The sequence below is a fragment of the Dendrobates tinctorius genome, unplaced genomic scaffold (assembly GCF_039654945.1).
Source record: "Dendrobates tinctorius isolate UK_male_01 unplaced genomic scaffold, ASM3965494v1 ptg000163l, whole genome shotgun sequence".
Taxonomy (NCBI): domain Eukaryota; kingdom Metazoa; phylum Chordata; class Amphibia; order Anura; family Dendrobatidae; genus Dendrobates; species Dendrobates tinctorius.
This window is the reverse complement of record NW_027361830.1, coordinates 1,082,624-1,154,712: the sequence shown is the minus strand read 5'-3', so window position 1 is coordinate 1,154,712 and position 72,089 is coordinate 1,082,624. Positions and strand designations below refer to the sequence as shown.

General features: G+C 42.3%; 1 protein-coding gene across 1 annotated transcript; it reads right to left on the bottom strand.

Moving 5' to 3' along the window:
* Positions 1 to 18,277: 18,277 nt before the first annotated feature.
* IRF4 (interferon regulatory factor 4) lies at positions 18,278 to 63,416 on the bottom strand. Its single transcript, XM_073550137.1, has 8 exons — positions 63,197 to 63,416; positions 51,728 to 51,914; positions 45,096 to 45,190; positions 32,470 to 32,605; positions 28,072 to 28,179; positions 27,245 to 27,598; positions 26,199 to 26,311; positions 18,278 to 21,876 (listed from the first exon to the last, which is right to left on the bottom strand). Exons 1-8 carry the CDS (start codon positions 63,395 to 63,397, stop codon positions 21,733 to 21,735), a joined length of 1,338 nt encoding a protein of 445 aa, XP_073406238.1. The 5' UTR covers positions 63,398 to 63,416; the 3' UTR covers positions 18,278 to 21,732.
* Between the last annotated feature and the right edge of the window lie 8,673 nt (positions 63,417 to 72,089).

Below are 72,089 nucleotides of genomic sequence, written 5' to 3'. Positions count from 1 at the left end.
TCACTCCACATACGACCCTTTCCCTCACTCCGTCTCTCATACTCACACCGTCATCGTCGCTGCTCCACGATCCCCGACATCTTCTTCCGCCGGCGCCATCCTGGATCCCGACATTGTCCACGCCGGCGACATGTTCTTGCGGCCATGCCATCTTGAGTATTCTGAAATCCTGCAAGTGGACATTAGTGGAGATAGTGAAAGGTGAGAGGAGTGTGTGTTGAGGAGTGGTGTGTTGAGGGTTAACATGGCAAGAGGTGTGCTGTGACGTCACCAGTAGTGTTGAGCATTCCGATACCGCAAGTATCGGGTATCGGCCGATACTTGCTGTATCGGAATTCCGATACCGACTTCCGATATTTTTTCAATATCGGAATTCGGCATCGGAATCGGAAGTTCAGTTGATTGACGGCCTGACGTCATCATGATGCGCGGTGTGTGCGCATCATGATGCGCCGTCATTTCGGGCCTTCCGGGGGTCTCTGCCGGCCTGCCGGGGGGCTGTGCCGGCCTGCCGGGGGGCTGTGCCGGCCTGCCGGGGGGCTGTGTGGACTGCCCGGGGTCTGTACCGGCCTGCCGGGGGGCTGTGCCGGCCTGCCGGTGGTCTGTGCACCCTGTGGGGGTCTGTACCGGCCTGCCGGGGGGCTGTGCCGGCCTGCCGGGGGGCTGTGCTGATGTCCGGGGGTCTGTGCAAGCATCGTCCGATGGGACTACAAGTCCCATCGGGCGATGCCTGCTACCATGACAGTGATTGACACATTAGCCAATGATGGGACAGTAGTAGTCCCATCATCCGGCTAATGTGTTAAATGTTAAAAAAAAAAAAAAAAAAAAAAATACTACATACATACTACATGCTACATACATACTACATATATACTACATGCATGCTACATACATACATACATACTACATGCTACATACATACTACATATATACTACATACATACTACATACATGCTACATACATACTACATGCATGCTACATACATACTACATATATACTACATACATACTACATACATACTACATACATACTACATACATACTACATGCATGCTACATATATACTACATGCTACATACATACCACATACATACTACATGCATGCTACATACATACTACATGCTACATACATACCACATACATGCTACATATATACTACATGCATGCTACATACATACTACATATATACTACATGCATGCTACATACATACTGCATGCTACATGCATGCTACATACATACTACATACATACTACATGCTACATACATACCACATATATACTACATACATACAATACATTCATACAATACATACATAGACATACAGTACATATAACATAGAGTAACATACTTACCAATACTTGTCACATTGTTCCCCGAAGCCATTGTCTTTCCGGAATAAATATTAACATAACAAACCACAAAAATACTCACCCACGATCCGAAGCAGTCCACGAGTGTGTCCCACGACGATCTTGGGTAGAGAACTGCAGCATCAGATGATGCTGCCGTTCTCTACGGGCTGCAGGAATCCAATGACGGAAGGTAGGTATCCTTCCGCACTGTATTCCTCCGCCACTTAAAAAAAAAAAAAGTCCCTAGTCTCACTTTATGCCATTGCTGCGTGTGTTGAGGGTTAACATGGCAAGAGGTGTGCTGTGACGTCACCAGTTACAACTGGACGGAAGTTGTTACAACCTGGAAGCTGCTTAGCGCATTTATTATAGTAGATTAAGGCCCGATGCTATCGCATCGGGAGGATAGTGACACATCTCTTGCCATGTGAACCCTCAACACACACTCCTCCTGAACACACCACACCGCCTCAACACACACTCCTCTCACCTTTCACCATCTCCACTCACTCTTTCACTCCACATACGACCCTTTCTCTCACTCCGTCTCTCATACTCACACCGTCATCATCGCTGCTCCACGATCCCGGACATCTTCTTCCACCGGCGCCATCCTAAATCCCGACGTTGTCCACGCCGGCGACATGTTCTTGCGGCCACGCCATCTTGAGTATTCTAAAATCCTGCGACTGGACGTTAGTGGAGATAGTGAAAGGTGACAGGAGTGTGTGTTGAGGAGGAGTGGTGTGTTGAGGGTTAACATGGCAAGAGGTGTGCTGTGACATCACCAGTTACAACTGGACGGAAGTTGTTACAACCCGGAAGCTGCTTAGCGCATTTATTATAGTAGATAGATGTATCGCACCTATGTTTTTATGTGGATAAGATATTTACATAGTGAGCCTCAAGAAGGACAGTATTACTGATGTATGTAAAGTGCTATTGAAATAATAGTACTCTATTAATAAATAAAAAATTAATTATTATTACCTAAGTTATGTAGGTATGTGTTAGCTATGTAGTTGAAATCTACGTATGTTTGCCTAAATTTTTTTTGTTTTTGCCTTTTTTTTTTTAATCTATATATACCTATACCTATGTATATTTTTATGGATTTAAATATGTCTATGACATATATGTGAAAGAGATAATTAGTGTAAGATATATCTATCTGCTTAAAATATTTATATATATATAACATATATCAAGCTATGTATAGAAGTCTTAGAAGTCTATTATCTATATCTATTTAGAATGTAACTATTATTTATATATCTATATATCTATCAATTCCAGGACCAACTTAAATAGTTTAAAGTAAGACATTTTTGTAAACGACATTTCTAGTGAAGATTTTTGGGCTATTAGGTAGCAATTGTCCTTGAAGTGGTGTATCCACCACTTTGACCCTAACGTTGCTGCGTTGCTTTACTCGGGAGAATGCAACATACAATTGTCCATGGGCAAATACAGGTTCGGGCAAAAAAATTCCAACTCGATTGAGGGTCTGTCCTTGGGATTTGTTAATGGTCATAGCAAAAGCAGGTTTTAGAGGAAACTGTCGACGTTTTAATTTAAAAGGTAACCCAGTTTCTGAAGGACACAAATCGATGCGTGGAATAAACACAATGTCTCCTTCAGCTGAGCCAGTAATCACTTTAGCCTGTATGATGTTGCGGAGTAAGGCAATGACAATGAGGCGAGTGCCATTGCAGAGACCTTTCTTGGTGTTTAGGTTTCTTAATAGCATCACAATGGTGCCAATTTTAAGTTTTAAGAGATGTGATGGCATTCCTGATGGTGTCAGAGAGTTTAAAAATTCAACTGGGTAGTTTTCACATTCCTCTGCCTCATCAGCATCGACAGAATCATCGCTTGTATATACAGTATAATCACCACTGATGCGATCCATTACTTTACAGTTCAGAAAATCGACGTCATCATTTTTCGGACATAGTATAGCATGTGATGCAGCAGTGTCGAGGCTTTGTTGGTCATTAACATCAATGCAAATATGGTCTCCAAAGATCTCGGTTACTATAGAGCCAGTGCAAAGCATGTCTGGAGGAATTTCAATGACATCCTCTCCAAGGTTATATTCATTAGACAGCTCACCATTTCCAAGTTTAAGCAACCAAGTGCTGTATTCAGGATCAGTGGAGCGCATGTTGTTAATTAGCGGTAGTCTGGTAAAATGTTGCCAATGTTCTGAATATTTAATGCAGGAATCTACAATGTCTATTCTTGTTCCATGAGCGATGACGGGAAGACATTGTCTGAAGTCTCCTCCAAGAACAATAACTTTACCTCCAAATGGTGTTTTATTTTTTTCAGCAACATTTGTTGTCATGATGTCACGTAGAAGTCTATCTATCACATTCAATGCATGTTTTTGGACCATAGTGCACTCATCAATAATAAAAAGTTTTGTACTCTGTAAATGTTTTCCTGCATTTGTATCGTTTTTAATCCTGGAAACAGATGTTTCGTTGATCGGAATAGGTATGCCATATAGAGAGTGGATTGTTCGGCCTCCTTGTATCAAGTTAGATGCTATTCCTGTAGTTGCTGCAGGTGACACAATTTCTCCTTGTCCTCTTAAATGATGTGTAAGTAGATGGTATAGGTAGGTCTTTCCACTGCCACCAGGTCCATCGAGAAAAAAGCACTTTGGTATTAAACTGCTATTTTGTAAAGCTTCAGTAATGACATCATAGGCAAAAAGTTGCTCCTGATTAAGAGTTTCTTTCATCTCTGCAGCTTTTTTTAACTCATAATCCTTATCATATTGTTTAAGGAGTTGTTTAATATTTTTTGCTGGGCGTGGTAAATTATAATCAGCAAAAGTTTTTCCATGGACTATGAGGACATCTTGGACATCTTTCATAGCATATCCTTCACAATCGATACACTCTTCAGTGTTGCTGTGGTATGTATGACAATAGTCTTGTAAAAAATGGTCCTTAAATTCATTCCACAATTCAAGTGGATTACTGGGGGGGCCAAAAATACAGATATAAGCAAACATGTCTCTAAGTTGGGAAGGCATGTTAAGAATGCAAGCATCTGTTAAAGTATGTCTCCATATGCTATCATCGAATAATAATCCAAGTGCTAACGCAGCATCCTTAAAGGTTTCATGCATAACTCCATTGACGGTTTTAATGCTGTCAAAACTGGTAGCAGCTTTTACATGCAGTAACAACAAACGTAAATAATAGCGTTCTTGGTCTTTCACACTAACAGTATACATTCTTCCAATAACTGTGAGACCCCCTCGTTTTCTTTGTTCCCATGTGCCTTGTTTCCAAACGTAGTGTTCTGGAATTTCGCGGTAGAAATAGTTATGTGCATTGTGGTCGATCTTATTAAGGTTGAAATACGCCATAAGTGTAGAATTGGAATTGAGCTTTTGATGGATGTTGTCTGCAGAGTCATTCTCATGAAAATAGAGTGGTTGAGAATTAGGCAGATGTACGGCTAGGCGAATGATGGCATGAGATTGTTTATGCATAGGAAAAGCAAATATCCGCCATGCAGCCTCAGGTGCACTAACATATCTGGTATCCGTAAATTGGTGTGTTTCATCATGTTGGATGTTATTTTGGGAAATTTCAAGGTTGGCTTTTTCATGTCCTTTGTAAACGTATTTAAATAAATATTTTACACTTTGAATGGAAGCACATATTTCTACATTAATATGGCACTTGTATTTGGTGAGTAAAAATGGGTTATATGGAACTACCCATGAATTGTCAATCGTCTTAGAATGGTGTTCATATGTTTTGCCAATGGGTCTGCGGTAAGTGTGATAGCCATCCTTTTCTTTGATGGTATATGGTTGGTTTTGTTTTGGGAAACCTTTGCTATACTTTCCAAGATCCATACAGGGAGAATTAGGATTGTGTTCTCCACAGGGACCATGAATCATGTGTTGAAGAACAATGTTATGGAGCTGAGGGTAGATTGTTTCATCAGGTATTTCAGCCCAGACTATATTGTCTATGTCCGCCTCAGTCCGTAATTTAGACAGGCTGTCAAGAATAATTAAAATATGAGCGTGTGGGAGACCACGCTTCTGAAATTCAATGACATGGACCATTGCAGTGACGTTTCCAAATAATCCACTGCTAATGTCTTTTAAGAGGGATTCCAGTTTAATTTTAAAGACACGTGCAACCAAGTCTGGTCTGTGTTCAACACACTGCCACGGTTCTAAATGTGTAGTAATCTCATTCCACTTAGGATTACATGTCATGGTGATAAATAGATCTGGTCGACCATACTTTGTAACAACAGCCATAGCATCCTGGTAGCGCTGCTGCATGTTTCTTGGACTGCCTTCAAAAGAAGATGGTAAAATGACGGTTTTCCCAATAGGGATGCCCTTTTGAACCGATTTTTTGAGTAGATGTTCTTGAAGGAGGCAGTAATCCTCCACTTTTAAATCTTTTTGGTGTTTGCGGATGTAATGTAGGCGATTAGCTTCGATTTTGACATAAGCATCTACTAAATATTGCTGTGTTAGCTTACCACCATTGAGGAGTGGATTAAAGTAATTTCTGACAGATAACATATAGCAATAGTATTGGAGTTGAGTGATCCTCCTCGAACTTTTGCCTTGTTGTTTGAGTCCATCATGCCATCCTTGGTCTCCATAAGGGAAAAATATTGGATAGAGGAGGGCATCCAAATTGCTATGGAGAATACTAATTTGTTGTGTTTTTGGAGCTAAAGGGTTATGGGGATCAGGTTTTAAATGAATTAATATGTCTCTATTGAAAGGTGGCTCACCATTGTCATTTTGAAACACGACTGCTACTTCACTGATAGTGGGATTATTGTAGCGTCGAGGGTCTTGAGTACGATCTTGTTTAATAGCCATAGTGATGTTTGGCATGACAGTTCCGTTTTGTAGAGATTTAATTTTTTCTTGTTCTTCCACATCACGTAACATTTGATAAGCTTCCACAAAAGGATTAATAGTTTGGATTTGAAGGGCAATAATGTTCATCAATGTAGGATGAGATTTTTGATTTTCTTTACATCGTAAGCGTTGTTCGTTTGCGGTAGTGGTATCGAGAATGTAAAGTTGGGCAAATGCGCGTTGCTGGTCATCTGAGGGATGTAGTGTTCCAGTTCTATGATAGATCTGGCCATGTATGCGGAAACAGTATGGGCCATATCCAGGAGGTGGTGAAATATTTGCACCCATGGAGGCAAAAGCAAAGGAACTGTTAATACTTCGAATATTATCCATGAAATTTTTGCTAAATTCACTTTGCCCTTTCAGCAAACGTGTAAAGACATCAGGATATTGTAGTATGGGTACATGGACTTTACTCTTCTGACAGCAGAGCGTAAAGTTGTTATCAGAAGGTATCTCTGCTACAAAATGCAAAGCTTCGCAATGCTCACATACATGGGTCATGTCACCACAGCTGTGTTCGGTAATACTATTTTCATCATTAGTGAAAATGTGAGGTTGTAGTAGAAGTGCATGTCCAACCGATGGGGTGCGCCTAGTTTTGAGACCAACGTATATTTGTCTTGGTTGCACTTTCTGCGGGCTAACTGCAGCTTGTATGTGAAGAAACTGTGCGTTGGTATTGAATGGTGGTATTGATAGGGCAGAAACAGATTGCTGATTAGTTATGTCAGTGAACGGCATATAGGATGAAGTGTGGTAGTAACTTGTTCCACATGCTGATGTGGAAGCATCCTGTTGTGAGTCTACTAATAATGATGAGGAAGAAGCCGTCTGTTGTTGGCGGTGATGGCGTGTAGAGGCTTCTTCAGCCAATGTAATAGATTTAGAGTTAGGGGATTCGTGTGTGAGACGACGGCGTTTATAAGCCTTAATCTTGTCAAGTCGATGCTGTTTTTCCTCAGGAGTCTCATTAGCACGGCGTTGTTTTTGTCGTAGTGCTAAAGCTGCTTTCCTTTCACTGGCATTGGCATACTGTGCATCGGTATTGAATGGTGGTATTGATAGGGCAGAAACAGATTGCTGATTAGTTATGTCAGTGAACGGCATATGGGATGAAGTGTAGCAGTAAATTGTTCCACATGCTGATGTGGAAGCATCCTGTTGTGAGTCTAATAATAATGATGAGGAAGAGGCCGTCTGTTGTCGGCGGTGACGGCGTGCAGAGGCTTCTTCAGCCAATCTTATGGATTTAGAGTTAGGGGATTCGTGTGTGAGGCGACGGCGTTTATAAGCCTTAATCTTCTCAAGGCGATGGTGTTTTTCCTCAGGAGTCTCATTAGCACGGCGTTGTTTTTGTCGTAGTGCTAAAGCTGCTTTTCTTTCACTGGCATTGGCATACTTTTTTTATGACTCATGTTGGCAAAGGTAAAGGAGTCTATTTGGCAGTTATCTGGCAGTGAAGAAGGCGTCCTGGAGTATTGTAGAGTAAAAAGATACTAATTGACCCTGTAATTGCCCAGCAGTAGTTATGAAGTGGTAGTGGCAAATTGGCCCTGTAGTTAGACACCGGCAGAGGAGCAAGGCAGCAGTACTTATGGCGGTAGAGGCAAATTGGCCCTGTAATTAGACACCGGCAGAGGAGCAAGGCAGCAGTAGTTATGGCGGTAGAGGCAAATTGGCCCTGTAATTAGACACCGGCAGAGGAGCAAGGCAGCAGTAGTTATGGCGGTATTGGCAAATTGGCCCTGTAATTAGACACCGGCAGAGGAGCAATGCAGCAGTAGTTATGGCGGTAGAGGCAAATTGGCCCTGCAATTAGACACCGGCAGAGGAGCAAGGTAGCAGTAGTTATGGCGGTAGAGGCAAATTAGCCCTGTAATTAGACACCGGCAGAGGAGCAAGGCAGCAGTAGTTATGGCGGTAGAGGCAAATTAGCCCTGTAATTAGACACCGGCAGAGGAGCAAGGCAGCAGTAGTTATGGCGGTAGAGGCAAATTGGCCCTGTAATTAGACACCGGCAGTAAACAGGCAGATGACCAAAGCAGCAGTAGTTATGGCGATAGAGGCAAATTGGCCCTGTAATTAGACACTGGCAGAAGACAAAGGCAGCAGTAGTTATGGCAGTATAGGCAAATTGGCCCTGTAATTAGACACCGGCAGAGGACAAAGGCAGTAGTTATGGCGGTATAGGCAAATTGGTCCTGTAATTAGACACCGGCAGAGGAGCAAGGCAGCAGTAGTTATGGCGGTACAGGCAAATTGGTCCAGTAATTAGACACCGGCAGTAAACAGGCATAGGACCAAGGCAGCAGTAGTTATGGTGGTACAGGCAATGCCAAGCGTCCGCACAGCAAGTCGGCGTGAGGTAAATGACGCAATTTCACGAATGCAAGATGGCGTCGGCGAAATCTCGCGAGATTTCGCCGACGTCGTTAACACCTCTTGCCATGTTAACCCTCAACACACCACACCGCCTCAACACACACTCCTCTCACCTTTCACCTCCACTCATGTCCACTCACTCTTTCACTCCACATACGTTCCTTTCTCTCACTCCGTTTCTCATACTCACACCGTCATCGTTGCTGCCCCGACATCTTCCTCCGCCGCCGCGATCCGGGATCCAGACGTTCTCCAGGCCGCCGACATGTTCTTGCGGGACGCCATCTTGGATTTCGTGAAATCCCGCGATATTCAAGCTAGCGTCGCCGCAACAACATGTCGCTGGCGTGGACGACATCGGGATCCAAAAAGATGGCGTCGGCGAAATCTCGCGAGATTACGCCGACGCCATTTTGGATCCCGATGTCGCCCACGCCAGCGACATATTCTTGCGGGACGCCATCTTGGATGTCGTGAAGTCCCGCGATATTCAAGATGGCGTCGCCGCAACAACATGTCGCTGGCATGGGCGACATCGGGATCCAAAATGGCGTCGGCGTAATCTCGCGAGATTTCGCCGATGCCATCTTTTTGGATCCCGATGTCGTCCACGCCAGCGACATATTGTTGCGGCGACGCCATCTTGAATCTCGCGGGACTTCACGACATCCAAGATGGCGTCCCGCAAGAACATGTCGGCGGCCTGGAGAACGTCTGGATCCTGGATCGCGGCGGCGGAGGAAGATGTCGGGGCAGCGACGATGACGGTGTGAGTATGAGAAACAGAGTGAGAGAAAGGAACGTATGTGGAGTGAAAGAGTGAGTGGACATGAGTGGAGGTGAAAGGTGAGAGGAGTGTGTGTTGAGGCGGTGTGGTGTGTTGAGGGTTAACATGTGCGTGTGTGTGTGGTGACGTCACCGGTTACAACTGGACGGAAGTTGTTACAACCGGAAGCTGGTTAGGGCATTTATTATTATAGATTAGTTACTATTTCAGCCTTCGCTTGCAAAGTTAGTAAGGAGCTTATCATTGGCCAGGTTAGAGCCTGTGCAGTAGCTCCCTGCCCTCTATATGAGAAGATCTTCCAGACAGGATGGCTATGCAGTCAGTGATCAAAGAATCCAGCCATTGATCATCATATACAGTGCAGAAGTGAGGTGGTCAGCAGGGAGCTACTGTGGAGGCTCTAGTACATATTGAAAAAGGATCTTTCGTCAGAGTGCGGGCTACTAGTAGCCAAGGCATAATTTCGCCCATCCCCTGTGATTCAACGTGCACATACACGCCTTCGAAGGACAGCCGGGTCAGACAGGAATAGTGAGCAATGTCTGTCAATGTGGCAAAGTCCAGGCGGTAGTAGTCGGTATCGCCAATTTTCCCAGGACCTAGTAGGTAACTGAAGATCTCTTATCCGGAGATCTCTCTTGTCCTTTGACTTGTCCGGATTAGCTTTTGGAATATTCTTCTACTAGTATGATGCCGCATCACACGCTTCCAATCACTTCTCTTTCTGGCTGTCACCCAGGAACTGTCTTACTTCCTTCAGGACATTCATCCTCAATGTCATGATTGTGTAAAAAAACGTGGTTGTCCAGCAATGATGAAAAAATGGTAAGTATAAAACTTCACATTTATGTAAGCACTAGATGGTGGCCCGATTCTAACGCATCGGGTATTCTAGAATATGTATGTAGTATATTGATGAAAATTTAATAATAAAGCAATAATGCACCCCCCAATCCTGATATGCATGGTCCTCTCACCCCCCAATCCTGATATGTATGGTCCCCCTCACCCTCCAATCCTGGAATGCATGGTCCTCTCACCCCCCAATCCTGGTATGCATGGTACTCTCACCCCTCTTTCCTGGTAAGCATGGTCCCCTCAACCCCCTTTCCTGGTATGCATGGTCCCCCTCACCCCCCTTTCCTGGTATGCATGGTCCCATCACCCCCCTTTCCTGGTATGCATGGTCCCGTCACCCCCCTTTCCTGGTATACAGTCTAATGTCAAGCACTTTTAATTTCTGCTCATATTTTGGTTTCTATTTTGCATGTGAAATTATTTTGGTTCAATAAAAACTGTTTTGTAAGGTGAAGCATTTTTTCCTGATATGTACAGATGCATCTCAAAAATTTGATGACTATGACTTACAGACCTGACCAACTATTGAATACATTTACTGAACATACATTTCAGTAGGCCAACATTTCAGATTTTAAAATCATTTATTCAAGCTGATGTTATAAAGTATTCTAATCTACTGAGATAATGACTTTTGGATTTTCATTGGTTGTAAGCCACAATCATCAACATTAACACTTAAAAACTTTAAATAGATCACTCTGTTTGTAATGACTCTATATAATATATGCGTTTCACTTTTTGTATTGAAGAACTAAAATAAATGAACTTTTTGATGATATTCTAATTTTGTGAGATGCACCTATAGATTACTGTTTTCTTAATGTCGCCAGTATATTTCCTATATCTTATAATAATAATGCTGCTCCATGGAAACTATACGTGCTACAGAAAAACAATATACATTTTTGAAATCAAGACAAAAAGATGATTCAGAAAAGTACAAAGTCACATGCGATGATTACAAAAAAATATCTTTTGTAGACCTGTGAATGTATCCCGGGAGATCCAAGGGGCTAAAAGCTACAGTGAATATGGGTATAGTCCGGGAGGGACCGATAGTGATGCTGAAGATGTACTGTACAAAGGAAACAAGAACTAAGGACTATTTTGTCCAATACTGTGTGTTACAATCTGATGAACTTGAACTGTCTACTAAACTTTTGCTTTTTGAAACAAACTGTGTGTCCCCTGAGTTATGTTTAGCAGTTCCTGAAGACGAAGGCTTGGAGAAAGTAGAGGCCTGCAGCCTACAAGTGAGTGTGATGCACCCCACACTTGATAGCACATTGGGGCTGAGAGAGAATTTTCTTGTAAAGTGCCAGGGTGTTCTGGAGCAGCAACTTGTCCATGGCTACTGCCCTCAGTCACTTTACAGTAGCATTTCATCCAAGATAGGTGTTTTTGGTGTAGTTCAATCATTTGTGGGGATTTGCCTTGCAGCAAATATTATTGGGAATCTAGGTGGTACTCCCTGTGTGCAGTATTTCAGCGGCAACCGCAGTAACCCTTTAGAAATAGGTGTTCTCCTCCTAAGTAACCATATAAAAGCAGCAATATCCAACTCATTTTGATAAGCTGTAGAATGCACACAGTGTTTTAATACATGGCTGATCAATAGCAATATTCTATTTGAAGTAATGTTCAGGCAGCTGGCTGGAAATTAAGAAAACTTTCATCCGCTTTTTGTTTCTTTATTTCACTGCCCATTAGATCCAAATAATTTACACTGTTTAAAAAAAAATTGCTATTCAAGTCTCCCATTCTCCCAAAGCGACAAAACCGGCCACTAGATGATTCCATCCTCTGTGTAGCAGATCTGAGCACAAGACTCCATTTACCATTAAGATTCTCTATCAAATCAGATTCCCCACACACAGTTGGTATCTTTCAGAGACCAGAATCGCGCCAAATTTTGCATTCACTCCGCCACTCTGTAAAATTGTACTTATAGCTGACTACAGGCGCTGTATTATGTATCTCTACTGGAGATTAGTGGATAAGGCAAAATTCGAGTGTGCCTGCTTGTCCAGATTTTTCAGGGAAATTCAATTTGCAGAGAAGTTATTGTCCATAATTTTAATGTCTCACATTATGTTATAGGGTCTCTCCAGATTTAAGAAGCGTAGAAAAAAATCTTACACTCGCCTCCCTGCTTGCACACTCTGCTCCTAAGTGTCACTCATAAAGTCCTTGACCGCATCTTCTGATCGCTGCCGCTGATCATGAGGAAGTCTCGTGTTTTCTCGCGCTAGGCCGGGAATTCCTGCTCATGAGGCCCGTGAGGGTTCCCTGCACAAGAGCGTGAAGGTTCTCAGCATCAAGACATCACGACATGAGCAGTTGCCTTGTGCATGCACAGACTATCCTGGGCCTCGTCAGCGAGACTGGTGGCGATCAAAACATGCGGCAAGGACTGGACAAATGGCAGTGAGGAGCAGAGGAGCAGGAGAGGTGAGCATAATGGTGAATATAAGGAATTTTTAACATTTTGATGGCTCTTTATGATTCAGAAAAATGGTGGCCAGTAGCTACCTTTTTGCTGAATCTGCACAGAAGTGATGTGCAAAAAAAATCTGCATTTTGGCGAATGAGGACTTTTTAAAAATTTTGATTTATTCAGTCATCTTTGTGTACACAACTAGTTATGAGACCTAAAATTATGTATGTTGTTTAAGGATGACGTTGCACCATATTTTTCATGTTGAACTGGACACACAATGTAATATTGGCTGAAAAGCAGAATAATTTTTTTTTCGTTTTGCCTCTTCTTTGTGAGATATTAGCACAGTATTTGGCACCCAATGAGTTAAAAGAAACTTTAAGTCCAAGTGAGTGTCATCAGATAGATTTCAATTGGGGCGTGCTCTGCCTCTCCCTATATGATGCTTACCAATCTTAAGTAGACATCAACACTGAAGGGAAAGAACATGTCCCCTACATAGCATAGAGCAAGTTTCTCAGTTTGTGAGATATAATGATACTGCTCTGATTTCTTGGTCTATCCTACTGCATTAAACAGTGTGAGTGAGGGGGCAGTGCAACTGAGTTTAGCTGTGTCACATAACATACTTTCTGTCACCTCTCCTGGTTACTAAGGCTGGGGTCACACTGCGTTATGGAAGTCTGTTAGATGGACTGCGTTACACCGTGGCATAACGTGATGTAACGCAATCCATTAATACTGCCATTCCCTCCCACTATCGGGTGCATCGCTAACGCATGCCATAATCGGCATGCACTAGCAATGTGCCGTCATTCTGTGACGGAGACTCGGATGCGGGCTGCAGCGTCCAAGGCTCTGTCACTGCTAGCGCAGATGAAGCATCTGCGCTAGCGGTATAGCATAACGCGATCGTGTTGTGCTATAGCGTTAACGCAATCCGTCAACGTTATGCATTGAACGGACTGCTTTAACGCAGTGTGACACTAGCCTAAGTGTGCCAGTAGTCATACTAATGTCTGCTGTGCTCAGGCAGTTGTAATTACTTTTCAGTGAGAGCAGGCAGTCATGATTTTCTGGGTTACTCCTGTGTGAGATGTAATATCACCCTGCTCTGATCTCACTGCAGAGCGATTATTAGTTGAGCACAACAAACATAAGTGTGATACTGACACTTTGAACTCTCATTTCTGAATAGACAGAGTGGGGGTTAGGGCAAAACAGTAGAACTGAAAGTGCGAGGAGAGACGGAGAGCTGATAAAATTGTTTGTAAGATGCTACAACTAAACTAAGGGTCCCGTTTCACATAGCGATGCACCAGTGATCCCGACAACAATAAGACCTTGTAGGGGGTCGCTGGTGCGTCGCTACATGGTCGCTAGTAAGCTGCCAATCAGGCAGATCTCTTCAATGATGCACCAGCGATCCCAACAACTATATGACCTGGCAAGGATCGCTGGTGCATTGTCACACAGCAGCTATTCTGAACGATTCCAGCCTGCATCCCTGATTTCTGCGTCGCCAACGAGGTCGCTTGACGGCGTCAAACACAGCGATGTATGCTGGCCAGTGGGACGCCGACGATGAAAAAATGGCCCAGGACATTCGAGCACGATCACCAATATCCAGCGGGGGGGCCGGTCGCTGCTATGTGTCACATGTAGCGAGATCGCAGGCGAGATCGCTGTTGCGTCACAAAATTGGTGATGCATCAGTGACCTTGCTAGCGATCTTGGTATGTGAGACGGGGCCTTAAGCTATGCTACTCCTCCCTCTCACAGGAACCTTATCTGAAAGGTGTTAGTTATCTCTCTTAGACCAAGAGATCTATCTTTAAATCTCACACATTAATCTACGGTGGGGTCTTGTTCTTTTTAGGGTTAATACCTGCTTATGATTGGTCAGAATTATATAGGGGGAAGAAGTACATGCTCCTGATCAAAACTCTGATAACACCCACTTGGACTTAAAAAAAAATTAAATCATCAGGTGTCAAATATTTTGATTGTTAGTATTTTCGCAAAGGGGAGGTGAAATGTTAAAAAAAGGAACAAAACAAAAAAAATTTTATTCCGCTCTGCAGTCACCATGACATTGTGTGTACAGTTAAATATGAAAAATTTGGTGAAAATAATCTCTTTAAAACACTTGACAAAACATTGAAAAAGTATTTCAGCCCTAAAACATACGCATCAACTCATTTCTCCTATTATTTTATATGAAAACACTTAAGGCATCATTTATTTAACATTTTATTCATTTTTTATACCTAAAAATGTAAAAAAATATTGAAAATACATTTAAAATTTTAGAAACAAATCTAGGTCATACATGAAAACAAATATGTATTCTCAGGATAATTGGTGTGGTTCTGAAAGTAAAAGATCAAATTTTCGATACATTCAGTATAAGTAAATTCATATTCCTGAGCTTATAACTTGCATAACATCTTAAGAAAATTGTGCTGGAACTGGCAGTTTGGGAGACACCGCTTGTTTTAATCAGTGATTTAAGAAAAGCTAGAAACTACTTTCTCATAGTTTAGAAGCAATTCACTGAAAAGAACTTGAAATCCAAAACACGTCTCTACAAAATGTTCTTTTCTTGTGGTGTACACACCCATATAGCAGCATTTTTAAAAGCAAAGAAGTGGTGGGGTAACAAATGCACACATTCATTTATACATTTTACACATTTCATTTGCATTGTCAACATATTTATAGGTAGTAAGTGATACATAACAACATAAAAGGTCAGAACTTATTGGTGTGCAAATGTCATATACAAATATCTGGAAATTAATTTTATCTAAGGCCGGTTTCACATTTGCGTTACAGGCCGCAGCGTCCCCTGCCACGCCTCCGGCGGTAGCTCCGCCTCCGGGCGCATGACGCTGCATGCATCATGCGTCCCCTATCTTTATCACTGAGGACGCAGGCCGTGCGCAGTATGCGTTTGGCGGCGCCTGCGTCCTTTTGACGGTGCGCCTACCAGCGCCAAACACAACCTGTTGCAATTTGGTTGCGCTCGGCGTGGCAGGGGGCGGGGCTTAGCGGCGGCCGTGAGCAGGCCGGCGCTGCGGCCTGTAACGCAAATGTGAAACCGGCCTAAGAAATGTTTTTTCTATCTACAGCTCAGGCAGTACATTGCCCAACACTATCACTAAGGCCTCATCCAGATGTCTGTCCACCACGCACGTGTTCTTTCCATGTTTTTCACCAAGTAAACATGAATCTGCTATAGGGGTAGAAAAAGGGACATCTGGATAAGAACTCAGACTGACAATATAACAAGTGCTCGAAAACAAATAGTCACTCTGCCTGGCCTTGTATGGCACTTCCATGAGATACTGTACTTTCCCAATGCTCTCTGGTTACAAGTACTTTACATATAATTCTGTAGGCGTCATATCCTGAAGGTCTAGCCATGCATTTCATAGATAGCAGCATAAATTAATTAAATCTTAAAAAAAAAAAAAAATCGGGCCAATTATGCTAATAACACTCGGCATAAACTCAGAGTGTGATCCGAGTGTCATCTTAGTTTGATCCAATTCTCTCACATGAGAGAATCGCAGCACAGGTGCGGAGAAGATGGAGAGCTTAATTTCTTCATCTTCGCCATTGTCTCTCAGCAGACTTCACTCTGATAAACATTTATCCTTTTATTAACTTTTTTGTGGTGACAGGTAAAACCATAGTTATTTTGTTGCTGGTTTTTGGATTTTGTATTACAGTGTTCACCATGCAGTCTAAATGATACAATGGGCCAATTTATCAAGACCGGCATTGTTCATGATCTGCCCATTTTAGCAGAGCTGAGAGAAAATGGGAAGAAAATGCCAAAAGTTGCTATATTTTGGTGTAACTCCATCTGATGTGAACGTTTGCACGAGTCAGGCCCAATACCTTTTACGATACCACATTTATAGTATACAGCTTTTGGCTGGTTTATTTTGTGCAATAAAAACTCTAGATTTTGTTTAAAAGCATTTGGCTTTGTTGTGCTGTACTTTTCTATCAGCACAACTGTTTGAGGTCTTGTTTTGTAAGGGCAATTTTTGACGCAACTTTGAGATACGTTGATGTCATGAAGCAGTGGGCATGGTTGACTTCAGTTATGATCCATAATCTATTTCTTTCTGCCTTGCCAATGATGAAACATCATCCAGGAACTTGTATCTTTATCAGATACACGGTAAGGCCTCATTCACGTCACTTTTTCCACTGACCAAGTTTCATCAGTAATTTTGGTCAGCGTTTTAACCAGGTTTTATTAGAGTTTTGTCTGAGTTCAGTCCTAATGTCATCAGTTTTTCTCTATTCTCTATTCTTTTCCTATCTACCTGTGAAAATTTGACCACACTTGATTGCCATCTGAGTGCTGTCCAATTTTTTCACAGACCCATACACTTGCATTGATGATTTTGATCCAACACTCAGATCAAAATTGCATACGTCTCCGTGATTTTGCATGAACTTCTCTGCCCACAAAATCACGGACTTTTATGGGTATGAATACTATCCGTGAAAACCACAGACAGCAAAACATGAACATCTGAATGAGCCCTTAGGCAGCTACAATCTTTATTGTTATTCATTGACGTCATAAAAACTAAAACAAAAGCACAACATATTTCCTACCAGAAAATCTGAGCAAAATTTGTTTGTTACAGCATATATTTTATTGGTATTAGAAATGTCCAGGGAATTTATTGGTATTGCGGGCGCTGGAAATGAATGATATGCGTGAGATATTATATCTCAAAATTTAACATCTGTGAGATGTGTATTCCTAAAGCTAGCAAGGCAATTTCTACAATTTCAAAAACAGGCATCAACTTTACCATCAATACACGCACCACTGCCCTCTGTGCTAGCATTATCTAAAGAGCACATAGTTAAAAACTATCACAAAAGTACTTTTGTCGATGATAAATGATAACAAGTGATATAGAAACATCATTTACATCAGAGTTTTTCCGGTGCTTCTTATTATTTACATGTATATTTGCGAGGGTCTGTTGATCTATTGAGGGATTTCATTCAATTCCAGTAGGCCACGTTCACATGTTCAGTATTTGGTCGGTATTTTTCCTCAGTATGTGTAAGGCTAGTTTCACACTAGCGTTTTTGAGAGCAGCGACGGCCTGCGCAGGGCCGCCGCTAAGCCCCGCCCCCTGCCGCGCCTCCGCCGGTAGCTCCGCCTACCGGCGCATGACGCTGCATGTGCCCTGCGTCCCCTATCTTTATCACTGGGGGCACAGGCCGTGCGCTGTATGCGTTTGGCGGCGCATGCGCCTTTTTGACGGTGCGCCAGCGCAACCAAACTGCAGCAGGTTGCGTTTGGCACAGGTCGGCGCACCGTCAAAAGGACGCATGCGCCGCCAAACGCATACTGCGCACGGCCTGCGCCCCCAGTGATAAAGATAGGGGACGTAGGGCGCATGCAGCGTCATGCGCCGGTAGGCGGAGCTACCGGCGGAGGCGCAGCAGGGGGCGGGGCTTAGCGTCGCTGCGCTCAAAAACGCTAGTGTGAAACTAGCCTAAGCCAAAACCAAGAATGGGTTATATATCCAGAAGTGGTGACGTGCTTATATTATATTTTTCCTCCGATTGTTCCTCTCTGGTTTTGGCTTACAAATACTGATGTAAACTACTGACCAAATACTGAACGTCTGAACAAGGCCTTGGTTTGAAATCATCAAGATCAAAGAAAGTTTGTTCTGCAGTCTGCATTTTGAATATATACATCTATTAAATTCTCAGGCTACTTTCACACTTGCGTTTTTTTGCTGCGCTTTTTTTGCGCAAACAAAGGCATGAAAAAAACGCATCATGCGTTTGTGTGTGTTTTTTGGCGGGTTTTGTTGCATTTTTTAAAAAAACGCATGCTTTTTTTTGCGCATTACAATGCGCACGTGTGTGCACCCATAGACTTTAATGGGTGTTTTGCTGTAAAAAAAAAACCGCATTGCGTGCGCATGCGGTTTTTTGGGGCAAGTCGGACGCACAAAAAATGCAACAGGATGCATTTTGTGCACCCAAGCGCACACTGCAAAAAAACGCATGCGCATACAAACGCATACGTGCGCACATATGCGCACCCATGTTAAACTATAGGGGAAAAAATGCATGCGTTTTTTTGCGCTAAAAAGCAGCGCAAAAAAACGCAAGTGTGAAACCAGCCTTACATGACAAAGTGACCCAAACAACAGCACATCACTATAAAGCCAGTTTCATAAGTAATTTTTTTTCTCAGACATGAAAAATATTCCATGTTTTTTTCCCAGTGTTCTGGATCCATTTTTGGTCCATGTGTCAGTTTTTTTACAATCCTTGCTGCATCTGTTTTTTCTCATATGAGGTAAAAGTTAAAAAAATTCTTAGCTTTTTCTATTCATTAAACAGTAAAATATGGACGGCATGCAGAGGACATCCGCATGTTTTCCATTTTTCTTCAAGGGCCATTGATTTGCATTGATTAATTTTATCCACTCTAGTAGATCAAAGTAATACTTTTTTTGTTGAGCAATTGGTCTGCAAAAAAGGACATGTGAAAAGGCACATTGCTTGTAAAGTGGTCCGTGAGCTACTGTATGTAAAAAATAATATAAAGCGCACGCCACAAAAATTGATGTGAAAGAGCTCTAACAGCAAGTTCCCACAGGACCAAATGCTGCAATTTATGCTGTGGAAATGCTATGGATCAGCCACAGGATTTTAATCCACAGAGAAAAACCACACTAAAATTGACATGCTGCAAATTGGAATTCCACAATGCAGATCAAACTAAGCTGAAGATTTAATACCCAGCGTGCGGAAGGCAACGTCTCATCCACAAAGCTGCTACTTTAGTATTCTGTGGATTTTCCAACAGAAAATCTGAGGCAAATTTGCTTTGTTGCAATATACTCTAAACTATTCTTCACAAACCCAACTACAGTTTTAGATGTATAAAATATAAACTTCATAAAACAGACAAATTATGTTATTAGTATGAATATAAAGACCAAGATACATATTTTAGATTTACATATTAATTATAAAAACATCCCTTAAAATCACAATACAAATGGTCTTTTGTCAGTCATACCTGAGCTGCCATATTTCAGCAATTGTACATACAGTTGTGTGAAAAAGTCATTGCCCCCCTTAAAAGATAAATGAATTGTGGTTTATCACATCTTTGGGAAGCTGAGTTCAAATTCTCTAGTCACACCAAGGCCTGATTATTGCCACACCTGTTCTCAATCAAGATATCACTTAAATAGGACCTGTCTGACAAAGTTAAGTTGACCAAAAAAGTCTAGACATCATGCAGTGATCCAAAGAAATTCTGGAACAAAAGATGAACACAGTAATTGAGATTTATCAGTCTAGAAAATATTATAAAGCCATTTCTAAAGTTCTGGGACTCCAGCGAACCAAAGTGAAAGCCATTATCCACAAACAACGAACACAGTAGTGAACCTTCCCAGGAGTGGTCGGCCGACCAAAAATACCCCAAGAGCGCAGCATCAACTCATCCAAGAGGTCACAAAAGAACCCACAACAACATACAAACAATTGCAGGCCTCACTTGCCTTATTTAAAGTCAGTGTTCATAACTCCACCATAAGAAAGAGACTGGGCAAAAGTGGCATGCATGGCAGAGTTCTAAGACAAAAACCACTGCTGTGCAATAAGAACGTAAAGGCTGTTCTCAGTTTTGCTGGAAAACATTTTGATGATCCCCAAGACTTTTGGAAAAAATACTCTGGACTAAAAAGAAAAAAGTTGAACTTTTTAGAAAGTGTATGCCCCATTAAATCTGACGTAGAAGTAACGCAACATTTCATAAATGGAACATCATACCAACAGTAAAATATGGTGGTGGTAGTGTGGTGGTCTGGGGCTGTTTTGTTGCTTCAGGACCTGGAAGACCTGCTGTGGTATATGGAACCATGAATTATGCCATCTTGCAAAAAATCCTGAAGGAGAATGTCCAGCCATCTGTTTGTGACCTCAAGCTGAAACACTCTTGGGTTATGCAGCAGGACAATAGTCCAAAACACACCAGCAAGTCCACCTCTAAATGGCTTAAGAAAAACATAATTAAGACTTTGGAGGGGCCTAGTCAAAGTCCTGACCTTAATCCAATTGAGATGCTGTGGCATGACCTTATAGAGGCAGTTCATGCTCTGAAACCTTCCAATATGGCTGAATTACAACAATTCTGCAGATATGAGTGGGCCAAAATTCCTCCAGAGGATTGTAAAAGACTCATTGCATTTATTGCAAACTCTTGAAGGCAGTTGTTGCTGCTAAGGGTGGCCCAACCAGTTATTAGGTTTAGGGGGCAATCACTTTTTCACAAACGGCCCTGTAGGTTTGGATTTCTTTTTCCTAATAAAGACATTCATTTAAAAATGGCATTTTGTGATTATTTGTGCTATCTTTCTCTAATATTTAAATTTGTTTGGTGATCTGAAACATGGTGTGACAAACATGCAAAAGGATAGGAATTCAGGAAGGGGTAAACACGTTTCACACAACTGTAGTTCAGCAAAAGAAGGGAAGCCAGATCATTTTCATTTATTTTTAATATGTTATTAACTTACTTAAATAAGCTCCAGACTGGTGGAGATCCGGTCTCTGAGCTCAACGTGATTACTTAAATCACTGTTCTGATGTGCTCACTTTTTCAAACTGCAGGCTCAATAGAAAGTCTATGCGCCCATAATCTACTTTGTGTACAGGCTCACAGACTTTTTATCAAGAGTGTACACCGCTGTGTGCATGCAGTCCTGCAAGAGCTCAGTGATGCTGTTTTCAGAAGTGTTGAACCGGGCAGTGTTTTGAGAGTTAAGTGGGGATCTGAGGACCCCGACCACTACTGATTGGCAGAACGTTTAAGTATGCAAATAAAAAACATATAAAACAGATACAAATGATAGGCACCCTTTACATAGGAACTCAACTACAGGTCCTTGTTTATTCCTGAAGTGGGATATGCCGAATTGTCCTATGATATTCTTCTGAGGTGCTAATAAGATCTGAATAGTCATATCCTCTTAAAAAATGTCCTCCATTCTGTTCTGCAAATCCGATAAGCTGTCTTGCAAATACAGGCTCAACCTAGAAAACAAAAATCACATTTATACTATGCTGTAATTTCTTTTTTTGTTTTTTAATACTTCCCAAGTGCTTTGTTGATTCATTGAGTGGTTGTTCACTGTTTTGTGTTGGAAATATGACAAGAGCAAGGATTTCCCTTGCTACATGTACACTTCTATTTGCCAAAGACACATTAAACACACATTAAAGACTCAAAACCCTAAACAGCTTTTCAACACTTTCAATTCTCTACTCCGTCCCACAGCACCTCCTCCATCTCCTCTCATTTCTGCTGAAGACTTTGCCTCCTACTTTAAGCAGAAGATCGATACGATCAGAGAAAGCTTTGGCCCGCAGCCCCCAATGCCCCTCCTAGCCGCTCAGCCCTGTTCTTCCAAAACCAGCTTCTCCACCATGACAGAAGATCAGCTCTCCACCCTCCTGTCAAGATCACAACTCACCACTTGTGCGCTTGACCCGCTCCCGTCTCACCTCATCCCTAACTTTGCAACAGTCTTCATCCCAACTCTAACACACCTCTTCAACCTTTCTCTTACAAATGGTGTCTTTCCCTCATCCTTCAAACATGCCTCAATCACACCCATCCTCAAAAAGCCCTCCCTCGACCCATCCTCTATGTCTAACTATCGCCCAATATCTCTTCTCCCTTACGCCTCAAAACTCCTGGAACAGCATGTATATCTTGAACTGTCCTCCCACCTCTCCTTCTGTTCCCTCTTTGACCGGTTACAATCTGGCTTTCGACCGCATCACTCAACTGAAACTGCGCTAACTAAAGTCACTAACGACCTACTAACCGCCAAGAGCAAGCGACACTACTCTGTCCTTCTTCTCCTGGACCTGTCTTCTGTCTTCGACACCGTGGACCATTCCCTCCTGCTACAGATTCTCTCATCTCTTGGCATCACAGAATTGGCCCTATCCTGGATCTCATCATACCTAACAGCCGAACATTTAGTGTCTCCCTCTCACACACCACCTCCTCACCTCGCCCCCTGTCTGTCAGTGTTCCTCAAGGCTCAGTCCTCGGACCCCTACTCTTCTCCATCTACACCTTCGGCCTGGGACAGCTCATAGAATCCCACGGCTTGCAGTACCACCTCTACGCCGATGACACGCAGATTTACCTATCTGGACCTGACCTCACCTCCTTACTGACCAAAATCCCTCAATGTCTGCTATTTCAGCCTTCTTTTCTGCTCGCTTTCTCAAACTGAACATGGACAAAACAGAATTCATCATCTTTCCCCCATCTCACTCTACCCTCCACCAGACCTATCCATCAATGTCAATGGCTGCTCGCTTTCCCCAGTCCCACACGCTCGGTGCCTTTGGGTGATCCTCGACTCCGCCCTCTCTTTCAAACCACATATCCAAGCCCTTGCCTCCTCCCGCCGCCTCAAACTAAAAAATATTTCCCAGATCCACACATTCCTCAACCATGAAACCACAAAAACACTAGTGCATGCCCTTATCATCTGCCGCCTCGACTACTGCAATCTCCTACTCTCTTGCCTCCCCTCCAGCACTCTGGCCCCACTCCAGTCCATCCTACACTCTGCTGCCCGACTAATCCACCTGTCTCCTTGCTATTCCCCAGCCTCCCCTCTATGTGAGGCCCTTCACTGGCTTCCTATTGTCCAGAGGCTCCAGTTCAAAACCCTAACCATGACATACAAATCCATCCACACCTGTCTCCTCCATACATCTGTGACATGGTCTCCCGGTACCTAACCACACGCAACCTTCGATCCTCTCAAGATCTCCTTCTCTACTCCCCACTCATCTCTTCTTCCCACAACCACATACAAGACTTCTCCCGTGCTTCCCCCATACTCTGGAACTCTCTGCCGCAACACATCAGACTCTCACCAACAACGGTGAGTCTTGTGCCCAGCGCGTAAATGCTGGCACGAAGACATGCCAGTGAATTCCATTCTGTATTGCCAGCAGCGGAGCTCCAAGAAAGCTCCTTGCTCAAATATTATAATGGGGGCAATCTGGACATGGACTCCCCCCCCCCCCCGTAGTCTTGAACCCCAGGCAGTAGCCCAGATTGCCCTCATTATAATCTGCCTATGCTTTTAATCAATGTGGAGGTGCCATTCACGCTTACTAAATCTATATTCAGTTTGGTGGTCTATGACTGGACTGGCACATATTGCATCTGAATGATTTAAACAGAGAGGTGGTAAGCCCTACACAGACTTTGGAAGTCTCAAAGTGGGCAACCTCAGTCTATCCATTGCTATTCTTTCTTTACATTTTTTAAATGAGTTTCCAAGGTAGTGGAGATATAACAAAACTCAGTTAGACATCTAAAATTAATACCTAGTATACAGTTAGGTCCATATATATTTGGACAGAGACAACATTTTTCTAATTTTGGTTCTAGACATTACCACAATGAATTTTAAACAAAACAATTCAGATGCAGTTGAAGTTCAGACTTTCAGCTTTCATTTTAGGGTATCCACATTAAAATTGGATGAAGGGTTTAGGAGTTTCAGCTTCTTAACATGTGCCACCCTGTTTTTAAAGGGACCAAAAATAATTGTAAATAAAATGTTCATTTCTAGTACTTGGTTGAAAACCCTTTGTTGGCAATGACTGCCTGAAGTCTTGAACTCATGGACATCACCAGACGCTGTGTTTCCTCCTTTTTGATGCTCTGCCAGGCTTTCACTGCGGTGGTTTTCAGTTGCTGTTTGCTTGTGGGCCTGTCTGTCTGAAGTTTAGTCTTTAACAAGTGAAATGCATACTCAAATGGGTTGAGATCAGATGACTGACTTGGCCATTCAAGAATATTCCGCTTCTTTGCTTTAATAAACTCCTGGGTTGCTTTGGCTTTATGTTTTGGGTCATTGTCCATCTGTAGTTTGAAACGACGACCAATCAGTTTGGCTGGATCTGAGCACACAGTATAGCTCTGAATACATCAGAATTCATTCGGCTGCTTCTGTCCTGTGTCACATCATCAATAAACACTAGTGACCCAGTGCCACTGGTAGCCATGCATGCCCAAGCCATAACACTGCCTCCGCCGTGTTTTACAGATAGTAACATAGTAACATAGTTATTAAGGTTGAAGGGAGACTTTAAGTCCATCTAGTTCAACAAATATCCTATCCTAACTTGCCCTAACATGTTGATCCAGAGGAAGGCAAAAAAAACCCATGTGGCAAACAGTAAGCTTCACATTGGGGAAAAAAATTCCTTCCCGACTCCACATACGGCAATCAGACTAGCTCCCTGGATCAACGCAATATTAAGGAAACTAGTGTATATACCCTGTAATATTATACTTTTCAAGAAAGGCATCCAGTCCCTTCTTAAATTTTAGTAGGGAATCAGATGATGTGGTATGCTTTGGATCATGAGCTGTACCACGTCTTCGCCATACTTTTCTCTTTCCAGCATTCTGGTAGAGGTTGATCTTGGTTTCATCTGTCCAAAGAATGTTCTTCCAGAACTGTGCTGGCTTTTTTAGATGTTTTTTAGCAAAGTCCAGTCTAGCCTTTTGATTCTTGATGCTTATGAGTGGCTTGCACCGTGCAGTGAACCCTCTGTATTTACTTTCCTGCAGTCTTCTTTTTATGGTAGATTTGGATATTGATACGCCTACCTCTTGGAGAGTGTTGTTCACTTGGTTGGCTGTTGTGAAGGGGTTTCTCTTCACCTTGGAGACTATTCTGCGATCATCCACCACTGTTGTCTTCCATGGGCGCCCAGGTCTTTTTGCATTGATGAGTTCACCAGTGCTTTCTTTCTTTCTCAGGATGTACCAAACTGTAGATTTTGCCACTCCTAATGTTGTAGCAATTTCTCGGATGGGTTTTTTCTGTTTTTGCAGCTTAAGGATGGCTTGTTTCACCTGCATTGAGAGCTCCTGTGACCGCATGTTTCCTTCACAGCAAAACCTTCCAAATGCAAGCACCACACCTCAAATCAACTCCAGGCCTTTTATCTGCTTAATTGAGAATGACATAATGAAGGGATTGCCCACACCTGTCCATGAAATAGCCTTGGAGTAAATTGTCAAATTACTTTTGGTCCCTTTAAAAACAGGGTGGCACATGTTCAGAAGCTGAAACTCCTAAACCCTTCATCCAATTTTAATGTGGATACCCTCAAATGAAAGCTGAAAGTCTGAACTTCAACTGCATCTTAATTGTTTTGTTTAAAATTCATTGTGGTAATGTCTAGAACCAAAATTAGAAAAATGTTGTCTCTGTCCAAATATATATGGACCTAACTGTAGCTACATCTTATCAAGTATATAAATAAAGTAAATATTGTTGTCATAGAAAAAGAACACCTACATGAGCAGTAATCAGTTTCCTTCCTCTCTGGGCATCCGGAAATTCTTCCCCAAAGCACAAAACAATCTGAAATCTTGGTACTGGACGTCCATGGTGAACAAATGCCTGTAATTCTGATAATCGCACATAATAGTCATTAGGCTTGAAAACTGCAATGTCTCATATACTCTACTGATATAAGATGTACAAATTTTAATAAAAGAAATCTTCAACTATTAGATCACTCCAGTCCAAAGAGGACTTCAAAAGAAAATCTAATACCTCAACCACATGGTTCTCCAATTTCTACCTTCATCTCTCATAAAGTTTCCCCACTAACATGCAAAACCTCCCTAGGTGAACCTTTCAAAGACTCTCTGCACACAGTGTTCACACTTGACTTAAAACATATGCTACTATATGGGTATACAGTGGCATATGTTGCCTGTAGGGTTCCATTGTTTAAAAAGAAATAAAAGTATGCCGCATGATGTACATTTTTTTACGGTGCTCTCTGTATAGGAAAGTGTAGTCTATTGTGCTTTCATATGCAGCTGAAAAATAGTTTCCTGAAACATACAATACCCAACAGGTATTTTGGACTTTGTTGAGTAAATGGAGTCCTTTGGATACTTTTGGTGTATATACTGGGATTTATTCCTGGTGTGTACACTGTTCAGAGGGGTTTGACACTGTGTGCACAGTGCCTTATTATACTTTAAAGGGCATGTTTAGTTTCAAAACCATTTTTTCTTTCATTTTGCCAATCCATCTAATAAAATGAATCAACTTTACAGTTAGACTTTATTATAACTATCCTACCAGTGAATGTCCACAGCTATTACGTAGAACTATCTCCTTGATCACAGAGAACAAACAAACCCTATGTGCTCATCCAACCAAAAGGTACCCTTTTTGCTGTTCTTCCAGATGTATGTGTATTAGAGTATTCGGAAGATAAGCTGAGAATTAATCAGTCTTATGTTGATCTATGATTCCTGTTTGTTCTTTTCTCAACACTGACTGTTGACATTAAACTACACAATTAGTGATATAAGCAAATGTACCTGTTAAAAACTGTTGAGTATCAAATAATTTGCAAGGCACGTCTCGGTCCAGCTTATTGGGGCGATCACTGTACATAGACAAAGGTCCCTCCCAGTAAATCCTACTCTGGCACAGTCTCTTGGCATATATTCCATCATGGGCAATCCAGAGAATGACACCCCGTTCCAAGTGGCTCAGCAGCTTCTCAATGTTTTTCCGTAGACTATTATCCTCAGGGTAAGGAAACAAGATCTGATCCATGCGACTTATTTCCAAGCATTGTCCATGTGAAATCCTGCAACCTTCTGGACTGGATGTTGTTCTCTCGCCCACCAGGGTTTCTCGATAATATAAACTGATATGAAGCCGGCAGTCTATAAAGTCATTGAAAGTCAGTTAGAACAATGGAACATTTTCATCTATCCTATAATTAGCGGTCAGTTGTGTCAGAACTGGGTTATCGTGTAATCTTGGTATGAGTGATGGAAATGAATGAAGATGTGTGTCATGTGCACTCTGCAGAGAAGTTGGCAAGCATGACTGAGTCCCGTCCATGTGCCACCTTTACAGCTCACGCACCATTATTTTACTTCTCCCCATATGATGTATTTGGAGGTCTAATAATAATTGGGGAAGTCAGACACAAACCTCCCGGGCAACATAAATAGGTGAGGGCCAACAGATCATTTCACAAAAAAAGCATGAAAAAATATAAAATAAAAGGTTGCTAAATACAGCAGCACATATAATGTGTAGAATACTAGATTGGACGCTACATCATTAAATTCTTATATCACTGCCTGTTATGGCACATTACCACCTAGATTTGTGGATTTGGACAACGTACCCGATAAAGCAATGGCTTCTCCAGATCGTAAGCTTGGTTCTATGGGTAGTCCAGCAGTTTGTGACTCTGATGGTGGACAGGCATAGAAAGAGCCAGTAACCTGATAACCTATTAAATTAGATAAATATATCTCTCAGCTTATGTTATCCCTTTTTATGATCACAATCAATTCTACATTTAGAGGCTTGAAGGAGAAAAAAAGACAACAGTAAAACATGAATATAGTACTCTGCCTGAAAGGGCACAACGTTCTCACACTGGTTTCTGTAGCACTGATGTATTGTGGTTTACACAGAAAATTACATGTACGATTTACCACCTCTAGGATGTACCCGGAGTGTATGAATCATAGAATAGCTGGCCTTTCAGAATAAAAAGGTGCAATTACCTGCCTAATAGAGAGATTACCAGTTCAAAAAATGCACTAAAGTTGTGACAATTGGCACAAGCTAAGCTAATTAATAGGTGGTCTAAACATAGACTAGACAGTCCAAAAATACACTACAGGATGGGCCTTGTATATGGATACACCTAAATAAAATGGTAATGGTTGGTGATATCAACTTCCAGTTTGTGCCACATTAGTATATGGGAGGGGGAAAACTTTTCAAGATGGGTGGTGACTATGGCAGCCATTTAGAAGTCGGCCATTTTGGATCCAACTTTATTTTTTCCAATGGGAAGAGGGTCATGTGACACATCACACTTATTGAGAATTTCACAAGAAAAACAATGATGTGCTTGGTTTTAACGTAACTTTATTCTTTCATTAGCTATTTACAATTTTTGCTTTGTTTACAGCCATTGACATGTCGCAGAGGTTAATACGTGAGGAGCGGATAGAAATTGTGTTGATGTCTGGTGAACGCAGTATCTGGGTCATTGCAGCAGATTTCAATGCAAAACGCCCTATGCAAGAAAACTGTCACCATTCCCATTTTATTTAGGTGTATCTATATAATTGGCCCACCCAAAAAAGTTTGCCTCATCACTAAACATAATGTTCTGTGTAAACTGAGGGTCCTGTTCCAATTTTTGTTTTGCCCATTCTGCAAATTCAGCGCGCCGATCTGGGTCATTTTCGTTGAGATGCTGCAGCAGCTGGATTTTGTAAGGGTGCCATTTGTGAGTAGATAATATCCGCCGAAGGGATGTATGACTGATGCCGGATCGGCACGCTGTATTTGCAGAATGCTTGTTGTTTGCTACATTTATATATATTTGAAGAAGTTTTTACATTTTATAATTGCTCTCTTTAGCAATGAGTTTGACTCATGGTTTGATGCCTCACTGTTATTTTTCTTTCTTTGTTTTTATTGTTTCTTCACTTCCTTCCTGTTTTTAATAGTTTCAATACTTTCCATTTGCTGGATTTGACTCTTTGACATTTTAAGGCTGGCTTCACACTTGCGTTGGGCAGAGCTGCAGAAGGCTGTTTACTTCCTCCGTTAAGACCACTGCCACATGTCTTCCATTCAGCTCCGCCTACATTGGCATGAATCCTGCGTACCTATCTTTAACGCGGGCCATGCGAATGTATTCAGATGCCTCCGCATGCATCATTTTGACGCTGTGCCAAACGGCGTCAAACGCAACATGTTGCATTTTGTTGCGGTTGGCGCAGGGTCAAAACGACGCATGCAGAGGCATCCGCATGGCCTGTGTACTCAATGTTAAAGATAGGTGTGCAGGATGCATGCAGGTGTAGGCAGAGCTGAATGGAAGAGGTGCAGCAGTGGGCGGGGCTAAACAGAGGAAGTACACAGCCCTCTGCAGCTCTGCCCAGGGCAAGTGTGAAACCAGCCTTTGTTAGTCATATTGGTTTTCTTTAGTTCCTAAGCTTTTTTTATTTTCATAGGGTATCTATGCTGCTATCACAATGGAAATGATGTACAATACAAAAGAATATTGCGGTACCGTGTTAGCCAAAAAAATCGATGTAAATACTTATGTCCCAAAAAAATGAGAAAAGTATTCAAGGCATGATACCTTTATTGGCTAACCAGAGAAATTATATTTGCAAACTTTCAGGGCTCAGGTGACCCCTTCATCAGGCTAATTACAAGTGCCTTCTGAGCCCTGAAAGCTTGCAAATATAATTTATCTGGTTAGCCACTAAACGTATCACTCCTTGAATACTTTTCTCATTTTTTTGGGACATAAGTATTTACAACAATGGAAAAGAAAAATAATTTTCAAAATATCCCATTTATTATCTGCAGTCTTATTTTTACAGACATTGTCCAGATCAATAAGGGTAAAGCCATGTCTAATAGATCAAATTTTCAGTTTCTTGAAGCTTAGCCGCCCTATGGAATCTGGAGTGTGCTGGACTGTCAGTGTTGTGAGTGACATTCCAGTCATCCAATCTGATCCTGGGGCGTGCTGGGCTGTCAGCATTTTGATTGACAGCTGTACTTGTTTTTCACCTTGGATAGGTTGTAACAATTCTTGTTTGTTGTAGATTATCCTTCTGCTTATGAAGCTCTCTGACTTTAGGTATCTAACCTTGAAATTGGCCTCTTACTATCCGTTTCTTCTACTCCCTGGAGTTTATGTACCCTTTTTGCATTTGACCCCGGACTATTTCCTGACCAAGCCTTCGACTTATCCCTCTGTACGACGACATACCTTGTATCTGACATGAGACCTCCTGACTATCTATTCTCACGGCTTGTCCATGAGTAGTGACTCAGCATCACAATACCACAATACGTGGTGACTATGGCAGCCATTTAGAAGTCGGCCATTTTGGATCCAACTTTATTTTTTCCAATGGGAAGAGGGTCATGGGACACATCAAACTTATTGAGTATTTCACAAGAAAAACAATGATGTGCTTGGTTTTAACGTAACGTTATTCTTTCATGAGGTATTTACAAGTTTATTACCACTTATAAAATGTGTTCAAAGTGCTGCCCATTGTGTTGGATTGTCAATGCAACCCTCTTCTCCCACTCCTGACACACTGATAGCAACACCGCAGAAGAAATGCTAGTCTAAGGGGATCAGATTCCTTGTAGGAATGCTCGGACCTGACACCCATAATGTGGTGGTGCACCATCTTGCTGGAAAAATTCAGGGAACGTGCCATCTTCAGTGCATAAAGAGGGCAACACATCATCATGTAGCAATTTCAGACATCCAGTGGCATTGAGGTTTCCATTGATGAAGAATGGCCACACTATCTTTGTACCCCATAAAACACACCATACCATCAATTATGGGTGTCAGGTCCAAGCATTTCTTCATGAACAGTTTCCTGGAAAGTGGATTGGTCGTCGTGGGCCAGTTGAATGGCCTCCAAGGTGTCCCAATGTGACCCCCTTTGACTTTCATCTTTGGGGTCATCTGAAGGCAATTGTCTATGCTGTGAACATACGAGATGTGCACCATCTGAAACAACAGATACTGAAAGCCTGTGTTAGCATTTCTTCTTCGGTGTTGCTATCAGTGTGTCAAGAGTGGGAGAAGAGGGTTGCATTGACATAAACTTGTAAATAACTCATGAAAAAATAAAGTTAAATTACAACCAAGCACACCATTGTTTTTCTTGTGAAATTCTCAATAAGTTTGATGTGTCACATGACCCTCTTCCCATTGAAAAAAATAAAGTCGGATCCAAAATGGCTGACTTCAAAATTGCCACCATGGTCACCACCCATCTTGAAACGTTTCCCCTCTCCCATATACTAATGTGCCACAAACAGGAAGTTGATATCACCAACCATTTCCATTTTATTTAGGTGTATCCATATACAAGGCCCATCCTGTAGTGTATTTTTGAACTGTCTAGTCAATGTTTAGACCACCTATTAATTAGCTTAGTTTGTGCCAATTGTCACAACTTTAGTGCATTTTTTTGAACTGAGGCTAAAATTCAGCCCTAGCATATGAAATCACACAGGCCCATACTGTCCCCATCAAGCACAAGATGGGAATATATTAGTAATATTACCCTGGATGAAGGAAAGCAAGATTTACTACAAGACAAATATTTCTAATGATACCCATGGCCTGCTGGGGTAAGTGAAGGAGTCAGCGACTTTGTGCTTGGTCACAACTCTTAAGACACTCTTGTGTCTTGAGAACACAGATTCTGCTAACAATGTCGCAGACAAGGCACACAGGTCCTTCTGGCATTTGCCAGAATTACCAGATGGCCAGTCCAACCCTGGGATAGAGAGTGAGAGAAGCTTTCTTCAATGTGTACACAGTGCTGGACGTCATTTGTATGGAATTTTAACCTTTTTTTTTAATTAAAAGTTTTTTTTACATTCAAGGCCCACTGGACATTGTCTATGTTTATTAAGCTTTCTTCAATGGTACATCTGATTCCACTGGCATTTTCTGATCACTACAAAACATTACTAAGCTACATTACAGCCCAGTTCTTACCGCTATCACAGGACGTATTTTGCCATAAGTGACTACGCGCTGTAAAGGGGACACTTGCACACTGGTAAGGAAGATCAGGATGCGGTTGTTCATAGTCCCTCCAGCTACGTTCATGGGGCATCATGAAGTGTGGCACCTGTTAAAAAAGAAAAGATAATTATTTTAATTGTATATACTGTAAATTGTATAAAAAATGAAGTCGTTTTTACATCATTTGCATGACCGTGTGTCATAGGACATAGCCTTTAATATAGAGTATGAAGGGTATGTACGGATTTTTTTCTATTGTTCCTTTGCTCCTTAAATGCAAAGTTAACCAACTTTCTAGATAGTCTTTAATGAAAATTACCTACTGTCGGCTGAAGATATTCTGTAATTCATTTATCTAGCAGAGTGCTTTTGTAAAACTGATAAAAGTCCAATACAGCTATTGCTCCTGGTTCTGGGCTCTATTTGCTCTCCCCTGCCCATCTCCCTTTGTTAGTGATGAAGAAAAGAGGGAGAGGGATTTGTACACTTGTTTACAGTGGGAAGGGGAGAAAGTATTTAAAGTCTTATGGAGAGCAGAGAAAATAAGCTACAGACAAGGGGGAAGTACATGGAGAAGAAACAAGTTCAGTATTGGAGCTGAAAACCCATTTCAGAATGATTGAATAATTTGCTGAAATTTTATCTGAATCTCTGCCCAGCTAGCCTGATTGGTTACTCTCAGTGTCCATCCTGATGCTTAGATCTCACATTACAGCTGCAGCTCTCAATCAGCATTGGTGGGAGAATGAATTCACTTGGACTCATGAGCTATTTCATTCTATAGCTGGACTCATTAAATACTTGTCTTAAGATCAGGATTATACAACCATTCTAACATAGATTTTTCAATGTAAATACACCAATCTCATCAGGTATAGGAGATATATTTAATATATGCAGTTTGTATTGTGAAATCTAGTGACAGATGCTCTTACAGAATGTTGAGCAATCATGAGCCCACCACTAGATCAGGCCTAATATGCACATTTTCATATTGAGAAGAAATTTTTTTGTAAAAGATTATACAGCCATTTTGAGATAGATTTTCACAGTGAGTACACAAGCCTAATTAGGTCTACAAATTCTATTTAATAATGTACGCAGTTTATAGTATGATATCTGGTGACAAATATATTTACAAAGACCGTTTTTTTCATACAGGTATACACTTCACAATAAATGTGGCAGATCTTTAGCTGTTCAAATGCAGAAAAAGAAAATGTGTTGCTGCTATCAACAGATTTGTTCAACTTTTGACACCATTTTCTAGTTTTAACCCTTAGTGACAGAGCCAATTTGGTGCTTAATGACCATGCCAATTTTTACAATTCTGACAACTGTCACTTTATGAAGTAATAATAATAATAATCTTTATTTATATAGCGCCAACATATTCCGCAGCGCTTTACAGTTTAACAGTTTCAAAACACAAGTCATAAGTAACAACGTTAACAATAGAATAATTAAAGCACAATAAGACGACCCTGCTGGTGAGAGCTTACAATCTTCAATGAAGTGGGGGAGATACAAAGTACAGGTGTGTATTTACAATGGTGTATTTACAATGATGGTCCAGCCATCTTGATGGATGGATGGAGATAGTGAATGGGCTACACAAGCACACATACACATAGAATGACTTTGATTAGTGAACGTGATAGGCTGCTCTGAACAAATGTGTTTTAAGGGAACGCCTGAAACTATGCAAATTGTGGATAGTCCTAATTTCTTAGGGAAGAGCATTCCAAAGGGTTGACGCAGCGCGGGAGAAGTCTTGGAGTCAGGAGTGGGAGGTATGGATTAGTGCAGAGGTTAGTCGAAAGCCGTTTGCAGAGCACAGCAGTTGGTTAGGCCAATAGACAGTCGATGTAGGGACTGGCGAAGAGTGGACGCGTCCGAGTACTCATTAGCCAGATGGATGACCCTGGGTGCTGCATTAAGGATGGACTGGAGAGCGGATAGTCGAGTAACGAGGAGGCCAATTAATAGAACGTTGCAGTAGTCTAGGCGGGAGTGGATCAATGCTACAGTGAGGGTTTTTGTTGTTTCCATGGTGAGAAAAGGACAGATTCTAGAGATGTTCTTTAGGTGTAAGCGGCAAGAGCGGGCAAGAGATTGTATATGGGATGTGAAGGAGAGATTGGTATCAAACATAACATCCAGACAGCGCGCTGCCGGGGTGTTATTATGGTGCCACTCACGGACAGGGAAATGTCAGATTTAGGGAGGTTCGTAGACGGCGGGAGCAGAAGAAGTTCAGTTTTCGAGATGTTGAGTTTCAGATAGAGAGCGGACATGATGTTGGAGACTGTGGACAGACAGTCACTGGCATTCTGTAGTACAGCGGGGGTAAGGTCAGGGGATAACGTGTATATTTGTGTGTCATCAGGATAAAGATGGTACTGAAAGCCAAATCTGCTGATGGTCTGTCCATTTGGGGCCGTGTAGAGAGAGAACAGAAGGGGGTCAAGGACTGAGCCCTGAGGTACCCCAACAGCGAAAGGAAAGGAGATGACCTGGAGCCAGAGAATAAAACACTGAAGGAGTGGTCAGAAAGATAGGAAGAGAACCAGGAGAGAGCAGTGTCCTTAATGCCCAGTGACTGGAGCCTAGAGAGTAGGAGACGGTGGTGAACAGTGTCGAAAGGTCGAGAAGAATGAGCAGGGAGTGGTGACCATTACGTTTTGCTGTCAGAAGGTCATTGGTCACTTTGATGAGTGCAGTTTCAGTCGAATGTAGGGGGCGGAAGCCGGACTGTGAAGGGTCAAGGAGGGAGTGAGTGTAGAGGTAATGGGTAAGCGGGAGTAGATTAGGCACTCCAAAAGTTTAGAGATGAAGAAGAGATTGGAGACTGGTCTGTAGTTGTTTGTGCAGGATGGGTCGAGAGAGGGTTCCTTTAGTAATGGAGTAACGATGGCATATTTGAAGGAGGATGGGAAAATGCCCTAGGAGAGGGAGAGGTTAAAGCTTGTAGTTAGGTGAGTTGCGATGACTGGCGAGAGAGACTGGAGGAGATGTGAGGGAATGGGGTCAGTAGTGCATGTAGTCGGACGAGAAAAAAAGAGGAGTCTGGAGACTTCTTCTGTGATGGGATCAAATGTGGAAAGTGAGCCATGGGAAATGCAGGGAGGGATGGGAGTCACAGCACTTGGTGGTTGGGAGCAGATTTCCTGATGATTATTATCTATTTTTTTCTATAAAGTGGGAGGCCAGGTCATCAGAACAAATGTCTGTGTTAGGGGCTTGTGCTTTTGGCCTGAGGAAAGAGTAAAAAGTGTCAAAAAGTTTCTTGGGGTTGTTGGCTAGTGAGGAGATCAGGGTGGTGAAGTAGATCTGTTTGGCGAGGTGAAGGGCAGCGTTAAAGGTTCTTAACATAAATTTGAAGTGGATGAAGTCTTCTGGTGTGCGGGTTTTTCTCCATAGGTGTTCAGCACTCCTAGAGCATCGCTGGAGAAGTAAAGTTTGCGATGTGAGCCAGGGTTGTTTTACTCTGTATTTGGAAGTTCTGAGGGTGAGGGGCGCTACTTGGTCAAGAGTGCTTTAAGAGGTTCGTTGTAGTGATGAACTGCCAGATCACGACAGGAAAAAAAGGAGATTGGGGACAGTGATGAGTGTAGGGAGTCTGAAAGTGTCTGAGGGTTAATGGCTTGTAGATTTCTGAATGTGTGGTAGGTAGGAGTGAGCTGGGGTGGGTGAGGATTTGTGAGCGTGAAGGAGAGAATGTTGTGGCCAGAGAGTGGAAGCGGTGAGTTATTTAGGTGGGAGATTGAACAGAGCCGGATAAAGACCAGGTCAAGGGTGTTACCGTCCTTGTGTGTCTCAGATGTTGTGAGCTGTGAGATGCCTAGAAAAGTGGTTAGTGATAGAAGCTGGGATGCAGATGTGGAAGTGGGGCTGTTAATGGGGATGTTGAAGTCTCCCAAGATAAGGGTTGGTAGTTCTGAGGACATGAAGTGCAGCAGCCAGGCTGAAAAGTGGTCAAGGAAGTGGGTGGCTGAGCCTGGGGGTCGGTATATGACCGCTACTCTGACAGGGAGGGGACAGAAGAGCCTGATGGTATGGACCTCAAAAGAAGGGAATGAGAGTGATGGAACTCGGGGGATGACCTGGAAAGTGCATTGTGGGGACAGGAGTATGCCGACTCCACCACCATGTCTGTTTGTGTGTCTCCGGGAATGGGAGAACTGTAAGCCACCATAGGAAATGGCAGCAGGGGAGACAGTGTCAGAATCCTGAATCCAGGTTTCAGTGAGGGCCAAGAGATTAAGAGAGTTGTTCAGAAAGTAGCTGTGCAAGAAAGGTAGCTTGTTACTAACAGACCGTGGATTCCAGAGGGCATAATTAAAAGATGTAGATGAGGGAGTGCAAGCAATATTAATAAGATTTTTATGGTTTCGATATGAGGTAGGGTAGGGGTTGAGGTTTGGGGAAGGTGGACCAGGGTTGGCGGAGATGTCCCCTGCAATCAGTAGGAGTAGGAAAATAAAGGGCAAGTAGTTGTTGGAATTGTAAGTAGTTTCTTTTCTGCGATGAGTTTGGGCAAGATGGGCTGAGGTTTTTCAGGAAGGTGAGGAGTGCATGGGAGCTGTACATGGGAGAGAGAAGTATAGAGGGGCTAATGTGTATGAGTCGTGATGGAGGGGGGATGGGGCGGTGAATGTGGATGGCAAGGGAACACAGGAGGATAGAAATAAAGCAAATCGTATAAAGGGGAAAGCAAAGTGTGGGTTACCTGACTCTTGCCCTGACTAACTGCTATGGAATAACTGCCGTTTTGCTTGATGCTTAGCTTCTGTGATGCTTTCCTTATGGGATGCTTGCATGCTGCACCCCACACTGCGTGCTCCTCTTAGGAAACTACTAAATATATAGGCCACACTACAGGGTCAGGAGAGAGGGATTGTGGGAGCTGGTTGGGGATAATTTGGCAAATGGGGTCAGCACACCAGGGGGTGGTTAGATGATCAATGGCATAGCTTTGGAACGCTTCAACACATCCCACTGATTCTAAGGGCCCCGTCACACATATCGACTCACCAGCGATCCCAACAATGATATCAACGTGTCAGGATCGCTGGTGAGGTGCTACATGATCGCTGGTGAGCTGTCAAACAGACAGCTTCACCAGCGATCAGCACCAGCGACGCCGAGCGCGCGGCATCGCTGTGTACTTTAGTTACCAGCGCGCTGATGCAGGGAGCTGGTAACTAAGGTACACATCGGGTTTCTAAGGGACGTGCATCACTTAGAAACCCGATGTGTACCTTAGTTACCAGCTCCCTGCATCAGCGCGCTGGTAACTAAGGTACACATCGGGTTTCTAAGTGACGCATGTCCCTTAGATACCCGATGTGTACCTTAGTTACCAGCTGATCGCTGGTCTCCCGCCTGTCACACGCAGCGATGCGTGCTGGCCAGCGGGAGACAAGCGATCAAAGAGATGTCCAGGGCTTTCCAAGAGCGATCAGCGATACCGGCAGGGGGGCTGATCACTGATCGCTGTCACACACAGCAATCTCGCTGGTGAGATCGCTGTTGTGTCACAAAACTTGTGACTCAGCAGCGATCTCGCTAGCGAGATCGCTATGTGTGACGGGACCCTTAGAATGTTTTTTTGTGACATACTGTATTGTGCTTCATGTTAGTGGTACAATTTCTTCAATATAACTTGCATTTATTTATAAGAAAAAAAACAAAAATGGAAATTTGGAAAAAATTTTGAAAATTTTACAGTTTTCAAATTTTTAATTTTTGTACCCTTAAATTAGAGAGTCATATTGCACAAAATAGTTAATAAATAACATTTCCCAAGTAACATTTGTCAACTTACGTCAGCACAATTTTGAAAACATAATTTTTTTTGTTAGGACGTTATAAGGGTTAAAATTTGACCAGCAATTTCTCATTTTTCCAACAAAATTTACAAAACCATTTTTTTTAGGGATCACTTCAGATTTCAAGTGAGTTTGGGGGGTCAATATACCAGAAAATACCCAAAAGTTATACCATTCTAAAAACTGCATCCCTCAAGGTGCGGAAAACCACATTCATGAAGTTTATTAACCCTTCAGGTTCTTCACGAGAACTAAAGCAATGTGGATGGAAAAAATGAACATTTTACTTTTTTCACAAAATGTTTACTTTGAAACCAATTTTTTTTTAATTTTCACAAGGGTATCAGGAGAAAATGGACCACACGATTTGTTGTGCAATTTCTCCTGAGTGCGTCAATACCCCGTATGTGGGGGAAAGCCACTGTTTGGATGCATTGCAGGGCTCAGAAGGGAGGGAGCACCGTTTGACTTTTTGAACGCAAAATTGGCTGGAATCAATGGCGGCGCCATGTCGCATTTGGAGACCCCCTGACGTACTTAAACAATGGAACTCCCCCAATTCTAACTCCAGCCCTAACTCCAACACACCCCTAACCCTAATCCCATCCCTAACCATAACCCTAACCACAACTCTAACCGCAACACACCCCTAACCATAATCCCAACCCTATCCATAACCCTAACTCTAACACACCCCTAACCCTAATCCCAACATTAACCACAACCCTAACCCTAGACCAACCCTAACTTTAGCCCATTCCTAACTTTAGCACAACCCTAACTTTATCCCAACCCAAAATTTAGCCCCAACCCTAACCCTAGCCCCATCCTTAGCATTAACCCAACTCTAACCCTAGCCCCAACTGTAACCCTAGCTATAACCCCAACTATAAGCCCAACCCTAACCCTAATGGAAAAATGGAAATAAATACTTTTTTATTTTATTTTTACCTAACTAAGGGGGTGATAAAGGGGGGTTTGATTTACTATTTACTATTTTTTTATTTTGATCACTGTGATCGGATCTATCACAGTGATCAAAATGAACCAATAGGAAAAATGTCCTATTATTGCCGGGTGCCCACCATTTTATTCCCAGAAGAAGATGCCGATGGTCGGGGGACAGGACCAGGGGATGCAGGTGGATCCATGGACTCCAGAGGTTAATAACGGCGATCGCAACACTGGAGTCAGTAAAAACTGACCCGAATCATGTTCTCTGGGGTCTCAGGTACCCCCCGGTAGCCAAGAATCCTGAGAAATTCTGACACATGGGGGGCGCTATACCCTTATTTCTCAGCGCCGTTAAAAAACAGAGCTGAGGAATAAGTACCCTTAACTGCCGCCGTTAAAAGGCGTATCGGCAGTCATTAAGGGGTTAAATGTAATACATTTGTAGAAGCATACCAGAACAGATGTAATAAAGCAAAATACAGTCATGGCCAAAAGTTTTGAGAATGACACAAATATTATATTTTCACATGATCTGCTGGCCTCTGGTTTTTATGTGTGTTTGTCATATGTTTTTATCACATACATAAATATAATTGCAATCATATTATGAGTAGCAAAAGGTTATATTGACAGTTAGAATGAGTTAATGCAGCAAGTCAATATTTGCAGTGTTGACCCTTCTTCTTCAGGACCTCAGCAATTCTCCCTGGCATGCTCTCAATCAACTTCTGGATCAAATCCTGACTGATAGCAGTCCATTCTTGCAAAATCAATGCTTTTATTTTGTCTGAATTTGAAGGTTTTTGTTTGTCCACCCGTCTCTTGATGATTGACAACAAGTTCTCAATGGGATTAAGATGTGGGGAGTTTCCAGGCCATGGTCCCAAAATCTCTATGCTTTGTTCCCTGAGCCATTTAGTTATTACCTTTGCTTTATGGCAAGGTGCTCCATCAAGTTGAAAAAGGCATTGTTGATCGCCAAACTGCTCTTGGACGGTTGGGAGAAGTTGCTCTTGGAGGACATTCTGGTACCATTCTTTATTCATGGCTGTGTTTTTAGGCAAGACTGAGAGAGAGCCCATTCCCTTGGCTGAGAAGCAACCCCACACATGAATGGTTTCAGGATGCTTGACAATTGGCATGAGACAAGACTGGTGGTAGCGCTCACCTGGTCTTCTCCGAATAAGCCGTTTTCCAGATGTCCCAAACAATCGAAAAGGGGATTCATCAGAGAAAATGACTTTACCCCAGTCCTCAGCAGTCCACTCCCTGTACCTCTTGCAGAATATCAGTCTGTCCATGATGTTTTTCCTGGAGAGAAGTGGCTTCTTTGCTGCCCTCCTTGAGACCAGGCCTTGCTCCAAGAGTCTCCGCCTCACAGCGCGTGCAGATGCACTCACACCTGCCTGCTGCCATTCCTGAGCAAGCTCTGCACTGCTGGTAGCCCGACCCGCAGCTGAAACACTTTTAAGAGACGGTCCTGGCGCTTGCTGGTCTTTCTTGGGCACCCTGGAGCCTTTTTGGCAACAAGGGAACCTCTCTCTTTGAAGTTCTTGATGATGCGATAGATTGTTGACTGAGGTGCAATCTTTCTAGCTGCGATACTCTTCCCTGTTAGGCCATTTTTGTGCAGTGCAATGATGACTGCACGTGTTTCTTTAGAGATAACCATGGTTAACAGAAGAGAAACAATGATGCCAAGCCTCCTTTTAAAGTGTCCAGTGGTGTCATTCTTACTTAATCATGACAGATTGATCTCCAGCCCTGTCCTCATCAACACCCACACCTGTGTTAATGGAGCAATCACTGAAACGATGTTAGCTGGTCCTTTTAAGGCAGGGCTGCAATGATGTTGAAATGTGTTTTGGGGGATAAAGTTCATTTTCTAGGCAAATATTGACTTTGCAAGTAATTGCTGTTAAGCTGATCACTCTTTATAACATTCTGGAGTATATGCAAATTGCCATTAGAAAAAATGAAGCAGTAGACTTTGTAAAAATTAATATTTGTGTCATTCTCAAAACTTTTGGCCATGACTGTACATGATCCTAAGCAAGGAAGAGAGAACTGTAGAAAATACATGGGTTTGTCCCCGAGGAAGCAACGAGCGAAACGCGCATTGGGGCACCAGCACAATTGGTTGGCATCAGAATGGGAAAGAGGATATGATATTATTATATGCACAGACGGCACTTTATGGTCCGTTATTATTATTCCCGGCAACTGTCTCTTATTAATGCATATACTATGCTTCAGATGTTATGAGTACAGTTTTCCAGGTATTTTGTAGCTGCCACCTGTCCCATCATTGTGTGACCGGTGCGGGTACCTCAGTATATGCTTAGATATGTAATTTTTGATATTAGGCACTATGCACTTTGATAATTAGCACAGGTTCATTTGCATGTCTTTGTTCCCCTTATGTGGTCACATTGTATGCTTTCCTTTTGCTCCATGGTTACATTGCTGAGCGCCTGTTTTTTAGCATAAATTTATTTCTATGGTATAGATTTTTTGCACCATTTGTGTTCGTGTGTAATAATACTTTTTGATTAATAAAGATTTTCGTACTTTTATGAAGACGATTCTTGGACTATTATTAGACATATCTATACTGAAATCAGGATGTTTTAACTCTCTACAGTTTCCATGTATTTTGTATGTAATACATATGTAGAAGTATTTGTTGACTTTTCCCCGTCCTTCTAGGCCACCCCTACCCACAAGTAACAAATTACTGTGTAAATATGATATGTATCAAAGCTTGTGGCACAAATGGATTTTGTTATATAAAAGGGATTTTCTCACAAACAAAAGATGATATTAATCATTACATCTTGGAATAATAATAAGTTCCAAATTTGGAAGTGTTTAAATAAAATATTCCTGTGCTGAGATAATCCTATAAATGTGCCCCTGCTGTATACTGTGTAATGGCCGTGTCTGACCGTACAGGAACATGGTCTGATCATACCACAGCTCCTGGGCAGGGGAGGGAGCAAAACAAAGTGTACATACATTAAAGCAGGGGATCACAAAGATTCTTTTGTAGGGGGTGGACTGACCTATGGACCTGTCTGATGTGGAAAGAACATGTAAAAGATGATGTACACTATGCTTTATTATATGTATATGGATAACAGCTAAAATTAGTACAGGACGATGTAGTACCGGGTTTTGGCCACAAGATGGAGACAGACAGCAGTGAGAAAAGGACTCAATAACAGCCTTAGGCTAGGGAAATAGCGGAGTCATGGTGGGTGGAGTCAAGGGACTAGGAAGGGGATTTCCAGAAGGAGGAGATAAAAAGGAAGGCGAGTCCCAGGGGAGGGAAGACACCCAGGAAGAAGAGAGAAGCGAGAAGAGCTCAGGAGAGGATGGAGGAAGGAAAAGCTCAGTAGAGATGGAAGAGAGAGAGAGACGGTCATTCAGAGAGGGGGGTGGCCCAGAGAGGACAGCTGCAGGACTGAACGGCAGTGACTAACGGAGGCCTGGGGTACCGGACGGCTGGACACCGACGAGTGAGTAAGTGTTACAGCGGGCAGACTCGGTCGGGGAAGCGCTGTGGCCGTGGGCCTAACGGCAGCCACAGTGAGGGAACCCAGAGGGTTAACGCCCACAAGAATAGGATGAGGTGACGGGTACCCGGGCCTGGGAGCAGCAGCTGTCGTGTCTGCTGTGGATGTCTTTTTCCCTGAGGAAGCCACAATTGTGGCGATACACGTGGGAACCTATCCCACACCATCTTTCTCCCTACTGCCAGGGCCCTGGCTCAGACTCTAGGATCCACACTTACTCTGGTTTTTGCATACTTCAGCCCAGGAATGGGTTTGTTATCTTCTCTAAAAATTGTGTGCTACTAGTTTCTCTTCTTAGGCTATGTTGAGGGACCTGTATTAAACAGGCTTATTACTTTCTTCTCACATGCCTTTTTGTTTTCTCTGGGCCCATATGGTACTATTGTTATGCACTTCATACAGTAGCTATTTAAGGTTTTTTTGTCATCTTTTATAAAATCCGTGCGCTATTGGTATTTTTACCTTTGGCCATTGCTGAGAGACCTGCATTCAACAGGTTAAATTACTCTCTTCTTATATGCCTTTTTTCCTTTTTCAGTGGATCTCTGGGCCCACTTGGTATTTCTCATATGCACTTAATAGCCACTGAAGTATTATCTGATGCTGCTACATATGTATTATATTTATGATGTGCAATACCTTTGACAGTGGCTTTATGTACTTATCTGGTTCTTTGGGAGATTAGTAGGTGTGGTAAGTCATTGCTTCTATAATAAGGCATGACTCATTGTAGGTCCTTTTTGAATTTTAAATGTTTTTAATATGCATTGTGTGCTTTTTTGCTTTTTGTAATATTGTTTAATAAAGTGTCATTATTCTTTATATATACAATTGAGGTGCTCCTTTGTATATGGGCATGTTTTTTTTTCTTGCTCTTCTATGCCGTGGATGTCAAGAGGACACCCAATAAAGTTGGACCTGATTGAACAAGATTTCTACGTCTGTTTCCAGTCTGTTCCGCAGCCGAAAGGGACCACCCCCCAGTCGGCACACATACTACACTTTCATGAAGTAAAACATTGTTTAAAGACAAGCAGGGAAATGTTTTACCTCACAATAGAACCAGCTGTGATCCCATGCTGTAATGTCTGTATCATGATCCCAGTGCAGGGTTTTTACATGCACGTCAGGGGTTAATTGTTGTGGCCTCTTTTTGGTTCAGTGAGGGCTTCTTATAGCCCTTGGAAGCTCCCATCCCTGTCAGTTATACTTTTGCTCTCGGCTGAGTAGTTTGACCCTTGTGTGCTTGTGCCTCGTGCCTGTTCTCTGTTTGATTCCCTGTTGCTGATCCTGTTCGTCCCCCCATCTTGGTTTGTGTCTAGTGATTTGGTCCTGATTGCTGTCTGCCTGGTATTTGACACCTGCTCTGCTCTGACTGCCCACTTTGTCTGTCCCTCTTGTACCTCTGCTGCCCTCTATGGTTCTGACCTTTGGCTTGTTACTGACTCCTCTTTCATATTACCCTTATTGGTACCGTTGTTGCCTTTCTCGCTCCCCATCCCGGCTTTCCCAGTAGACACTCTCCGCTGTCTCTCCTGGTGAGTGTCGTGGCAGACTCCACTCCTGGCCCGTCCGGCCTCTGGCGGTCACGTGTCGCAGGTCCTGCAACCCTGTGGGTACGTGCGCTCCCGGTGGTTCGCGGGGTGCTACCCGGTTCTGTTCGCAACGGACTTAACCGGTTCCGTGCTGAGTGCACATCACCGGTTAGTGCTCATTATAGTCTGTATCTTCTCTTTTGCTTCCTCCCCTGCCCAGGAGCTGTGGTATGATCAGACCATGTTTCTGCACGGTCAGACACAGCCATTACACAGTACACAGCAGGGGCACATTTATAAGATTATCTCTACACAGGGACATTTTATTTAACACATCCAGTTGTGGGAATTATTATTATTTATTGTTATTCCAAGATCTATTGATTAAAAACAACTTTTGTTTGTGGGAAACCCCCTTTAATGCGTCGCCGTTTTTAGAATCTCTCGGTTGGGATGAAATGTAAAAATAGTTATAATCTGGAACTAAAAACCTGACCTGACCTAATGTTTCTGATAGATGAAAGAGTTGAAGAAAAAGTGAATTATTCTGTTTCAGAATTTTGCATTAATCCATAAATGACAGTGCTAATAGTATCTTAAACTGCTGCAGTTCTGAAAAAGTCTTTCTGACATTAAACATTAAGAATGAGACGGGAGTGGCAATCCTTGGAACCTCATCCCTTCATGCTACTAACCTGAGCATGTGGCTGTAGAGAGGTATAGGCTTGAGGTACTGCAAATGGATGGTTGACTATTAGCTGAGTATCTTCTGCGCCAAGCTGTTTTATTCCTGAAAAATATATTTATTTTTTAATAGAGAGGGACGTTACTTGACTGTAGGTACATTACATTGCTACAATATTAAGATAAGATAATCCTTTAATCGTCCCACCATGGGGAAATTCAGAGCATTACAGCAGCAAGGCAGGAACAAGTACAGATACAGATGCATAAAGGCATTACATTGACAGTAGGTAGGTACATATACGAAAAAAAAAAAAAATGTAACCGGACTGTCACAACTTTGGATCTATCAGTTCTCTGTTTGGGTTGTTCTCCGTTTTGGACAGTGCTGGTTATACAGCCTAACTGCAGCAGGAAGGAAGGACTTTCGATAGCGCTCCCTCTCACATTTAGGATGAAGTAGCCGGTCACTGACAGTACTGCACATCTTTGTCACAGTCTCATGCATGGGATGGGAATCATTCTGCACCATGCAGCTCACCTTGGCCAGTATCCTCCCGTCGCCTACTTCCTGAACTGGGTCAAGGGGGCATCCCAGGACAGAGCTGGCCCTTCTAATCAGTTTGTCCAGCCTATTGCTGTCCCTGGTTGATATGCCACTACCCCAGCACGCCACACCAAAGAAGATGACTGATGCCACAACGGAGTTGAACAAGGATGCAAGGAGTGCCCCCCTAACTCCGAAGGCTCTCTGCCTTCTGAGCAGATAAAGCCTGCTTTGGCCCTTCCTATACACTGCATCCAAGTGATGGGCCCAGTCAAGCTCATTATTGAGGATCACACCAAGGTACTTATAGGTGTCGACTATCTCAATGTCATTTCCCTGAATGTTCACCACTACTGCTGGATTTTTGCCCTTGCGAAAGTCCACCACCAATTCCTTGGTCTTCCCGGAATTAATCCTAAGGTGGTTCCTCTGACACCACTCCACAAAAGCTTGGTTAGTATCTCTGTACTCTCTTTCATCTCCTCCTGTGATGAGACCTACTATTGCAGAGTCATCAGAATACTTCTGCAAGTAGCAGCTAGATGAGTTGCACCTAAAATCCGCAGTGTACAGTGTGAAGAGAAAAGGGGCAAGAACTGTACCTTGAGGTGCCCCTGTATTGCAGATCACTGTGTCTGACACACTGTCCCGAACCTTAACAAACTGAGGTCGGTTCGTGAGGTAGTTAAGGATCCAGGTGGAGAGTTGGAGGTCCACACCAACAAGGTCCAGCTTGTCTCTCAGTAGACCTGGCTGTATGGTGTTAAAAGCACTAGAGAAATCGAAGAACATTATTCTCACAGTGTTCCCAGGTTTCTCCAGGTGAGAGAGAGTCCTATCTAGAAGGTGAATAATGGCATCATCCACACCAATGCCCGGCCTGTAGGCAAACTGGAGAGGGTCCATATCCGAGCTCACTAGAGGACGGACACGTGTGAGAACCAATCTCTCTAATACCTTCATCAGGTGTGATGTCAATGCTACAGGTCTATAGTCATTAAGGTCTTTCGGATAAGGTTTCTTCGGAACTGGTACCACACACGATAATTTCCACAGTTGTGGTACTATACCCATTCTCAGGCTCATATTGAACAGATATGTAATGATCTCACTCAGTTGGTACCCGCAGGTTTTGATTAGCCTTGCACTGATGCCGTCAGGGCCTGCAGCCTTCAAAACTTTGATCTTATTCTGTTCTTTTGCAACCTGGGTACTTGTGAAGAACAGACCCTGGCTCAGTTGACAAGTTGCAGCAGGGGGTGAGGTTATTGTAGCAGAGAGGTGTGAATGGTACTATACATGTAAAATACTACAATATTATACCTACAATGGAGAAAATAAATATTTGATACATTGACAATTTTCAAGTTTTCCCATCTACAAAGAATGGTCTGTAATTTTTATCATAGGTTTACTTCACCTGTCAGAGACAGAATCATAAAAAAATTCAGGACATGAAATTGTATTATTTTTACATAATTTATTTGCATTTTAATTTATTTTATTTGTCACAATAAACAAACATAGCCTAATATTTGGTACAGAAATCTTTGTTTGGAATTAGAGGTCAGACATTTACTTTAGTTGTTGACCAAGTTGGCACACACTGCAGCAGGGATTTTGGCCCACTCTTCCATACAGATCTTCCATAGATCTATCAAGTCTCAGGGCTGTCACTGGGAAACATTGAGTTTTAGTTCCCTCCAATGATTTTCTATTGGGTTCAGGACTGGAGACTGACTGGGCCACATGAGGACCTTGAAATATGTCTTACAGAGCAACTCATTAGTTCCTCTGGCTGTGTGTTTCGGGTCATTGTCATGTTGGAAGACACAGCCACGACCCATCTTCAATGATCTTACTGAGGGAAGGATATTATTGGCCAATATCTCGAGAGACATGCACTTTCAATACAGTGTAGTTGTCTTGTTTGCAGAAAAGCACCCCAAGTTTGATATTTCCCCCACCATGCTTCATAGTTGGGATGGTGTATTTGTGGTTGTAATCATCCTTTTTCCTCCAAACACTGCAAATGGAGTTGATGCCAAAAAATTCTATTTTAGTCTCATCTGACCACATGATCTTCTCCCATGCCTCCTCTGGATCATCCAGATGGTCATTGGCAAACTTCAATTGGGCCTGGACATGTGCTGGCATGAGCATGGGGATCTTGCTTGTCATACAGGATTTTAATCCGTGACGGCGTAGTATGTTACTAACGGTAATGTTTGACATTGTGGTCTAGATCTCTTCAGGTCATTGACTAGGTCTTCCCATGTAGTTCTGGGCTGATTCCTGACCTTTCTCAGAAACCTATTTATCCCACGAAGTGAGATCTTGCATGTAGCCTCAGACCGAGGAAGATTGACAGTCATCTTGTTTTTTCCATTTTGTAATAATTGTACCAACAATTGTTGTCCTGTAGCTCATCCAATAATTTTTCAGGTCTACAATTTTGTCCCTGGCATTGTTAGACAGCTCTTTGGTCTTGGCCATGGTGGAGGTGTTGTAGTCTGATTAATTAAGAGTGTGAACAGTTGTCTTGTGGGCAGCACAGTAGCTCAATGGTCCTGGGTTCAAATCCCACCATGGACAACATCTGCAAGGAGATTGTATGTTCTCCCCGTGTTTGCGTGGGTTTCCTCCGGGCGCTACGGTTTCCTCCCACATTCCAAAGACATACTGATAGGGAATTTAGATTGTGAGCCCCATTGGGGACAGTGATGATAATGTGTGCAAACTGTAAAGCACTGCGGAATATGTTAGCGCTATATAAAATTAAAGATTGTTGCTGTTGCCTTTTATGCAGGTAACAAATGTAAACAGGTGCAATTAATACAAGTGATGAGTAGAGTTGGGCGGACCCCTGGATGTTCGTGTCCAGCGGGCTTGGTCGAACAGTAAAAAAAAGTTCGGGTTCGGGTACCAGAACAGACCCGAACCCGATCCCGGACCCCATTCACTTGAATGGGGGCCCAAACATCCAGTGTTTGCCATGCTGTCATGTGCATGGCAGGGCAGCAAACACTGGTTCTGATCGGCGGTGAAATCATCCCCACCAGTCAGAGAGCTGCTGTTCTCATGCTGTCAAATGACAGCATGAGTGCGCAGCTGTGATCTGTTACTGATCGGGATCGGCTGCCCGAACACCGGGTGTTGTTGCACTGTCATGTGCTTGGCAGTGCGGCAAACACCGCTTCCGATCAGCGGAGAAATCATCCTTGCGGGTCAGAGAGCTGTGGTTTCCACGCTGTCAAAAGATAGCGTGACCTCTCAGCTGTGATCTGTGCAAAAACTGTTTATCCCCCTGACATGGGTTACGGTGTGGGACAGAACGACAGACTGATATGTTATATTGTTGTTTTTTTATTTTATTTTTATTACAGGAGAACGAGGGCTTCGTTGGAATAGGCGTTTGGTGAGTATAACTGTGCTTATTATTTTTAAATAAAAAAGTAAAAGTATGTTTTGTTTCATTTCTAATAAAGGACTTTATTCTTCCTGCGTCTTTAATTACCATACAACTATAGGATTATTAATGGATAGGTGTCTTATAGATGCCTTTCCATTACTAAGCCGTGGGCTTGATGTCACCTGACAATACAAAGGTGACATCAACCCCACAAATATGAACCCCACTTGCCACCGCTACAGGGCAAGTGGGAAGAGCCAAGCAAAGCACCAGAATTAGTGCAGCTAATAGATGTGCCTTTTCTGGGCTGCTGCTATTTTTAGGCTGGGGGGTCCAATATCCATGGCCCCTTACCAGCCTGAGAATACCAGCCCCCAGATGTCCACTTTAACAAGGCTGGTTGTCAAAAATGGGGGGACACCACACTTTTTTTAGAATTATTTATTTAAATATTTTAAAAAAAAAACAGCGTTGGGAGCCCTCTGTGTTATGATTGAGTCACCGTAGGAGGCAAAAATAGAAATGCTAGCTAAGTCCAGAAAACCAGAGAAGTTGGCAGCTATCGGATTGCAGACCCCTGAACCTATCAACTCAACTAGCAGTAGCCGTGGGGGGCTCCTACGATGCCCTAGGCCCCTCGATCACAGCCGGAGGACTACATAGCCTAAAGACAGAAAGGGAAATCTAAACTGCCCCAGAGCAGACCCCAAAGCAAAAGGCAGCCCCCCACATATAATGACGGTGAAGCAAGAAGAAAGAACAAAACACAGACAGAAAGATAGACTGAGCAAAGATGGGGCCCACGCTAGCTTAGACAGGAAAGGACAGGAAGGCTGCTGTCTGCAATCCGTGAAAAACCCTATGAAAATAAGAGCCAACAAACTGACAGTAAAAAAGACCCTGAAGACGCTAGGCTTCAAAAAAGCTATGTCAGTACTCAGGAATATTCTGAAGACAGAGCAACAGGCAAAAGGAGATTCAGCTCACCCCAGCAGGGGATGGCAGAATACTGAAAAGCAAGGAAAACAAAATACTAATGCAAAAAGGCAAAGCAGAAATCTTAGCTTTAGATGAGCAGGAATCAGACTGGTTTCCTAGAAGTCCACAGAGAAATCACCCGCAGGCCAGAAGGGCGTCGGCAGCCTTATATCCAGTCATTAACTCCACTCAGCCAGTCATCATCATCAGCCCCAGGTGTTTGACAATCAGGCTCACTACCTTTCTTCACCAGAAGAGGGAGTTCCTCGGGCCTCAGTAGTGAAGGGGAAAATGAACTCGCAACACCTCTGTTCTTGATAACCAGCCTTGTTGAAGCTGAGACCTGAGGGTTGCAGCCCCCAGATGTGAGTTTTGCCTGGCTGGTTATCAAAAATACAGGGGAACCCAAGCCAGTTTTTTTTAAATTATTTATTTACAGCACAGGAGCCAGCTAATGAATACACTCATCAGCGACTCCTGCTCTCATTGAAGCAGGTGTTGGATGATGGGATCAGTAGTCCCATCAGCTGACACCAGTGACCGGAGGTAACCGTTATAACTCTGATTACAGCTGAGAGCTCACGCTGTCTTTTGATAGTGTGGAAACCTCACCTCTTTAACTGGCAAGGATGATTTCACCACCGATTAGAAGCCGTGTTTGCTGCGCTGCCAAGCACATGATAGCGTGATAACACCTGGTGTTCGGGCAGCCGAACCCGAAGAGTGACCTGGACTTCCTGGAGAAGTCCGTGTTTGGTGTCTGTGCCCAAACAGTAGGTGTTTGGTACAGGCACCGAACTTTACTGTTCGGGTTCGCCCATCTCTGGTAATGAGTGCAGAGTAGGAGGGCTTCTAAAGGAAAACTAACAAGTCTGTGAGAGCCAGAATTCTTGCTGATTGGTAAATGATCAAATACTTATTTAATGCAAAAAAATGCTATTTAATTATTTAAAAATCATACAATGTTGAAGTGTACCTACGATAAAAGTACAGACCTCTCCATTCTTAGTAGGTATGAAAATTTGCTTAATTAGTAGTGTATCAAATACTTATTTTCCCCACTGTATGTATACACCTACAATGCCTGACCAGAAACCAACTTGAGCATGTTGTGCCTACAGTCTCATGTCAATTTCATATTAACAATAACATACGTTTTATGAATCCAATGGGTTTTTGAAAGACAAACAACAATTTTAGGTGAGGAGTTTCTAAGACCCATTTTACTGTGGTCCAGTTTGGGGGACAGTCCTTGCAAAATCAAAGCTGTTGACAATAATACAATCTTAATTTTTTTTGAGAAACTTAAGCTTTGATATTTGTTGTAACTGATGCTGAAACACCAATTAGAATATAACCATATTGTGCAAAGGAGCAACCTGATCTCGACTATATATTCTTTATAACACAAGGTTCTTCTCACTCATGGGTCCACTCAGGCATCATGTTCTCAGTATGACTTCTACTTCTAAAACCCTACTGTTTATTTACTCCCTAAGAATGTGACAGCACAAAGATAGCAAAACATTTCTCACATATAGGAACTGTGAATTTGCTGCACTGTCAGGTGTGTGATACTGACAGAACAAATTTAGTGGTTAACCTGTAAAACTTTTCTTACTTCTCCCTTGGTTTTTTGAGAGCTTTTGTAAATGAAACCACAAAACGTAATTGGCAGGAAACCTATTGGAGGAAGGATATCTCACCTTTCTTTGATCCTTCTGGAACAATTTTGTACACCTTATATGGGTCTGATATATCCAGTTGACTTCTCTCTACTAACTCCTCAAAATCGTTACTCTTGTTTAAGGCACAACGTAGTCTTGTCTTCCATGTGGGAGGATCTGGTTTGTCAAAGCCCTCTCTGTATTTGCCTTTAAAAAGTGCCCATGCCTGTGAGTGCAATAAGACCAGTAAGCATCATAGAATATAAGACAAAATGCTGATGAAATATATAACACAAAAATGATTAAATACAAAGACATCATCCATTTCATAAACATAACACCAGAGATTCTCAATCCAGTCTTAGGCTGTGTGCACACGCTGCGGATTAGGTGCGGATTCATCCGCGCGGATTTTGTAAAATCCGCAGGTGAAACCGCAGGTCAAAATACCTGCGGTTTTACCTGCGGATTGCTCTGCGGTTTTGCCCTGCGGTTTTTCATCTCCTCAATTTAGGAGATGGCAAACCGCAGGGGAATCCGCAGAAAGAATTGACATGTCAATTCTTTCTGCGGATTGAAAACCGCAGATAATCCGCGCGGAAAATTCCGCACCATCTGCATTGCGGTTTTTGATTCCCATAGGGAATCATGCTACTGTACACCGCAGCAAAAACTGCTGCGGGTCCGCAGTGGCCAAAACCGCTGCGGAACCGCAGCAAAATCCGCAGCGTGTGCACACAGCCTTAAGGTAACCAAGCCTATGAAATTAGTTACTGTCATACTGCCACTTAATCAAGCGCCACTATAAACCTACAAACGTGGCCAAGTATGCATGTTAATAGGAAGAAGGAAATAAGCCACTACCAGAACACTGTGTCATCAGCTTATCTCACAAATACTAGGTCACTCTTTCTCCTGATAAGTTGTATTGTATATGCCTTCTGGGAGAGTCGTGTAAACTTGTCGATGAATCCCAATGAAATCAGTAGGTTTACATAAATTTGCTCTTATGACCAGGTCTTAAGTTGCCTTTTCCACAGCAAACACAGGCCAACAAAAGAAAATCAATCATTCTTTGAAATTTCAGGAAATCAAATTTTTATGGATCTTTAAAGAGGTTGCCCACTACTGGCCGGTCCCTGCTTCGTTAGTTCTGGATCCCAAATAAAATAAAATCAATGAATACTTGTCTCACACAGAGACAAGGTTTCAGCAATGTCGGTGCTACTATTTCTGGAGGGTGAAGTGATATTGATGTATTACATGCCCACTGCACTTATGAGTGGCCTCTGCATCAATTTGTGCCATATTTGTTGTATTTAACATTGTATTTTGATTACAGTTTTGCAATAATTTTGCCACATGGTCTGACTTCATGTTTTCTTCATCATTTTTAAAGGGTAGCACTAGCTGTACATTCAAGTAACTTTTCAGAATAAGGTGTTGGGTATGCACATGATGAATAACACTACTTCCGGTCTTTACATGACTTGTACCCTGCATTTAATCAGTTTTCCCCTTTTCAGTCTCTATCTCTTAAATTGCAATTGACTCTGAGCTGGTGAGAGGAGACGAGCTGTTGTAAACTCTCCCAGGCAGAGCACCACACACAGAGGGATGGTTTCCTTTTCCTCATTACTTAGCAAACAGACAGAAGCAGCAGCATGGATGTAAATATATTAAGAGGATTGTGCAGGTGTGAATCTGTGGTGGAGGTAAAAGACTTGCTAGAAAGCTCAGCACAATCTTTCTATGTCTGCTTCTTTGCTATACTTTTCACTCCTACAAGTCCCCTCTCCATTGAGAATAATTGGCTTTGTAATCTCATACTGTGTTGGCAATCTGTCTTGTCTTGAGGAAGACAAAGTTGGCCTGCTCTTTTCAGATGGGATGGTGAGTTCATAAGGCAGGGGGTCAAAAGGAGGAAAATTTCTCTAAAACGTTTTATTACAAAGTGTCTTATATTCCATTGTACTATTGATTTATATAGTTTCTTGAAAGTACAGTTCCCTTTTAAGAAAATCCCTCTCTCTGCTTTCCTACTTCTGATACTGCTTCTGACTCTTCAAAGGTTCTCCAAGAAGAACATTTTTGATCTATTTCTTAATAACTCTGACATATTTATTTCAGTAAAGATAGGCTTAAAGTAAAAGAAATGTAGAATATACAGGAAGAAGTACCACACTGTGAGCATTTCCACGCAGCCTTCTGCATCTGATAAGTATGTTATGTTTTCTTAGGTAGAGCTTTATGCTTATAGTACTTAGAAAATGAGACAGCCCTCTGCTGGTAAATGAGTCACCAAAAAGTTAACTTTAGAATGACAATCAGTGACTGATCAGAAGGGTGGGAGGTGGAAAGTAAAATAAGACTGTTTGATAAGAAATTATTAACATTATGTATTGAGTTTAGCTCTCACTGTGTCTCATTCATTGTTTTATATCTGAAAATGACCACAAACTATTATAAAATAAAATGCTATGAATAAAAATGGAAATATTGAATTTTGAAAGCCAACAGTTTAAATATATATCCACACTGATGAGGGCAACACCCCGAAACAGCTGTCTGTGGATGGATACCTGGCCTTGGTATTTCCCTTGTCATATCTGTGAACTCGTAAAGAGCTAGATATTAACTTAAAGGGCTACTTAATATAGTGGTAATGGTGGTTTCCGAAAGGAGCCACCCCTTGGCTGGGTCCTTCCCTGGAGGAAGATCTGGCTAGTGCCGTGTTTGAGACTCTTAAATGAGGCTCCAAGGACTTTATTTGCATATTCGTATTTCCCAGGGAGCAATGCACCTAGGATTTCTCTGTGATTGAGCGCCTTTGCTGGCTGCCACAGTGTTTTCTTTGACTGGTCTCCCTGAGGTCGGTGATTGTTTCGTGATGTTGGTCTACTAGGCATTGCTCCCACCTACCCAGAATCCTGCTCCACACTGATGAGGGGCAACACCTCGAAACAGCTGTCTGTGGTTGGATACCTGGCCTTGGTATTTCCCTTGTCATATCTGTAAACTTGTAAAGAGCTGGATATTGACTTAAAGGGCCACTTAATATGGTGGTTTCCGAAAGGAGCCACCCCTTGGCTGGTGCCTTCCCTGGAGGAAGATCTGGCTAGGCCCCTGTTTGAGACTCTAAAATGAGGCTCCATGGACTTTATTTGCATATTTGTATTTCCCAGGGAGCAATACACCTAGGATTTCACTGTGATTGAGCGCCTTGGCCGGCTGCCGCAGTGTTTTTTTTGACTGGTCTCCCTGAGGTCAATGATTGTTTTGTGATGTTGGTCAACTAGGCATTGCTCCCACCTACCCAGAATCCTACTCCACACTGATGAGGGGCAACACCCTGAAACAGCTGTCTGTGGTTGGATACCTGGCCTTGGTATTTCCCTTGTCATATCTGTAAACTCGTAAAGAGCTGGATATTGACTTAAAGGGCCACTTAATATGGTGGTAATGGTGGTTTCCAAAAGGAGCCACCCCTTGGCTGGGTCCTTCCCTGGAGGAAGATCTGGCTAGTCCCGTGTTTGATACTCTTAAATGAGGCTCCACGGACTTTATTTGCATATTCATATTTCCCAGGGAGCAATGCACCTAGGATTTCACTGTGATTGAGCGCCTATGCCGGCTGCCGCAGTGTTTTCTTTGACTGGTCTCCCTGAGGTCAGTGAATGTTTCGTGATGTTGTTCTACTAGGCATTGCTCCCACCTAGCCAGAATCCTACTCCACACTGATGAGGGGCAACACCCCAAAACAGCTGTCTGTGGATGGATACCTGGCCTTGGTATTTCCCTTGTCATATCTGTAAACTCGTAAAGAGCTGGATATTAACTTAAAGGGCCACTTAATATGGTGGTAATGGTGGTGTCGGAAAGGAGCCACCCCTTAGCTGGGTCCTTCCCTGGAGGAAGATCTGGCTAGTTCCGTGTTCGAGACTCTTAAATGAGGCTCCACGGACGTTATTTGCATATTCGTATTTCCCAGGGAGCAATGCACCTAGGATTTCACTGTGATTGAGCGCCTTTGCCTGCTGCAGCAGTGTTTTCTTTGACTGGTCTCCCTGAGGTCAGTGATTGTTTCGTGATGTCAGTTTAAATATATGTATGCATGTTTCTTTATTCTGGCACTATCTGTATAGCTGTGAATTATCACTACAACAGATAACAAAAATGAAATATAACTGAAATGTAAAAGTAAATTACGTTTTTACTAAATTTCATACCCCTGGAGCTAAAACTTGCAAAAAGCTGAGAGGTTCTATATTACTGGGCTTTTTGCACTGTACTAAAGATGTGGCATATTAACTGTATTGGACAGATTTGATGCAGAAAACCTTGCAGATTTTGAAGATTAGCTGTGGCTATGCAAAAAAATGGATATGATTTGTTGACATCTCATTCATTTTCCGACACTGTACACATTAGATTTTCAGTTTGAAAGCATGGACAGAAAATCCATAATATTTACCCACTGAGTTGTTCCCTAAAGATGGAGAGTACCAGTGGAGATGTGTGACAGATCTATAGGGTGAAAAGTCGAAGCGCAACATAGATTTACTAAAAGTATGTTACTTAAGGATTTTCTTTTCAGAGGATGCCTGCTGAAGGCTCTGTTCATATTTGCTTTGGTTCATATATATTGGTGTGAGAAATTAATTATGTGACATGTTCAAAAATTCAAACTGTCCTTACTGGTTTTAAATGGGGATTGTTGGGGGTTCCATCATGGTTTCTGTCATTTCAATGACAAGAATAATGCATGTCTACACATAGCCTTAGAAGTGATCCAAGTAATGGAACACAGTAATACAATTTCCAATCATTTCTTTTATTTTGAACCAAAACAATATAACTTTACACCACAATATTTGCAACATAATTCAACTGCACATACTCAGGAGTTTGGTATCGTAGGACATTATGTATGAGGAAGCAGTAACTAGACAACATTGGTTAGAGTACAGGAGGAAATGCTTTAATAAGAAATAAAAAAAAGGAAGGAGAACAAATGAGGATGAGCATTAATGAAAAGAAAAAAAAATCCTCTAAATTGAGAAATGTGGAGAAAAGTATAGGAGCCATCTTTGCCTCACAGACTAGACACCTGGGAAAATACAATACAAACGTACCTGACTTTAAGATATGTATCAACTCTATAAATATCTTTATTTTTCCATAAGGTTCTCCAGATGGTGCTGACTAGAGTTGAGCGAAACAGGTCGGACAGATTCATAAGTCACTGACTTATGGCAAAGTTGGGTTTCGCCGACCGAAACCCGACCACAGCGTGAAGTCGGCCATGCGGTCGGCAAAACGAGCGCCAAAGTCGGATTTCCCGGAATGCTTGCACGTGACTTTTTTCAGCCACTGAGCAAGGACGTACACTTTTGGCAACGAGATGACATGTGCGGCATCCGGGTAGAGAGAGAGAGATAGAGAGTTTTTGCGCACTTTAAAAAAGCGGTCCGGCATGAAGTTGTGTTTACTGTCCTCCACTCCCTGCCAACTTTACTTCCCCATTGACTTGCTTTGGGTTTCGTGTTTCAGTCGGACCTTCGACTTTTCATGATAGTCGGCCGATTTCGTTCGACTCGACTTTTGAGAAAGTCGGGTTTCATGAAACCCGACTTGACTTTAAAAAAGGCAAAGTCGCTCATCTCTAGTGCTGACACTTACAGTGCTATGCAAATTAATTGGGACAAAGCTTTTTTTAAGTAAAATCGTAAGTTGGTTACCAGTCAGTGATTCAAACCAGTTTTAACTGCTTTGAACAGGCACTCACACCTGTTCAAAGCAGTTAAAACTGGTTTGAATCACTGACTGGTAAAAAACTTACAATTTTACTTAAAACAATGTTTTGTCCCAATTAATTTGCACAGCATTGTAACTCTAAAGAACTAATTGAAATATCTCAAGGAAAAGTGCAATGTTAAAATCACTGAATTAAAAATACTTGCACACATGGAAAATAAGAAGACAATTCGGATATTAAATCAGAACAACGAAAAAGACCGAAAAGATGTCCAATCAGTAAATTTATTTATTGATAATTATCATATAATAAAATACAAGTACATTAAGAGGGGGAGAGGCCAATGCCATGGAATCGGCACTACCGGGGGACAAAATCATTCAATAATTTGTCTGAATATATTAGCATAATTCAAGGGGTACAAAAATAAATAAATAAATAAATAAAGTGACTGTGCTTAACCACTACATAAATATATAATCACATATGTAAGACATATTATACTCAGACTGGATTCAATAAAGCACACAGTCAAAAAGTCCCATAAAATCAATATTTTATTAATAATTTATGTAACAAACAGACATAAGGTACATGGAAAGGGGAGAGAAACAGGCGTGTACAATGGCAAAAAATTAGGCCAAGTATGCCACCTGCACAATCCAGGAAGTGTACCTTTATGTAATAATATAGTAGTTGATCAGTAGCAAAGCTGGAACAAACACAGAGAGTCCGAGTGTATATTTGTCAAACCCCCCACACATTACACCACGTAATTATATAAAGCCAGTGCATATTAGCATAGGCAGGGACGATTAGATAAATAATCAGGGAACAAGTGTTCAAAGCAAATCCAGCATATAAAGGGTATACATCAGTACCTGGAATCAGTGAAGGCAGCGCACAGCGGCCTGACCCCGACGCGCGTTTTGGAGTGTGCAGCTCCTTCCTCAGTGGGAGGAAACGCTCTGAAACGTGTGTCGGGGTCAGGCCGCTGTGCGCTGCCTTCACTGATTCCAGTGTATACTAGAGGCAAAATACAAGTGTCAAAATAAATGCTAAGTACTGTACCTCTTGTGCTGCTAAGGTCCCCGGGATGTGACAGCCCCGACGCACATTTTGCAGTGAGAAATAAATACTTATTTCTCACTGCAAAATGCAAATAAATTTATATAATATGATTTTCTGGATTTTGTTTTTGATATTCTATATCTCAATGTTAAAATTAACCTACCTTTAAAATTAAAGACTGTTCATGTCTTTGTCAGTGGGCAAACTTACAAAATCAGCAAGGGATCAAATAACATTGCAGTCTTTTTATGTGTCGAAGGATCTTTAGAGCTCACCCTTAAGCCCCCGTCTCACATAGCGAGATTGCTGAAGCGTCACCGATTTTGTGACGCAACAGCGACCTCGCCAGCGATCTCGCTACATGTGACACACAGTGGCGACAGGCCCCGCCCGCTGGATATCTCTGATCGTGCTCGAATGTCCTGGGTCATTTTTTCATCGTCGGTGTCCCGCTGGCCAGCGCGCATCGCTGTGTTTGACCCCGACGAACGACCTCGTTGGCGACGCAGAACTCAGGAACGCAGGCGAGAATCGTCAGAAAAGCTGCTGTGTGACAAGGTACCAATGACCACCGAGGTCGTTATATGAATCGCCGGATCATTGCTGCGTCGCTGAAGAGATCTGCCTGTCTGGCAGCTTACTAGCGACCATTTAGCGACACACCAGCGATCCTTACCAGGTCATATCGTTGTTGGGATCGCTGGTGCGTTGCTAAGTGAAATGGGACCCTTAGGCGAAACGTGTGACTGGTTTAGCTGTGCCCCTTCTCACCTCCACTCCATGTTACCAGCAAAGGTTGGATAAGTTTTGCACCCGCTATATGAACACACCTGGGGTGTCAATACCGGCAATGAGGGAGCATTTTAGAGCTGACACCCCTGATTCATTAAGAAGTCTCATAGCGGCATGTGCCTCGCTACAAATCTTACTCCTGCTGGAGTAAGATTTATTTTGTAGCGAATGCCGCCAATCGCCAATAATTTGATGAGAGGCGGTCGCCACACCCCATCACGCCCTCGTCCCACCCCAGCGCTGATAAAGTGGGCATGAATACCATAAGCCGTTAATTTTCTCATGTTGCGCAAAAAAGCTGCAACTTTTCAAGGCTTTTTCTGCACCCATATTACTCACCTACACTTCAGAACTTCAGCCAGATAGTCTAGTCTAGCTAAACTCTTGAGAAAATAAAACTTTCCTCTGCTATAAATGGCTAATAACAAAACAATACAAGTCCCAATAGGCATTTGGATCAGATAGCTTTATTTTCCCAAGTTCACAAGGCAGTTAATAAATTTACAGTGGTGTGAAAAAGTGTTTGCCCCCTTTCTGATTTCTTATTCTTTTGCATGTTTGTTACACTTAAATGTTTTAGATCACAAGACAAATTTAAATATTAGATACCGATAACACAAGTAAACACAAAATGCCGTTTTTAAGTTAAGGTCTTTATTATTAAGGGAAAAAGAAATCCAAACCTACAGGGCCCTGTGTGAAAAAGTGATTGCCCCCAAAACCTAATAACTGGTTGGGCCACCCTTAGCAGCAACAACTGCAATCATGCTTTTGCTATAATTGGCAATGGGTCTTTTACAATGCTCTGGATGAGTTTTGGCCCACTCGTCTTTGTTGTAATTCAGCCACATTGGAGGGTTTCCGAGCATGAATCGCCTTTTTAAGGTCAGGACTATGACTTGGCCACTCCAAAGTCATAATTTTGTTTTTCTTAAGCCAATCAGAGTTAGACTTGCTAGTGTGTTTTGTCCTGTTGCATAACCCAAGTTCACTTCAGCTTGAGGTCATGAACAGATGGCCAGATATTCTCATTTAGGATTTTTGATAGACAGCAGAATTCATGGTTCCATTTACCACATCAAGTCTTCCAGGTCCTGAGGAAGCAAAACAGCCCCAGACCATCACACTACCAACACCATATTTCACAATTGGTGTGATGTTCTTTTCCTGAAAATGCCATGTTACTTCTTTGCCAGATGTAATGGGACATACACCTTCCAAAAAGTTCAACTTTTGTCTCATCAGTCCACAGGGTATTCTCCCAAAATTTTTGGCGATCATCAAGATGTTTTCTGGCAAAACTGAGACAAGCCTTTGTGTTCTTTTTGCTCAGCACTGGTTTTGTCTTGGGACTCTGTCCTGTATGCCACTTTTGCTCAGTCTCTTTCTTATGGTGGAGTCATGAATACTGAGGCAAGAGAGACTTGCAGTTCTTTTGATAGTGTTTAGAAATGGCTTTATAACATTTTCCAGACTGCTAGATTTCAATTACTTTGTAACTATTTCCTGAATTTCTTTGGATCGCAGCATGATGTCTAGCTTTTGAGGATCTTTTAGTTTACTTCACTTTGTCAGGCATGTCCTAGTTAAGTGATTTCTTGATTGTAAATAAGCGTGGCAGTTTTCAGGCCTAAAGATGTGATAAACCATAGTTATGTATTAAGAGGGGTGGGTAATCAATTTTTCACACAGGACTCTGTAGGTTTGATTTATTTTTCCCTTAATAATAAAAACTTTCATTTAAAGACTGCATTTTGTGTTTACCTGTATTATCTTTGTCTAATATTGTAATTTGCTTTGTGATCTGAACCATTTAAGTGTGACAAACATGCAAAAGAATAAGAAACCAGGAAGAGGGCAAACACTTTTTCACACCACTGCATGTGTATCACCATGGGAAAGTTCAGGTCGTTTCCCCAGCTATACACAACTCCAGGAAAGGATACTTGAAAAATATTGTTGAAAAATTGTTCAAGATGATATTCTTGAACCAACAACTTTTAAAATAGTTATATCAAAGTATAAGGCAACTTTAGTGATGTGATGGCTAAAAATAATATATTTTGGCCATAGAATAACCTGAAAGTAGCCTCCCTGGTAAAGTGGAGAACTTACCACAACAACAGTACAGAACAGGAAAGTAAAACAGAAACTAGCATAGGCATGTTAGATGATACAGCTGGTCAATGTAGAAATGTGGTCACTACAACTCCTGGAGTGGAACACCAGGGTCATAAAAACATGAAAAAAGTGGTGTGTTAAGTGGAAACTCTTCTGCCTAAAGAGCACTCAGCCTCAAATAGAGAGAAGGTGGGAGGTGAGAGGTCTTGTATGCCATAGAAAGATGGTCCATCCATGGTGAGGCTGAATTCGTACCACCATTGTTGGTTATGAGCAGTTATTGTAACAGTATAATCTCAAAATTGATCCCGTGGAACTGTCATCTTGTTAAATTACTATATACTCTACATTTATGTGGAGCACTGTCCTTCAATCACATAGTACCAAGGTTTTTTTACTATATATTATTGAAAATAATATATCTTCATATCATCTTTTAATTTCTATGACAAAGGGATGTATTTTTTATAGAGTGCATCATTATTTGTTTATTGTTTTGTTATCATAGAAATTAGTGGGAGATGGCATTACAGGAATTCTGTGATCAGGATTTTGTTACCCCATCTGAGAGCAGTATGATTTTGGTGCAGAGACCCTGATTCCACCAAGGTATCAGTTACTTGGTCGCTTGCTGCATTTTTTATAAAATCACTGTTTTATGTACTGCAGACCTATGTATAACCCCACCCACACCACTGATTTGCTGCTGTCTCTATACACTTTGCATAGGCAGAAAGTTGCCAGTCAGTGGTGGGGGTGGAGTTATATAGAGGTCATGAATATGGAGAAATACACGGTAGAGGGTTTACTTGTCCTTTAGTGATAATCTCCTGCTGATAAAACAGTGACTTCATCAATACTACAGCACGTAGCCCAGTAAGTTACACATCACAGCAATCAGGGTCTCTATGTCTTCATTATGCTGCTTTAAAATTAAGTGGCAAAAGCCTCGTGACAGATTCTCTTTTTAAAATCTGTTTTGTGCATCTGAAGAGGGTTGGTTTGACTGCAAGCACAACAATTTCTACAGTGAATGTTAGACAATAAACCCTACAACTGCTTTCCTTATAGACCATATATTGCATAATATAAAACCATGTGCAAATTAAGTGTCCGAAAAGATGACTTTCTAGTAAAGGAAAAGTGCTTTGGACAGAATGGAGGTCAACTTAGTATCAGTAGCAGACACAGACAGTAGATGGTCCTAATAAAGGGTCCCTTTATGGTCAAATAGTTATTCCTAATGCAGAAATCTACCTACTTTGGAGGTGAAAGTGGCCCCCTCACCTATTGGAGCCCTGTGCGGCTCCACATTCTGCACTAATGATATGTCCGGCACTGCTTTGTGTACTGCCAACTCTACAACCTCAAGCTTTCACTAGAGAAACTCAATAACCTGTCCTACATTCCTTTTATCTTGCATCTTTACATGATAAAAACCATTCATCCTTTCTATTTGAAATGCACAAGTAAAAAAGTAAACGCTCCATCATTTAGAAAGAGACAGCGGATAACTCATTGCCGGGTCTTTAGCGTTGTTCATACTGTTTGATAGGTTAACACTGAAGTTCAGATTTTTATAGTCCTTATTTTAAGTTATTTGTGCGAGTATATAATGATAATGAGATACAACATAGAAAGGGAATTTACTTATATGCAAATGAGTTCACTAGAAAACTGGAAGTGTAGTAGTTATCACACGTCAGTGGTCACAATGTTGTAAGTGTGAATGATATTTCATTTTGGTAATAAACTAGACACGGTACCTTAAAGAGGGCCGCATCTTCTTCTCTGTTGTAATCCTGTTTCCCTGCGTGTTTCCATGGGATGCGGAAGATGGTCCGATCGTCATTCTCCCATACTAAACCAGGATACTTTCCACTGTCAATCTGGTCAATCAGCCACTGTCTTAGTTTTCCATTGCCACAGCTAATTGGTGTCATTACACTCTCTCTGGCTTGGTTCATACCAAATATACCCACCTTCTTCTTGCACTATGATAAATTAAAGAACGAAACGATCAAATTAAAAAATAATAGTGAAATTAAAAACATAATGAAGCTTTCATTTATCTTCTGATTTATTGGTGATTACTGTGTTACTTGAATGCCATGTTGGTTAAAGGGACTGTCAGTACAGAATGACTGCTCAAACTAAGTCCCGCCACTTGGCGCTTCATGGCGGGTCCATTCATTTATATACACCTTACTTCCACCTGCTTGTTGTCCCTCTGTCTTCACGCCTTCTTTGATTGACAGCTCTGGCTTCATAGTGTCAGAGAAGGGCAGAGATAGATGGAAACCAAGCGGGCAGTAAGGTGTTTATCAATGATTGGCCCCTTCGTGAAGTAAAATTTGTGGCTTTAAATTACAAAAAACTACTTGGATCTGTCCAGCAAGCAAACTGCTGATATATCAGACTGAGCAATGAGGTGTAGTCAACATTGCAGTAATTAATATATTATATTTAACCATTTAGTAACTATTAAGAATTTAAAATAAAGTTTACAAAATTTGTGAGAATTCTTAGGATAGCACCATTATTAGAAGTCTGAAATATGACTATGTTATGGTCCATGTAATGCCTACAACACAGAGTCTGAGAATTAATTTTGTGGTCTGGACAATTATATACGGTTACAATAAGGTGATCTAAAAAACCTTACGGGAACAGTACAGCAGGGAAATACAAGTGCTTCTCACAAAATTAGAATATCATCAAAAAGTAAATTTATTTCAGTTCTTCAATATAAACAGTGAACAGTGATACTATATAGATTTACTAGCTGAAGAGCCTGGCGTTGCCTGGGCATAGTAACCAACTGTGGTTAGTTATAGCAAATTATTATGATTATATTGCACATAAAAACCGTGCATCTAATCCTATCCTGTGTGATACTCACTGCTGAGCTGTGTATCTAATCCTATTATGTGTGATACTGTCTGCTGAGCCGTGTATCTAATACTATTCTGTGTGATACTGTGTGCTGAGCTGTGTATCTAACCCTATCCTATGTGATACTGACTGCTGAGCCGTGTATCTAATCCTATCCTGTGTGATACTGGGCTCCGCCTTCAGTCTGTGTCAGAGGGTGGTCTGTGTCGGCACGGTAATAAATTGTGCTATTTCCGGCTTTACAGAAGGAAGATAACACCATAGAAATGATAATAATAATAAGCTTCAGTTACCACAACTGTCTACAAAGAAAACTGTTCCTGATAGCAACCAATCACAGCTCATTTTTCATCTTTTAAACAGCTCTGGGACAGCGTGGCGAGTTTTGAGTGGTGACATTTGTGTTTTGACTTTTATGTGGCAAGGTTGGTGTATGTGTGATGAAATGTGTGCTGAGGGTGGTATATGTGTTGAAGCACGTGGTAGTGTGTGGCGCATTTTGTGTGTGTTCATATCCCCGTGTGTGGTGAGTATCCCATGTCAGGGCCCCACCTTAGCAACTGTACGGTATATACTGTTTGGCGCCATCGCTCTCATTCTTTAAGTCCCCCTTGTTCACATCTGGCAGCTGTCAATTTGCCTCCAACACTTTTCCCTTCACTTTTTCCCCATTATGTAGATAGGGGCAAAATTGTTTGATGAATTGGAACGCGCGGGGTAAAAATTTCACCTTACAACATAGCCTATGATGCTCTCGGGGTCCAGACATGTGACTGTGCAAAATTTTGTGGCTGTAGCTACGACGGTGCAGATGCCAATACATGCATACACTTTTCCCCCATTTCGAAGATAGGGGCAAAATTGTTTAGTGAATTGGAACGTGCGGGGCAATATTTCACCTCACAACATAGCCTATGATGCTCTCAGGGTCCAGACGTGTGACTTTGCAAAATTTTGTGGCTGTAGCCACGATGGTGCAGATGCCAATACATACACTTTTTCCCCATTATGTAGATAGGTGCAAAATTGTTTGGTGAATTGGAATGCGCGGGGTTAAAATTTTGCCTCACAAGTCACAACATAGCCTATGACGCTCTCGGGGTCCAGACGTGTGACTGCAAAATTTTGTGGCTGTAGCTCTGGCGGTGCAGATGCCAATGCATACACTTTTTCCCCATTATGTAGATAGGGGCAAAATTGTTTGCTGAATTGGAACGCGCAGAGTTAAAATTTTGCCTCACCACATAGCCTATGACGCTCTTGGGGTCCAGACATGTGACGGTGCAAAATTTTGTGGCTGTAGCTATGACAGTGCAGATGCCAATACATGCACTTTTTCCCCATTATGTAGATAGGGGCAAAATTGTTTGGTGAATTGGAACGCGCAGAGTTAAAATTTTGCCTCACCACATAGCCTATGACGCTCTTGGGGTCCAGACATGTGACGGTGCAAAATTTTGTGGCTGTAGCTATGACAGTGCAGATGCCAATACATGCACTTTTTCCCCATTATGTAGATAGGGGCAAAATTGTTTGGTGAATTGGAACACGCGGAGTTAAAATTTTGCCTCACAACATAGCCTATGATGCTCTCGGGGTCCAGATGTGTGACTGTGCCAAATTTTGTGGCTGTAGCTGCGACGGTGCGGATGCCAATCCCAGACATACATACATACATACATACACACCCACATTGAGCTTTATATATTAGATTACAAACAGAGTGATCTAAAAACCCAAAAGTCAGCCACAGAGTCAAGAGTGCGCGGCACACGTGCACACCCTACGAGACCCCAGTGCCGGCTGCGAGACCGAAAGTGAAGATGTCAGGCGGCATGCGCCAGCTCTGGAAGTGTGCGGTGAGAGCGGCGTAACAGATTCTCTATGGGGTTAGGGTCAGGTGAGTTTGCTGGCCAATCAAGCACAGTGATACTGTTGTTTTTAAACCAGGTATTGGTACTTTTGGCAGTGTGGACATGTGCCACGTCCTGCTGGAGAATAGAATTTCCATCACCAAAAAGCTTGTCAACAGAGGGAAGAATGAAGTGCTCTAAAATTTCCTGGTAGTCAGCTGTGCTGACTTTGGTCTTGATAAAATACAGTGACCTACACCAGCAGATGACATGGCTCCCCAAACCATCACTGCTTGTGGAAACTTCACACTAGACCTCAAGCAGCTTGGTTTGTGTACCTCTCCACTCTTCCTCCCTCTCTGGACCTTGATTTCCAAATGAAATGCAACATTCACTTTCATTTGAAAACAATACCTTGCACCACTGAGCAACAGTCCCGTCCTTTTTCTCCTTGGACCAGGTAAGATGCTTCTGGCTTTGTCTATTGGTCATGAGTGGCTTGACACAAGGAATGCGACATTGTAGCCCATGTCCTGGATATGTCTGTGTGTGGTGGCTCTTGAAGCAATGACTCCAGCAGCAGTCCACTCCTTGTGGATCTCCCCAAATTTTTGAATGGCCTTTTCTTAACAATCCTTTCACGCCTGCGATTATCCCAGTTGCTTGTGCATATTTTTCTACCACACTTTTTCCTTCCACTCAAATTTCCAGTAATATGCTTGGATACAGAACTCTGAACAGCCAGCTTCTTTAGCAATGACCTTTTGTGGCTTACCCTCCTTGTGGATTGTGTTAATGACTGCCTTCTGGACATCTGACAAGTCAGCAGTTTTCCCCATGATTGTGGCGCCTACTGAAACAAACTAAGGGACCTTTTTTAAATGCTTAGGAAGCCTTTGGCTGTGTGCCCAAGATGCGATTTTTAAGCGTTTTTGCCGCGATTTTCGGCGCGAAAACGCTGCGAAAACGTTTAAGAATCGTGTACAGAACGCCCCCCATGCATTCCTATGGCATTCCGCACATGCTGTGCTAATGCTGCACTTTTTTCCACGGCGGAATCGCATCGCGGAAAAAATCGCAGCATGGTCATTCTTTTGTGCGGAATCGCAAAGAATTGCCGCGATTCTGCACCCATAGGAATGCATGAGAATCGCTTACTTTCCGCATGTGGCTATGCCCACCATGCGGGAAGTTAAGCGTCTCATGTGCGGTTGGTACCCACGGTGTGGAGGAGAGGAGTCTGTCCTCCAGGCCCTGGGTACCATACCCCTGTAAAAAAAAGAATAAAAAATCGGGGTATATTTACCTTCCGACGTCCCGCGCTGCATTCCCGGCCTAAGCGTTCCCAGTAATGCCTTGCGGCAAGGTCCGGTGATGACGTAGTCTCGCGTGACTCTAGCGGTCTCGCGAGATCGCTATAGTAACGCGAGACCAACGTCACCACAGGTCTCGCAAGGCATCGCTGGGAACGATGTGGCCCGGGAATGCAGCACGGGACGTCGGAAGGTAAATATACCCCGATTTTCTATTTTTTTATCATTTTTAACAATTTATCTTTTATTATTGATGCCGCAATAATAGTCACACTTGTCAAACACTATGTTTGACGAGTGAGATCAACCTGTCAATCACTTTCCAAGCGATGCTTCAAATCGCTTGGAAAGTGCTTGAGAAAATCGCGGCAAAATCGCGAACAGAATCGCGGTGAAATCACGCTGAAAAAAACGCGCGATTTCTGGGAAGGAGTCCGGTTTTTATTGTGCGTTTTAACACGCAACGTGGGCACATAGCCTTTGAAGGTGTTTTTTTGTTAAATATTCTAATTTACTGAAATAATGACTTTTGGGTTTCCATTAGCTGTAAGCCATAATTAACATTAACAGAAATAGACACTTGAAATACATCACTCTGTTTGTAATGACTCGATAATATATGAGTTTCACTTTTTGGATTGAAGAACTGAAATAAATTAACGTTTTGATTATATTCTAATTTTGTGAGAAGCACTTGTATGTACAGCATAAAATACTAAGAAAAAAGGGAATAGACAAACATCTAGGAAGTATTAGTTAAAATGAAGCAATTAGTCATTTGCTTTCAGTAGTGTATATTCACATTTTTGTACATTTTTTTGATACAGAAAAAAACTGTTTTGCAGTAGCAAAAAAGTCAATGAAATCTACAAAATCTCTATTATATCATAACATATCAATTCTTTCAGCGTTTTTTGCACCATTTTTCACGCAATGGAAACGCATCAAAAGCACAAGCAAAAAGGCAGCAAAAATGCATATTTTACCAGATTTCCTGCCAATACACGAGTATCTGCAGTAGATTTTTCTGCAGAAAAAAACAAATAAGCACACTCTCATACTCATTCTCAAAGCCAGTAATCATTTATCTCATAACATGATGGCTGCCAGGCCAGGATCTTTTTTTTGTTTTGCTCATTTAAGGGGTTTTCTTGTACAGTATGTCATAAAAATATCATTTACTTTAAAAGATCAGGCAAAATGTAACTATTAATCAAATGCAATCAATTAAATAAATATTCCTGTGTTTCTATTTTGCAGATACAAACTTGTTATTGTGCCCCCTGATGATCTTTTGATTCCCTCTTAGATCATCCACCAAGTGTGCAGGTGGTTAGTCCCACATTCACAGTAGTTCAGTCCCATTGCTCAGATTCTCTTGTACATATGGCTGATTATTGCTATTGTACAGACCACCCATCTAAAAAATCAGTGCATTAGAACCAGATTCTTCTCACCAGCACTGGACATATTCGGTAGATGATGGTAAGAATCAAAAGAACAGAACGGGACAACATAACGACTATGAGACAGACTGTCCAAACCTTATAACACTTTTCCTTCCCATTCTTCCCGGCGCAAAGAAACACTCTTTTAAACCAGATTAGAGAAAAAGCACCTTCTTTTAATGGAGAATAACCATTTAATAACCACTCTCTTCTTTTAAATAAAACCCATTGTTGGAGGGGTATGGTCTAAGCTCTCATATTAACCATCGGAAAATTGTGGGGTTATGTCACCGGACTCCCGGCACATGTTACCCAGTCTTGCTCTTCCGCCGATGCTGCGACTTTCAACTTTTTCAACACATAACCATTCAAACCAATCCCTCAAGTACCAAACAAAGGGAGGGAGGGTGGGCCACTCTTAGAAACCTGGGTCAAAGAGGCTGAAAGACCTCCGACCCCACAATTTATAACCGCTCTGGGCCCGCCCACAGTACCGGAAGGAGTTGCCAGCCAATGAAAACACCCGACCCTTTCAAGTAAGAACCTGTTAACCCTTTTTGTTTGCCCCAGGAAAAATTAGAAGGAAAAGACCCCAAGCTTCACCTAGTTGCCCAGTCAATGGCCCCCCCGTATATAATGCCGGGTTCCTTCAATAAACAGACACAGGAACTTCATTTAAATGATTCCAATTATGTTTTGTTGATTTAACAGAGTAAATTATTACGTAATAATGAGATAACCCATTTAGCATTGAAGGTGTTCTCCAACATAAAATGAAAGTTAGTGCACACTGTCTCAATTTCCCTGTATTGCGAATGAGTGGGTGATCACAGGACCCCAAGATTGGAAACTGTGCATCACACACTGTCACTATTCGGGAATTCTGCAGACTTTTACAGAGACTGCGGACTTTTCATTTCAGACTGGAAAACTCCTTTAAATAGAAAAACTTAAAATGAGTCTCTCACTCCAAAATATGATTTTACTTATACAGTGCTATAAGGGACTTAGCTCCTATAAAACTTATACCTGCAGTATAGGTTTTATTTCTTTAATTTTACAGAAAAACATTTCTATTTCATATTTCAACAAGGTCTCTTTGGTGCACCCTTGGCATGGCCAGGGGCTCAATGCTCTGTTCTGCCCCCTCAATCAGCTTGCTGGGCACGTCCCATTAGCTTGAGCAAACGGTAATTGAATTCCTGACCCTGCACCTAAACACTGGCACTGCAGGAGCCGGACAAACATCCCTCTCTCCATTCAGCTTTGCCTTCTTGCCACAGCAAGATCACACATTGATGGGCGGCCGCTGCAGACAGGAAAGTGGGATGAGCACATTCTCTGACTCTGTGTGTGCCTCTTTGGCTCCAGTATTGTCAGTGCAGATATGAAGGGTCAGGAATTAAACTCAGTCAGTGCTCCTTCTTGGCAAGGGACCTCAGTCAATCAACCTAAGGGAAGGTGTGGAATGGTGCACCGAGCCCTTGGCCACGCCCAGTGTACCCTGAGGAACCCTCATTTATATATGTAATTAAACATTTTTCTGTTCTTTTAAAGAAGTAAACTTTATATAGCATGGGCTAAGTCCCATAAAGCAATGTATAAATTATATAGCAGGTGTGATTTTTATAGGAACTAAGTCCCATAAAGCAATGTATAAGAGGAATGAATCTCATTTTTGGGGTGACAGACTTCCTTTAAAAATGAAAACACAATCAACATAAAATATAGAACAGAAAATAATTGTACATAGACATTATTGCTTCAAGACATCCAGTCCCCACAAGACAAATGACTGAGAGGATGGGGTTCCTGTGTCACCACATTGGTGACTGGAAGTAAAGCCACTATGTGAGTGTAAAAATAGAGCATGGGTTGTCAGGGAATTTACTGTAGGTGCTAGAAAGTACTGTTTTTTTAAGCTAACTATAGGGCAAGTAAATTTGACTATCTCTAAGCATAAATATATTAATTTTGAGTGACACTACATAGATTATGGAGAAAGCAGGCAAACTGCAATTCTTTTGCCCGTAATGACCTACTATAGAGCCGGCTATGCTCACAGAGCGTTGTACCCTCACTTTACTGGCTTCTTCAGGGCTTATGTCTGACACCCTGGAAAACAGGATTTGATATCTATTTGATAATGCATCTATTTCATAATGAGGTGCTGAAAAGTTTGGAACGACTGCACAGTTTGATTTACTTCACAAGTTTTTTATTCCAGTACCTGCATCTTCGTCATGCCTACACAGTACAAGCGAAACAGACAAGGATGAAACCAGATGGCAACTTTATTGCGGAATCAATTACATCTGGCAATTTACAATAGGCTTAATATCCTGTATTTCTACGCAATTGTTACTCTCAAATGTGAGTACATTTCCAGTAACAGTGAACTCTAAGTGTAAGGGGTACTTCACACTAAGCGAGATCGCTAGCGAGATTGCTGACGCGTCACCGAATATGTGACGCATCAGCGATCTCGCCAGCGATCTCACTGTGTGTGGCCCGCATCAGCGACCGGCCCCCCGCCGGGTATCGTTGATCATGCAGGAATGTCCTGGGCCATTTTATGATCGGTGGTCTCCCGCTGGCCAGCACGCATCGTGTGGCAGCGGGAGACCAACGATCAGCGAGCTCCCAGCGCTGTAAGCAGACGCTGGGAGCTGGTATCCAAGGTAAACAGTAGTTACCCGCTGTTTACCCTGGATACCAGCTCCCAGCACGAGCATGCTGGTATCCAGGATAAACAGTGGGTAACTAAGCGACGCACGCGCTTAGTTACCCGCTATTTACCCTGGATACCAGCGTCCTAGCTGGTCCTGATCGCTGGTGAGTCTGCCTGTTTCACAGTTCACCAGCGATCCTGACCAGGTCGTATCATTGTCGGATCACTGGTGCGTCGTTTACTGTAACAGGACCCTTAGACAGACATGGGTGTTATCACTGAAGAAATGTGCAGAGAGATCCTAGAATCTAATCCCAGACTTTCGCTAAGCGAGTCCCAACATCTCTCTCAATCCTACTTGATAAACAGGGCATGAAGAGCTACTAGCTTGCTCCACAAAATTAGAATTTGGTCAGACCCTGTGTATCCCAGGGGAGAGGGTGATAAGGCACACCTTATAGAAATTATGTGGGCATCCA

Excerpts from the sequence above, each read along its gene's own strand:
- IRF4 (XM_073550137.1), bottom strand. The coding sequence starts at position 63,397 with ATGAACCAAGCCAGAGAGAGTGTAATGACACCAATTAGCTGTGGCAAT. Across the intron at positions 28,180-32,469 it reads AAATACGTCCTGTGATAGCG|GTTATCAGGTTACTGGCTCT; the intron begins GTAAGAACTGGG and ends CTAATTTAATAG. Across the intron at positions 27,599-28,071 it reads AGAAGCCATTGCTTTATCGG|ACTGCCGGCTTCATATCAGT; the intron begins GTACGTTGTCCA and ends ATGACTTTATAG.